At 40.9% G+C, this 67,518-nt stretch overlaps 2 protein-coding genes across 2 annotated transcripts; both read right to left on the reverse strand.

Moving 5' to 3' along the window:
• Positions 1 to 1,135: 1,135 nt before the first annotated feature.
• Positions 1,136 to 3,376, reverse strand: LOC135883625 (disintegrin and metalloproteinase domain-containing protein 20-like). Its single transcript, XM_065410845.1, has one exon. The coding sequence runs from the start codon at positions 3,374 to 3,376 to the stop codon at positions 1,136 to 1,138; it is 2,241 nt and encodes a 746-aa protein (XP_065266917.1).
• Positions 3,377 to 16,126: 12,750 nt separating this feature from the next.
• Positions 16,127 to 48,014, reverse strand: DHX36 (DEAH-box helicase 36). The gene is made up of 25 exons (XM_065411424.1): positions 47,811 to 48,014; positions 46,000 to 46,121; positions 43,118 to 43,310; positions 41,997 to 42,035; positions 40,488 to 40,658; positions 39,253 to 39,332; positions 37,952 to 38,026; positions 37,595 to 37,761; positions 36,822 to 36,903; positions 36,011 to 36,151; positions 33,698 to 33,800; positions 31,216 to 31,300; positions 28,063 to 28,079; positions 27,618 to 27,682; positions 26,167 to 26,310; positions 25,270 to 25,387; positions 24,295 to 24,393; positions 22,775 to 22,948; positions 22,376 to 22,462; positions 21,427 to 21,510; positions 21,212 to 21,311; positions 21,036 to 21,126; positions 19,385 to 19,505; positions 17,774 to 17,926; positions 16,127 to 17,067 (listed from the first exon to the last, which is right to left on the reverse strand). Exons 1-25 carry the CDS (start codon positions 48,012 to 48,014, stop codon positions 16,882 to 16,884), a joined length of 2,901 nt encoding a protein of 966 aa, XP_065267496.1. The 3' UTR covers positions 16,127 to 16,881.
• Positions 48,015 to 67,518: the final 19,504 nt, after the last annotated feature.

The raw sequence follows: 67,518 nt of genomic DNA on the forward strand, positions 1-67,518 counted from the left end.
TATACTTTGTATTCTGTGCTAATAGAAATCAATATATTTGAAAATGTAGAAAAACATCCAAAAATATTTAATAAATTTCAATTGGTATTCTATTGTTTAACAGCGTGATTAATTTTTTTTCATCACAGTTTATTTTTTTGAGTTAATCACGTGAGTTAACTGCGATTAATCAACAGCCCTAATGCAGATACAATTTTTTGAGTAATTTGTCATTTAAAATCTGGTTTTAATATGTCTATGCACCAATGTGAGTACAAGAAAAAGCTGATTTAAACTATTTATTGAAAATATTGTAATTTTAAATCATTCACAACAACTGGAAGTTACACGTCACCAGAGTAGAGGAAGGGTATGCTGCTAGTTTTGGGGCACATGTCATAGAGTGGGATCTGGGTGTTAGAAGGCAGGCTTGGTTGCTGATAATTGGCACGGAGGTATTTTCATAGGGGTGCTCTTCTTTCTTCATTAGTTGGTTTTCAACAGCTCTATTCCCCCTTCTTAAAGGAATCCTGTTTTCTCTTTTAGGCCCCAGTACATTCTACAACTTTCCAAAGAGAATTAATGATTTACAATGGAGTCTATGGCTCTACAAAATCCCAGAGACCCCCAAATTACATCAGCATCTCTGAGATGAAGGATGACCCAAACTCCACTAAGTGCACAATACAACTAGGAAGCTGGCCGGAAGAGAAACTGCCCATTTTCTGTGTGCAGCTCTAATATGTCTTCACTGTAGCTCTATAAAACACTACATTGTAGAATATTACTACAGCATCAACTTATACAATGACCAAATGGCTGGGCATTTGGGGAAATATCATCACTCACAAGATCTCTTTCTGAGGAATGCAAAATGTTTTCCATTACTTTCCTATTTAAAAAAAAATAAAAACCAATTTTTTATTTACATGTTTTTTAAAAAAAGAGAGACACTCTCTCACACCCAAAATGCTACATTTTTGATTATTTAACTATAGTACATTGTTACATTATATTTGGGATCAGGCAATGCCAAGCCATCGCTACCTCAGCATAGACTCAGATGCAGATTCTTTCAATGACTGCTTTGGTAACAAACTCTGATCCTTTGACCTGCAAAACATCTGTTGCCCTTCTAGAAAAAATGTTGTGTCTTTTACTTTTTTGAACTAATGCTGCCATTCTTATAGTGGCTCTGTCTATCACCAGCAGAAGCAGCAGCAGTTTGTTTTCTCTGTGTGACATTTAGCCTTCTAAACGCTTTCATCCATACAGTTTTTCTAAGTACTGCAACAATGGCAGGAACAAAACTGATGCCAATTATTATCCAAATAACATTACCCAAACTGCTGCTCCATATACTTACCATAGGCTTAGACACTGGAACAGGTCCACTGTCAATGCTTCCTCCATATCCTCGGAATTTACAGTCTGGAGGGGCCCATCCATAGTTACAGTGGCAATTTTTAGTATTGGTGCATACTCCCCTACTGTTGCATTTTTTCTTAGCGTCACAATCTAAATTCAAATGCAACACACTTGCGCATGTCCTACTAAGGCAAATTTTCCCATTACCACAAATTGTGCCATCTTTCACTGCCCCAGTATCAATTACATCAGTCCCAGCATGATGGTCTGTACCCCAACACCAGATATGACCCATGGGCGTTTGTACAACAGTACTATGTTCCTTCAAAGGAGGTATTTTTTTTACATTTTTACACTGAATCCTTCCACACAAGACATCACTGATTTTACATTTTTTGTAACTGGCTCCAGTTTCACCACCACCACAATTGCCAAACCGGTCACCTCGCGTGTTCAGGTTACTGAAGCAACTTAGAGGGGCTTTTTGTGCCCCTATTCCAAAGATATCTGCACACTGTTTATTGTGGTTATGGCAGCTTCCTCGATAACAGTAGCCCATGTCACTGCATGGAGTTCCATCTTGTACATATACATCATCTTGGCACCACTTTGAAGTCCCATTGCAATACTCAGGAAGGTCACACTCATCAACAGCTGCTCTGCATAGTTTTCCTTCAGCAAGAATTTGACACTTTTTACAGCACTTTCCAAAAGCACAAACCATACCTGGTTTCAGTTTGCACGTGGACTGACAACACAAGTCTTTTTTGCATTCCAGTTCTGAGCCACAATCACATTCCTCTTCCCCTTCCACAACCTTGTTACCACAATGCTTCCTCCTAAACATTTTGCTGGGCGCTGGGATGTTATATAGGCAGAATCCAGCGCCATCACGGAGGAGATTAAAATATACTTCACGACTGCAGTCACTGAACTGATCGGTAGTTACATGCACAGCAGCCATGATGCAGCCAACAGTTCTGTTACAATGACATTTATCATAGTCATGATACATGCCAAGATTATGACCCAACTCATGTGCAACAGTGACTGAAAAAAATGGCACAGAAGCAAAACGCCACGTGACAATGGATGCTGCATCGGTCACAAGGCAGATGCCTCCTACATATGCCCTCCCAGCACGCCCTCTGTATATTTTAGCCATAAATAGCTGTCCAGCATCATGCTGCAGGCGACGATAGAGCACATCATTCCTCCAACGGTTAAATTCAGTAAGAGCATTGCCTATAGTATCGGGTAATGTGATGAGGTTGTTTTCTGTCCAGATCTCTAGTCCAACCAGGATGACATGAGCCCCCAGAGCATGATAAAAGGAGTCCACCATATTGATCACTTCGAGGACCTGGTTGGTCAGGAGGCTTTCGTTCCTTCTATAAAGGATGAACTGCTCTTTCTCCACCACCACACAGAACTCAATATATGTGGCATGTGTCCATCTGTGATGTCTGGCTGCCACAGTGGGCCCCGCGTCCTGGATCTTGGTTCCTTGGTGTTGCAGCTCCTCAGTGGTCACCCCACATGAGGCAGGCATACCCTCCACTTCCCCCAGCCTATAGAGGAGGTGCTGGCAGGTGGGGGAGGCCTTGATGGGCTCGATCCCGTAGCTCGTCCCCTCGAGGCGCAGCAGTCCCCGCAGCCCCCCAGAGCAGGTGCTGAGCACCACCAGTGACTCTGGGGCACCCTCCACGTAGCCCTCATAGTAGCAGTGGCTTGGGATGAAGGGCTGGCTCGTCACCAGCTCACCCCGGTCATAGGTAAACACAGGGAGGTGGCCGGCCAGGAACAGGCCCTTCTGCTGCAAGTGAGCAACCAGAAGCCTCCCACCCATCTGCAGCTGGTAGGACACCTGCCCCTCGGCCTCCCGGCCCGCAGGAGGCGCCAGCCGCCGAGGCACCGTCAGCTGGTAGCGGGGAAGCGCTGTAGTCCCACCACGGCCCGCGCTGGGCAGGAGGGACCCCAGCAGCAGCGGCATGGAAAAGCCCGCCCACAGCGGCCCTGCTGCCGCCATGATCCGGCCCCACGCTGGGAAAGAGGCGGGAAAGAAGCGAGGGCTGCTCAGGCGGCTCCTTCAACCGCTTCCTCCCGACTGCTCCTGCTAGCGCGGCCGGCGGCTGCTGGTTCCCAGCACCGGGGCGGAGGGCACCGCTACCCCCGCCCCTCCAGCCGGCTCCAGGCGCCGCGGAGAGCGGGGGGCTGTCGGCCTCTCACCGCAGCCAGCCCGCGCCCCGCTCAGGCCAGAGCTGCCCCGTCCTGGCTGCGGGAAGGGCCAGTAACGGTCGCCGAGCGCCTGTTTGTTAATCCCGCCCGCCCCAGCGCCTTTCCCCTTGGCTGCCTGCGGGAGTCTGTATGCGGGGCACGCAGCGTAACGGGCGTTTCCGAGTCCCAGCCCTCGCCCTGTGGCTGGAGCCAGTTGGGCTCCCGCGCGGGAGCTCAGGCCAGCTGGGGTTTAGGTGCTCTGCCTTAGGGGCATTAAAAATGGCCAGGGTGAAGACGGTAAAACAACTCATCCCGCGCCCTCTGGAGCTGCCTTAGAGCTGTTCGGTTTTTTTTTTTTTTTTTTTTTACTGACCCTCTTCCAGCCTCTCTCTTGCGCCGGTCTCGCAGTGGATTGAGCCCCTAAAGCCCAACTACTGGAGTTGGAAGATTCATAGATTCTAGGACTGGAAGGGACCTCGAGAGGTCATCGAGTCCAGTCCCCTGCCCGCATGGCAGGACCAAATACTGTCTAGACCATCCCTGATAGACATTTATCTAACCTACTCTTAAATATCTCCAGAGATGGAGATTCCACAACCTCCCTAGGCAATCTATTCCAGTGTTTAACCACCCTGACAGTTAGGAACTTTTTCCTAATGTCCAACCTAGACCTCCCTTGCTGCAGTTTAAGCCCATTGCTTCTTGTTCTATCCTTAGAGGCTAAGGTGAACAAGTTTTCTCCCTCCTCCTTATGACACCCTTTTAGATACCTGAAAACTGCTATCATGTCCCCTCTCAGTCTTCTCTTTTCCAAACTAAACAAACCCAATTCTTTCAGCCTTCCTTCATAGGTCATGTTCTCAAGACCTTTAATCATTCTTGTTGCTCTTCTCTGGACCCTTTCCAATTTCTCCACATCTTTCTTGAAATGCGGTGCCCAGAACTGGACGCAATACTCCAGCTGAGGCCTAACCAGAGCAGAGTAGAGCGGAAGAATGACTTCTCGTGTCTTGCTCACAACACACCTGTTAATACATCCCAGAATCATGTTTGCTTTTTTTGCAACAGCATCACACTGTTGACTCATATTTAGCTTGTGGTCCACTATAACCCCTAGATCCCTTTCTGCCGTACTCCTTCCTAGACAGTCTCTTCCCATTCTGTATGTGTGAAACTGATTTTTTCTTCCTAAGTGGAGCACTTTGCATTTGTCTTTGTTAAACTTCATCCTGTTTAACTCAGACCATTTCTCCAATTTGTCCAGATCATTTTGAATTATGACCCTGTCCTCCAAAGCAGTTGCAATCCCTCCCAGTTTGGTATCATCCGCAAACTTAATAAGCGTACTTTCTATGCCAGTATCTAAGTCGTTGATGAAGATATTGAACAGAGCCGGTCCCAAAACAGACCCCTGTGGAACCCCACTCATTATGCCTTTCCAGCAGGATTGGGAACCATTAATAACAACTCTCTGAGTACGGTTATCCAGCCAGTTATGCACCCACCTTATAGTAGCCCCATCTAAATTGTATATGCCTAGTTTATCGATAAGACTATCATGCGAGACCGTATCAAATGCCTTACTAAAGTCTAGGTATACCACATCCACAGCTTCTCCCTTATCCACAAGACTCGTTATCCTATCGAAGAAAGCTATCAGATTGGTTTGACATGATTTGTTCTTTACAAATCCATGCTGGCTGTTCCCTATCACCTTACCACCTTCCAAGTGTTTGCAGATGATTTCCTTAATTACTTGCTCCATTATCTTCCCTGGCACAGAAGTTAAACTAACTGGTCTGTAGTTTCCTGGGTTGTTTTTATTTCCCTTTTTATAGATGGGCACTGTATTTGCCCTTTTCCAGTCTTCTGGAATCTCTCCCGTCTCCCATGATTTTCCAAAGATAATAGCTAGAGGCTCAGATACCTCCTCTATTAGCTCCTTGAGTATTCTAGGATGCATTTCATCAGGCCCCAGTGACTTGCAGGCATCTAACTTTTCTAAGTGATTTTTAACTTGTTCTTTTTTTATTTTATCTGCTAAACCTACCCCCTTCCCATTAGCATTCACTATGTTAGGCATTCCTTCAGACTTCTCGGTGAAGACCGACACAAAGAAGTCATTAAGCATCTCTGCCATTTCCAAGTTTCCTGTTACTGTTTCTCCCTCTTCACTGAGCAGTGGGCCTACCCTGTCTTTGGTCTTCCTCTTGCTTCTAATGTATTGATAAAAAGTCTTCTTGTTTCCCTTTATTCCCATAGCTAGTTTGAGCTCATTTTGTGCCTTTGCCTTTCTAATCTTGCCCCTGCATTCCTGTGTTGTTTGCCTATATTCATCCTTTGTAATCTGTCCTAGTTTCCATTTTTTATATGACTCCTTTTTATTTTTTAGATCATGCAAGATCTCGTGGTTAAGCCAAGGTGGTCTTTTGCCACATTTTCTATCCTTCCTAACCAGCGGAATAGCTTGCTTTTGGGCCCTTAATAGTGTCCCTTTGAAAAACTGCCAACTCTCCTCAGTTGTTTTTCCCCTCAGTCTTGATTCCCATGGGACCTTACCTATCAGCTCTCTGAGCTTACCATGAATCTAGCAAATAAAAACAGACTTAAAGCAGCTTCGCTACAGAGATATTCTGAAAATGTTTCAAATGCTTTAAAGTGGAACTACTCTGATAAGTGATGGTGAAAATTGCACCTTTTTACTCAGTTGATCTGTAGTGTGGCCTTTAGATTTTAAGGTGTGATGTTACCATGTGTGAGCTAATACATAGTAATAAATATGTTTAAGTTAATGAAACTCAACAAGGTAGCCATTCATCAAACAGCATGCCAAAATAATGAAGTCTGGCTCCGCAGGAATGACAAGCCTTAGTGAAAGTCATCAGGAAGCCCAGATTAAGAAGTTCATTAGAAAAGGTAAAAATCTATGGAAGTAGGTTTCTTGAACATTAGAACAATGGCTATCACAAGAAAAGAGGTGCAGCTGAAGAAAGAAATAAGACATATATAATCTTAAAATCCTATGAGCAAGTGAATGTCAATGGCCAAGACCTGAGAAAAAGCAATTCAAAAATTAAAATAAAGCCATAATATATTTGGGGAGGCAAGATGACTACCACTCAAAGGGTCTAGCACTAAATGACTTCCAAACCAGACAAATCGCTTATAGACTCAGAGCCAACTGCTCCAAGCTAGGTTTCAAACACAATGTATGAAAATCACAATTCTACAATGTTACACACCAATGATGAGATCAACGTTGAGATCCATTCTGCATTTGCCTATGAACTCTGGCAATATTCTCAATCATGACATCTGTTTAGTATTGGGGAACTTCAGTGCCAAGGTTGGGGATAACAGAGAAAAAGGAATGGGCAAGACTGGCCTTGGTTCCCAAAATAAGAAAAGTTAAAGACTGGTGTCAAGGCTGATTCCCCATTCTGGCACTTTGAGTGCAGAGGGTGGGGGCCTGCAAGGATTCTAAAAAATTAATACTGGCCACTCCAGGCTGGTATTAAACTCCCAAGGTTACAGCTTTTCTCTGACTTTGGATGGGTCGATGCTGCCACCACCCAAGTGCAAAAAAACACCTTTTGGGGACTCAGGAAGGCGCACTTGGGAATTCCTTCCTATGGGGTACCCTCAAGTCCTTTCACCCTCCTCCCCCTCCCAGGGAAGAGCTGAGAAAGAAAAACAAAGGAAATCAGCTGTTACCACCAGCTAATTCAACAACATGTGCACAAACCTCTTAGGACACACAAAAAAGGTAAATTTTATTAAAAACAAAAAGAAAAAATACATCTGGAATTTAGGCTATTGCTAGATTTTAAAAGAGCAAATATAATAAATTAAGCATCAAGAATGGTTTTCTTGAGGTTAATGGTTACAAGCAAAACAAAAGCATTTGGGGGTTAGCACAGAGGAGTCCACAAGCCTTACAGAAATAAAAGAGATAAACCTAATCACCTCTTCCTAGACATTTCCTGATCTACTTACATATTTGGGGTTTCAAATGAGTAGTTTCTACATATGATTGGATGATTTTTCATACCTGGCGCAAGTTCTTACAGCATAGTTTCAGCCCTGTCCCTGCTCTCCGGGTGAACAACCCAAACAGATAAAAGGAGTCTTGTTTCCATTTTTAAAAAGTTCTAGTCCTTCCGTTGTCTCTTTTGGTCAGGTGCTCACTCCCTTCCTTTTACCTATGGACTTTTTAACCCTTTACAGGTAAAGCAAGTAGAGAACAGCTACTAAAAGGGATTTTATAGCTAACTGGCTGGCTGGGTGTCCATAAAAGGGAGCTCTCCCCCCCCCCTTTCATTTATCACACACTCCCCAAATCACAGATGGTGCTGATTTCTTCCTGGAGGTTTAGGAAACAGAGTTAATAAGATACATGCACCTCTAATTTAACTACTAATTACATGAAGAACTAAACAGTATTTTTCACATTTCAGTGACTACAATGACTTAGAATACTGGGACATTTTTACCCAGCTGATTCTGGGAAACCTTCCCAGAAGAGTGCATCAGCCACTTTGTTAGAGGCTCCTGAAATGTGTTGTATTTCAAAATCAAAGTCTTGAAGAAGTCCACCAAAGAAATTGTTTGTTAGTCTCTTTGATTGTGTGAAGCCACTTCAGTGCACCATGGTCAGTTTTCAGGTGGAAATGCCGTCCCCAAATGTATGGGCGTAGCTTCTCCAGATCCTACACAATGGCGTAACATTCTTTTTCTGAGATTGACTAGTGGCTTTCCCTCTCAGAAAGTTTTTTGCTGAGAAACATGACAGCATGGAATTGTTGATTTGGTCCTTCCTGCATTAAAATTGCTTGTACACCATGCTCGGACGCATCTGTGGTTACGACGAACGGTTGGTCGAAGTCTGGGGCCCTTAGTACAGGGTCAGACGTAAGGGCCGCCTTAAGCTGGTTAAAGGCTTTTTGACGCTTCTCAGACCACTGAACTGCATTTGGCTGTTTTTTTCCTGGTTAGGTCTGTTAGTGGGGTGGCAATTTGGCTGTAGTGTGGTACAAATTGTCGGTAATACCTGGCCAAGCCCAAGAAGGATTGGACTTGCTTTTTTGACTTAAGGACAGGCCAATTTTGGATAGCATTTACTTTAGCATGTAGGGGGTTGATAGTTCCTTGACCCACCTGGTATCCAAGATACGTTACCCTGTTTAGGCCTATTTGATATTTTTTGGCCTTAACGGTTAATCCTGCCTCCCTTATGCGCTGAAAGACAGCTTGGAGGTTTTTTAGGTGTTCTGCCCATGAATCTAAAAATATAGCCACATCGTCAAGGTAGGCAACTGCAAATTCCCCAAATCCAGCCAGAAGGTTGTCTACCAGTCTCTGGAAGGTGGCGGGTGCATTTCACAGTCCGAAAGGGAGCACATTAAATTCATACAGCCTTATGTGATGAAGGCTGACCTTTCCTTGGCTGGGTCACCTAGCAGCATTTGCCAGTACCCCTTAGTTAAGTCTAAGGTGGAGATGAACTGGGCACGTCTCAGTTTCTCCAATAGCTCATCTGTGCATGGCATTGGATAGTTTTCTGGGTGAGTTACAGCATTTAGCTTACGGTAGTCCATGCAAAAGCGGATTTCCCCATTGGGTTTGGGAACCAGAACCACTGAAAGGCCCATGCCCTCTCAGAAGGGCGGATTACACCCATCTGTAACATGTCCTTGATCTCCCTTTCTATTGCGGTTTTGGCTTGAGGAGCCATCTGGTAGGGTGTCCGTCCTGGGGTGGCTGAAAACATTGGCGCGAAGCTGGTGCACAGCTCCTGGATTTGCTGTCGCTGCTTATGCCCAAGAGTTATGGAAAGGCTCACCTCTTCTACGCCACCGTTGCTTTTTCCTTCATAGTAGACTCCTTCAGGCCACTCAGCGTCATCTCCAGGGCTGTAAACTGGAGAACCTTGATTTTTCGGGAATAAAAGGGCTTTAGAGAATTAACTTTGTGGCCATAAACAAGTTCAAAGGGTGAAAACCCCAAACTAGGATGTGGTACAGCCCTGTAGGCAAAGAGCAACTGCTGCAACACTAGGTCCCAATCAATGGAGTGCTCATTCACGAATTTACGTGTCATGGCCCCCAAAGTCCCATTAAACTTCTCCACTAGGCCATTTGTTTGATGGTGGTAAGGGTGGCAACCAAGTGGTTCACCCCATGAGCTTCCCAAAGATGTTTCATGGTCCCTGCCAGAAAGTTAGTTCCCGAATCCATAAGGATGTCGGAGGGCCAACCTATCCTGGCAAAAATGTCTGCCAATGCCTGACTCACGCTTTTAGCCCTGGTGTTGCTTAGAGCTACTGTTTCCGGCTACCGTTTCAGGCCATGGGGTGGCAAAATCTATGAAGGTCAGTATGTACAGCTTTCCTGTGGGTGTCTTTTTAGGGAAAGGACCCAGAATATCCACAGCTACATGCTGAAATGGAACCTCAATTATGGAGAGTGGCTGGAGAGGGGCTTTGACCTGGTTTTGGAGCTTTCCGACCCTCTGGCACACCTCACAAAACCAGACATAGGTAGAAACGTCCTTGCCCATTCCCTCCCAGTGAAATGACTTCCCCAAATGGTCTTTGGTCCTGTTTACCCCAGCATGGCCACTAGGGTGATCATGGGCTAAGCTCAAGAGCTTTTCCCTATACTTAGTTGGAACTACCAACTGTCTCTGAGGATGCCAGTCCTCCTTGTGCCCACCAGAAAGGGTTTCCTTGTATAAGAGTCCTCCTTCTACAACAAACTTGGACCTATTGGAAGAGCTGAGAGGGGTGGGTTGCTCCATGCCACCGTCCAAGCTCACTTGATGCTTTCATCCACTTCCTGCTCTGCCTGGAACTGCTCCCTTGATGCTGCAGAGATTAGTTCCTCACTGGGTTGTGGACTTGGGCTTGGTCCGATGCAGGTGATGGGGTTGTCTCCATCGATTACGAACCACTTTCCGCTGGTGCACTAGGTTGTATTTCAGGCTCCAGTTGAGCTTCTCGCTGGTTTAGTTGCTGTTGCAGGTGCAAGCTCTGTGGTGCCCTTTGGTGCTGGCTCCCCTGACTCTGGTGGGGTTGCATGCACGGGCTCTGGTGCTGACTGCTCTGCCAGTTCCGATCCTTGGGCTGGTTCTGGCTGGGTCCCAGGAACTGGATCTACAACTGCTGCCATAGACTCTGGTCTGGGGTTTGGTTCCACCACCTCTGGCTGGGTCCCTGTAGGAGGCTCAGGAATGAAATTAGGTGTGGAGGCCTGTTTAGCCTGGCTGCGGGTGACCATCCCCACATGTTTTGTTAGCCTCACATGGTTGGCTAAGTCTTCTTCCAGCAGCATGGGAATAGGATAATCCTCATAGACTGCAAAAGTCCATATTCCTGACCAGCCCTTGTACTGGACAGGCAACTTGGCTGTAGGCAAGTTAAAAGGTTGCATCGTCACTTGGGCCTCTGGGTCAGTGAATTTGGGGTCCACCAGGGATTGGTGGATAGCTGACACCTGTGCTCCAGTCTCTCTCCACACAGTAATCTTCCTCCCGCCCACACTCAGATTCCCTTCGCTCTTGGGGTATTTGCAAGGCATCTGGGCCAGAAGGCTCTTGGTGGGACTCCGGGGTGATGAGTTGCAGTCTGCTGGTGGTCTTGGGGCAGTTTGCCTTCACATGCCCCAACTCCTTACATTTGAAGCATCGTCCAGCTGACTGTGGGCTGGGGCAAGGTGGGTGGTTGGAGAGCGGGGTGGTGGGACGAGAGGGCACCTGGGGTTTCCCTGGCTGTGTGGAGGGCTCCTCCTTGCAAGGTGGGGCCTTGGGTTGACTCCAATGGTGGGGTGTCATCTCAGGTTGCCCCTTCTGGTATCCACACCAACTGCTACTGGCTTTCTTCTCCGCCTCCTCCACCCATTTGGCTCCAATCTCCCCCACTTTGATTACAGTTTTGGGCTTCCTATATAGGAAGTACCTTTCTATTTCCTCAGGAACACCCTCTAAGAACTGCTCCATTTGTATTAGGAGAGACAGATCTTTCAGAGACTTAACATTTGCTCCAGATATCCAGGCATCCCAATTTTTTACAATGTGGTAGGCATGTCTGGAAAATGCCACGTCTGGTTTCCACCTTAGGGCTCTGAACTGCTGACGGGCATGCTCAAGTATTAGCCCCATCCTAATTCTGGTCTTTTGTTTAAGAAATGTGTACTGGTTCATGTGTTTTTTAGGCATTTCAGCTGCCACCTCTGCTAAGGGTCCACTGAGTTGTGGCCTCAGCTCCACCATATCCTGGTTTGTAGGGATGTTGTACCCAAGGCAGGGCCTTTCAAAATGTTCTAAGAAGGCCTCTATCATCGCCTACCTTGTATGTGGGGAATTTCTTGGAATGGGGAGCTGTACCTGGAGAAGGACTGTTAGGGCTACCTGATTGATCCAGCTTAGCCTTTTACAGCTCTAAGCGCTTTAGTTCCACTTCCAAGCGCTTTGCCTCTCTCTGGAATTTAGGCTATTGCTAGATTTTAAAAGAGCAAATATAATAAATTAACATTAAGAATGGTTTTCTTGAGGTTAATGGTTACAAGCAAAACAAAAGCATTTGGGGGTTAGCACAGAGGAGTCCACAAGCCTTACAGAAATAAAAGAGATAAACCTAATCACGTCTTCCTAGACATTTCCTGATCTACCTACATATTTGGGGTTTCAAATGAGTAGTTTCTACATATGATTGGATGATTTTTCATACCTGGCGCAAGTTCTTACAGCATAGTTTCAGCCCTGTCCCTGCTCTCCGGGTGAACAACCCAAACAGACAAAAGGAGTCTTGTTTCAATTTTAAAAAGTTCTAGCCCTTCCATTAGCTCTTTTATCAACTCCTCACAAAATCAGCAGCAAAAGCTGTATAAAAACAAAGGACAAAGATGTGTGAGAAGAGACAAAAGGAAGTATGTGGCTAATATTGCCAAAGAAGCTGAAGCAGTTGCTGAATGAGGTGACAGAAGAACAGTTTATCAACCAATAAGTTTCTACCAGCTGGAGGACCTGGTTAGGGATAAACAAGGAAAGACCTGAACAGAAAAAGAACAAAGAATGATGGGCAGTGCACTTTTCAGAGGTGCTAAACAGAACACTGTAAGAAACTGTTGACTGAAAGAATGTTAACACCTAGAACCAGACACTGTAACATCTCACATCACAAACAAATGGAAGATGCAATAAAAGTTAAAACCTGGGACAACAGCTGCAGGTGAAGACCAAGTCACCAAGGAAGTGAAAGCTTGTGATGAGACCACAGATAAAAATCATTGAACTTTTCACAGTATACAACTGGAAAAAGCTTCCAGAACAATTGAAAAATAGCTTTAAAGTCAAAATACCAAAGAAAGGTGACCTACGTGACTGCAATAACTGGTGAGGTATTACATTCCTTTTTAGTGATCGGCAAAGTCTTCTGCATCATCTTAAATAGGATAAAGAAAGAAGTTGAGGGATAGCTGAGGGAAGAGCAAGCTAGATTTTGACCTGGAAGGTCATGGGCTGACCAGATTTTCATTTTAAGAATAATCACACATCGAGTGGCAAAACCCATTCATCGGACAGTTTAAGAAAACATTTTACAGCCTCCATTGTGATTCACTTTGCAATATCTTGAAGTGTTATGGTATGCCAATAAAAAGACTCATCATTAAGGCTTTTTTAAAAAATCCAGATGCAGCTTGCAGTTAAAGCAAATGCAGACTTAAGCACATGGTTTAACATACACACTGGTGTCAAACAAGGATGCACTGTCCTGTTTGGTATTACCATTGACTTTATTATCAGAAATAGAATAGACAGATACAACATAGGCATCACATAAATTAACAGTAGACTAGGAGATTTTGATGACAACATAGCTCTAAGTGACAGGTCAACCAACATACAAGCAAATACCAAAACACTCTCCAGTATTGCGAAATATGAAATTATGAAAAAGAAAATTAATGAGAATTTCAGTAACTGTCAACTCAAACAGTAAGTTAGAAGGCAAAGGAAAGCAATTCGTACACCTTGGCAGTAACATGCAAGTCCATGGGGATATCCAGAAGAAAAGAATGTCACAACTTGGCTAGATGGCAGCTGAATTCACAAGATTAGGTCATCAAAAATCTACAATTTAAAGACAAAACTACAAATCAACTCAAATTTTATTTCTACTTTAACATATGGATGTGAAAACTGGAAATACATCAAAGGCATGGACAGATGTCTAATTCCTTGAAGAAGATAGTAAATATGAAAAGGAATGAATTTATAAGAAATGCTGAGATTCACCAGAAAGTTCAATAACTGATCTCCAAAGTTATCTAGAAAAGATAGAAATATCTAGCATGTGTTAAGAATAAAACCAGAGGTCTGCCATGGCAGGCATGCCATTAGGCAGCTGATGGACCATGTGAATGGGTCCAGTTGAAAGAATCCCTCCACTAAACAGTACTTCAAGGGAAACCATATGAGATTTAACAACACAGAGGACATGCAAAGTGTAGCACTGGTTGGAACTTGTGACCAAAAAATGTCAAAAAACACTGATTAGTCAAAACAGAAATTTTGTGGAAAAGTGTCAGTTTTGGAAGAACTCACATCAGAGAAAATTCTCAGGTCCAGGATGGAAATTCTGGTGAAAACCAGAGAGAGGCTGCAGAATAGCCCATAGTTAAGTGGGTAGGGTACTCATGTGAGATGTGAAACACCCAGCTTCATGTCCCTCCTCTGAGTTAGACAGAACATGGATTTGAACCTATGTCTCTCACATCTTAGGTGAGTGCCCTAGTTACCGGGGTCTCTTGTGATTTTCACACACAAAAAAAAGTTCTCATTTTTGTCCCAAGAGAAAAAACAAAGTTTCCAACAAACCTTGAATTTTTTTGTGAAACAGAATTTTTGTTTTCCGGCTAGCCCTAGCAAAACGCAACTCAGGGTAGGCAGGGATGGCTGAGATTTGTTCATGCCCCCAAACAATGTGGGAAAGAGTTAGATTCAGAAATTCATCAAGCACCTTAAGATTTTAAAGTGTGTTTGTGGTATATATTAGTGTGTACTCTCTCAGTGAATAGCTGATTCACTGTACGATACACTAAAATGTACATCTGACCAAGTAAATGAAAAGGCAATTTTAACGTAAATCAAATGCATGGGAAAACAGTCATTCAGATACAAGAATAGTGCTACAAGCAAACCTTCAAAGTAGGGATTTTGTTTGTTTGTTTGTTTTAAACAAAAAGCAAAACTCAGACTTGAGTTTTGAAACAGTTTCATCTTACATTCTTAGCTATACTAGTGGACCAGCCTAGGAGTACTTGCAGAATGTTACATTCAGCAAGTGACATTGGATGCAACTTGAGTAGAATACAGAGAAAGTAGTAAACGGGGGGAAAATAGGTTTTGTGCATTTGTTCATAAACACTGAATTGACACATTGTACAGTTCATGGGGCTGGAGACTGACGCTCTTCCTCTATTTATAGTCCAGGAATACAATCCGAAGAATACCATGCTGTTCTTTAAATCTTGCAATGAATGCACTAGCTTTCAAATAAGTTTCCAGCTGGCCAGGAGCTAAAGAATTTTCTTCTAAATGTAAGGACCACTGACCTGGAAACCAAATGCCACTGTGCATGTGGGATGAAACAAAACCAGTGGCCAGAAGAATCCACCATGTATTCCATGTGTTTCCCAAAGCAGAGCAGCTCTTGATACTCTTAAAAGTAGGATTTAGTGGACACCTGGGCTGGGAACATATATACTTGTTTTATCTGGATCTGTAACTTATTTTCCTAGTGTTGCATTTTTCTAATGGATCAGTAAGTAGAGAACGTCAAACTCCCTCATCTCTCCTTGAAATTTTAATCACCAGCACAAGCCTGCAGGGAGAGGCACTTGAGGTTGAGCACCAGTGATATGAGAGGAGGGAAGCTGGCAGGGCATTCTCCTTCCACTGGTCTGTAGGCCCAGTTTATCAACCTTCAGGGAGTACTCCAAGCAGCAGAGGGGTGATTTGTGAGATTGAGTAGTGAGGGCGGACACTCTCGCCCCCTCTCCCCCCTTTTTTAAAGTCTTCCTTGCGTATCTATTGTGGCGAGCTAATTGTTGTAATGCATATTTTTTAATGGATGTCAGGGCACCCAAAGTTTAATATGAGCACTTTTGTATATAGTGTAAGTGGAAAGAGTAAGGTTTCCAATAAGTTAGAATTGTTTCATGATGGCAACAATACAAAAAGCTAGACATGTTTATCTGTCATGTTAGAGTTAATGCAAATCCTTACATCCCACTAGGTAAGGATATGTTGTGTAGGATTTGCATTTTTAAAAAATGAACTGAGACTAAAGACTGATACACTGTTTTAGGTCAATTTTCTTCAAGGTAAGGCTGGGAATTCCCTAACCCAATATGTGAGGATGCGCTAAATCCTAAAGAAGGCAAATGTGTCATCACTTAAGGGAGGATTCACAAAAGGAATTCCAAATAGCATATTGCATTCAAACATGAAACAGAACTAGTAATATAACAAGTGTAGCTTTAGCAAAAAACATTTAATGCAACATTACATATGCCTTACATTTACTCCATTTTCTAAAGGAAAGTTTAGAACGTAACTAATCTGGCACAGCTTATTCCTGCCATGATTTTTATCTACCATAAGTCACTGCCTTATTCTGACATTTCAGTCAATACTGATCACTGGGTACAAAAGGAAAAGCAAGAGTGATGGAATAATTGGGATGAAGGAGGGAGAAAAAGTGTTTTGAAGATTATTTTGATTCTTACCACTGTACACTTTAACAGCTGCTTTGTCTAGAAATTGGAGGTAGTTTATATTTAAATATGAAATAGTTACTTTCAGTTGAAAGTTTTGAAAGAAAGATGCTGCTTGGTTTGAACCCCTTTTGACAACTACTAGACTTGATTACTTTTCCCCAAAAAACTTTAATGTGATATTTTCCATGGACAGCAGGAAAATCTGATGAATTAGTACAATATAACACAATATTTTGAATTTTACACACCTTTTCCTTGAAAGAGTTACAGTTATAAAGAAGCTAAGTATAGACAGGACAAAATAAACCACATACACTAATGGACGCCGACAGCATTGCACTATCATATTTAAAAAGCTACATTAAACATTGGATGCCATGCACCTACAGCCATTATAAACTACTGAAATTAACTGCTCTTCGTTATGAGTGGAATTACTGAGTTGCCCTAAAAAGTCTTTCAACTAGCTAGACAAAAAGCTATAAAATAAAAGGAAACTAGTGAAAGTGTCATCTTCTCAAACACCAACATAATAGTGTCAACTGTAACGTTCATTCTGAAATCGAGAGGCATAGTTTCTGGGACTTTCATTCTCTTGTGTTGTGATTAGGTCTATAATGGCTGTCAGCACTGCAGTGTCCCTGGATTTAGTGTCATTCCAGTCCACAGGGTGTGGGTTTTCAATTTTTTCTTGTAGAAGGTCATCCAATTCTCCTCTTAAATCCTGTAATAAGAAAGTTTGTTGGAATAAAAATAGATACAAGCTAGAAAATTATAGTTTAACACTACTATGCAAGTTATTAAAAATCATGTGGACCCTAGGTGTACAAGTATCTTTCATCCTGCTATAAATAGCCACCATACCCCTCATGACAGCCATAATATCCAACTAATTTCAACATTGTCACTTAAAAGATCAAAAGCTGCTTTTAAAGTAAGCAAAGAGACAAGGTGGGTGAGGTAATATCTTTTATTGGATCAACTACTGTTGATCAGTTCAGATTCTTCTTCAGGAAGAATTGACCCAAAGAAGAGCTCTGTGTAAGCTCAAAAGCTTGTCTCTCTTTCATCAACAGAAGCTGGTCCAATGAAAAATATTACCTTACCCACCTTCTCTCTCTCTAATATCCTGGGACCCACATGGCTACAACAAAACTGCATAGAACAATTGTAAGTAATTAGCAGGTTTGTTCTTAATAATGGACTACAAGGTGATGTTTCTGAGCTATGTCGTCTTTAGAGAAGTATAAATATATGTGCATCTCTGAGTATCTTGTTCTACTGGCCAGTAAAAGGCAAGTATTTCCATTAATTCCCACTATTTTCAAGGTTAAGAATTCAATCAACTTAATAAATTGTGATTTTTCTTTTTCTATAGTTACAAGTAATCTCCAACATTAGGACTGAAATACTGAGTAAAAAAAATTCACCTTAACTAGATTTCCTATCCTTGCTGGAGACTCAAAGACAATCCATTCATCCACTGCAATGGTATCCTGATCTTTATCCTTCTGGATGGAAATATCTCCTCCAAAGAACAAAAGACAGTATGGAGAGACCTCTGTACAATCATACAGGTAAATCTGTAACAAGTCAAAAGTATTCAGTAACACTAGAAAGCATATTAATACATCCAAAATGACATTACTAGATGTTTAATAAAAATAAAAAACATTACCTAAAATGATTTGTTTAAAGTTATTTCGGAATCAATAAATCAACTTAATTTCAATCCTGTAGTGAATGACTAGTTCAAACACTGCTATTATATAATCATATTTTTTGATTAATGTGAAGAATGAAAGTGTTCATGAATGCTGACAATTTCCCTTAGCACAAAGTTTTGTTGAAGTCAAACAAATTACTTATCCTCCTAGTTAAGGTAGTTGCATGGGAGTCCCAGTTAGAGCAAAAAAAACTTTCCTTTCCAGAGGTACTTAATGGTATCAAGTGAAAGAACAATCTTGTTAGAAGCAGTTGTTTTACCATTGGACTTATCCAAAGGTATTAGTACATAATGCACTACATTACATATGCAGTGTGCTGAACCCAGGTCTCTACCACAGGGAACTGACAGACAATCTGCAGGCATGTAAGTTCAGAAGAGTACAAAAAAAAAAAAAAAAAAAAAAAAAAAAAAAAAAAGTCTGCCTGCATATTACAGGCAGAATTCTACATTGGCAAAGGCAGGCCCTTCGAAATTTCCCTCAATCCTCAAGAAGCAAACGGAGGGAGATTGACAAACATTAAGTTTAAGACTGTTCCAGAAGAATGGGATGGCATCAGAGGCAAAAATTCTAATGTGGGGAAAGAGAGCCAAGGGGGCTGTCAAAAACAGAAATATGGGCAGAGTAAAGGGAACATGAAGGAGTGCAGAAGGAGATGTGGGAAAAGGTGTAGTAGGGGTTGGAAAGTTAGAAATTGGAGGGAAGCTAAAGAGAGCAGGAGGTGATTTGTCACACCAGCAGGAAAAGGCATCTCGGGAGCTGAGTTTTGGAGGGATTGAGAGGAGACAGATGGGCACAGAGGAAAGTACTAAGAGCAGAGATGGTCAGCAGTATGAGGTTTGCAGCAGTCAAGCCAACCACCATCTATGGATTCACATTAGCTACCAAGCTTCCTGAAGATTCAGGGGGTTTACCTGTGCAAGTACATGACAGGTAGTAATTGCAGCTAATAAGGCTTTCTGGAGTGCCGATTAAAATATTTAAGATACTTAGTGTTTCAATAGGAAAAGATTTAAGAGTTGGCATCACAGCAGATGGTAACCCACTTCTGCTTGAAAACATAAGATACTATTTTTTTAAGAATGTTTTCGTAGTCAAGATACTAAGTAGTTGCAATTAATGAGCTAGTTATATACATTTATGAAATGCAATATTGGCTTGATTTTAACAAAAGTTACCTGTCCACTTTATTATGTCAAATATTAAGTTGTACCAAATGCAAAATGCCGCTTTATGTTTTAAAAAGTTTACTTATTTTAGTTTCAAAAATATATTAACATACAGATTCAGAAAGTAGTAAAAGTGTTCACTTACACTGCTAGTTCTCATCTTCAAGTGATACACAAGCCAGTTATAATGGAATTCTGTCTCTTCCACGTTAACAGATTTAGGATGAATGTTAACTGTTCCATCTGTCTTGGTGCAAACTTTCACCCTTTATAAAAAAAGATTTTTCACCAGTTAGAGGTAAATAGATATTCACAGATTCTGAAAAGGTACATCAGTATTTTATCAAAAAATGTATAGTCTTTTCATCAAATTCTGCACTACATTGTTCTAAACTTTTGAAAATAAGTAACATTCAAAAACAGTTTTTACCTTTTCCCATAAAGCTGTACCTGGTTAAAAATGCACATTAGAGGTTAAGCTGTCCCTTGTTAGTGAAGCCAGAATATGGCACCCAGTTTTTAGGCATTTATATCTAACCTTTATTTCTTTCAAAAAGGGAAACATTCATGACATTTTCACCCTCTCTCTAAAGGGAGCACTTATGAGTTTACTTAGAAAGGTTGGCGTACAATGCAAATTGCCAAAAATTTCTTGGAAAACATGCAAGTCACCTGCATATGTAAGCTCTCTCTATAACAGGTACTTGGGATTCAGAAAACGTAGGAATATAGAACAAAATATTTACAGCAATAATTAGCCCAATAATCAAGTAAAAGGGTACTGCATGGATAGCCTATAGGAAATCAAATCCCCTTTCTGAAATTTAACTGAGCCCCCAAGGGAACAAGAGGAGGAGAAACCAACTGCAATATGCACAATGCATAGTTATTTTCTTCTTTCTGGAACTCATTATCATAGAGTTCCAGAATTGAGTACACTTACTTCAGGGCAGTTATTCTCCAAATGTGGTTCACAAAGCCTTGCTTGCTACTGGCCCACAGAAGGGAGTGTTTTACAAAGTGGGCACTGGGGAGTTGGAAAGAGAGGCAGTCAATAGGAGAACCTCTTGTAAAGTGGTCTGTAGAACAAAATAACTGTTGTTTTAGGCAGCAGTAGAATCCTGCAACTGGGCCAGTGCTGCTCATTTACACTAGCTTAACCTGGTGGCAGAAATGCAGTGTTGCACCATTCTAGTGAGTTGAATGAGGAAGCTACAGAAAACGATCTTAGGATTGGTTTACCTTTAGTTCTGACTTTGAAAAATGGTAAGGTGGGGGACTCAATTACTAAAGCTGATCTCCAGCACCTGATCAAGCAGACTAGGTACTGTTCAGGCTGAATGTCAACAAGAACTAGGTCTTCATCGAAGTGGAATGTTGGTCAAAGGTGCACTACCCATGCTATTAATATGAGAAAAATGTAGATAGTAGGAAGTGGTAAGCAAGTGGACTAGTACTGCTGGGGTCTCTTGCTTTCCAACCACTGAAGAGGAAGGGAGAGGATGTAATGTCTCAAGCGTAATTGCAGAGAAAAAACGGAGTCGTGCTGTTTCCATATTTGTGACATTACATGTTTATGCAACATTGTCAGGTCATCACTTTAATGATGTATTTGCAGGTCTCCAACTGTAAGTATTGCTGATTTAATTAACTGCATAGCTCACATAAATGAATCCACATCTATGATTAGTTACACAGAAGATTGCATCTAAGTTTGCATCAAAGATACTGGTTAACACCTAAAAACTACCTATGCAGCAAAGAATTTTAATACAAACATGAGATTAAAGCCTTACATTTTTCTCTTTTTGTTAAAGCTTTTACGGATCTTCGCAACTTTTGGATATAAACCAGCACAGATGACTGCTTTGAGTAACTTCTCATTATCTGTAGAAGACAACAAAGTAAATAATGCATTCTACAAACCACGAATTAGTCTATCAAATATCCTCTGTCTTTTTCCACTGTTTACCTGAGTTGGTATTAGATTTGGGATCTCGGGGGTTTTTACTACTCACAAACCCAGCCGCAAGGAGATGTTCAGCAAACTGTCCTTTCATGTTAAGCAGCATCTAGGGTACAATATCACGGTACAACATAACTCTTCTTGGAGAATGATGCTCTGTCAAACATTTTTTCCCCCACAAGTAAACATTTCCTGCCACACCACACTACTAAGATGATTACCTGAAGTGTATTTGAAGAGAGAAAATACTCCCAGCAATAATCCTTTTCACTTCTGAAACCACGTCGCCGGACCTCTTCCCAGCCCTGAAAATAGAAACTAGTTTCAACTACAGTTCAAAAGGGCACATATTTACTAATATCTATATGTAAAAAACAGAAAAGGGCAAAAAGTATAGCTATACTTTTCCCCAAGGGATCAGAAGTGCACCCTTTTATGTTTGATTTTCATGTAATGCAAATAATCTGCCAGGTGAAGGTAATAGATAGTATATAGAAAAAGTAAAATGACATTTTGATACATTTTTTTGTTTTATCAGTCTAGTTGTGCATTGGATATTTATTTGTTAAAAATTAGGACCGAGCTCTAACCTTTGCTTTAGAACTCCACTCACTGCTAACAACAGTTCTTGATGATAATAGCAGTAGCCTGGAGCTAATAGTGCAGCAGGACTTTTAAGTGAAGTATTTCCTTAGTTCTCATTGACACATGGGAAAAGCTAAAGAAAGAATCTCCCCAAGACTGGTGCAGTCAGTCCTGGCCCCCCTGAGAGAAAAATTATGGACTTTGCTGATTTTTAAGGGAGGATGAGTGGAAGTGACTAAAACTAAAAAGAAAAGGTTTGATATCCATATATTCAATACAAAGGATTTTATATTTAATAGATATTTAGACATCTGCAACATATCTATGAAGTTACCCTTTCTCCCCACCCCTCCCTAATGCTACCAACAGGGAATTAGGTTATTAGTACTACTACTATCTCAGAAACAAGGTTCTGAAACACAAGCAGGGCAAACACGGTTGTGTGAAGAGGCCATATAGAAATGCTTTGTGAGTGTACGGGGATGAGATTTGATTTTGAATCAAGTATTTTGTTTCAAGAGTTCTTCAGTTAAACTGAAAGCACAACTTCAAAGGCTAAGCCAACTGAATTTAAAACAGACTTACTGCAAAAGCATTCACAATAGTTAGATGGTCACTTTTAGTATTCTTTGATAATTCTTTTCTTCTTGCATCTGCTACTTTCTCTTTGCCCTTTAAAGAAAAAATAAATTAGAGCATACCACACATCCATGACTCTGGCAAGCTATTATTCTCCCAATTTTCTTTTTTTAAAGTAAGGATAAACATAGCGGTACTCTATGCATGCAAATTAAAGTGACCTCCAATAGCTAACAACAGCACTCTATTGTGACAGATTGGTGGGCCACACTTATGGAAAACTTAAATTTAGATTGAAGTTTTTAAGCTAAAGTATTTATGCTGCCTCTTACTAATATCCTGCCAAGTTTTAAAATGTAAAGAATTTGTTCATTTTATTTGCAATTCTCTTTTTAGATACTTTACCAGTGGAATCACAAAGGGGTCCTTGAAGCTGAGGCTGGCTGCAATTGTGAGTACTGGATCTAAGCAACAGAATAAAGCTCCAAAGAGGATCATTTTTCCAATATGTGGCTCAACTGGCAATCGTGCCAAGTGGACACCCAATGGAGTCAGTTCTTCTTGTCTATCCAAAGCATTCTGTTAGAAAAAGAAACACACACTTCTTGAATTTGGGGGTAGAAGAAGAATTTTTTGAAAACGGGCAATGTGCCTAGTGGAGAAGGGGGAAACATGACAGCTGAAGAAGCAATCAAACTTGAATTTTTTTTAGTTTAATTTATGTATTATTCAATACAGAACATGGAGTGCTAGAATGTCTTTAAGAATGCTACTTTAACAACAATCATCCTTTTATTTAGGTTTTTCAAAGTTTATTGGACAAAGTACTTCTTGAATGTGTTGAAGGCACTACCCTAGATGGAAAAGAGTCAACAATAGATTTGAAGACACTTTATAGTGCTCTTTTCTCAGTGCCCTCCTGTTTTTTTTTACTCCATGTTACCATTCCTATATCTTTTCCCCTTTCTGTTCACCCCTCCTTTTGCTACTAACTTTCTCTTCCCACGCCACTACCAACTATGCTGCCGAGTTTTTCCTTCTACTTAAACTTGTTCAGAATCCCTCCAACCTGCGAATAAGGTTGTGGATCCTTCCCAATGCTGCTGCACTGCAACCGAACAGGCTGCTTCAATTGATATGTGCAAGTAACAAAAAGTACCAATTGAAAAATCATCAGCACAAGAGTGTCACTAAATCCCATCATCTGAAAAGCAAAGCTACACTTGACAACTGATAGAAAAGTCACTTTGAAGTGTCAATCTTACTTTGTTTATTGGCCTCAGTCCCCACTTATGCCTGTGATCCTATTGCCATTCAAGTGGCTGTTCACAATTAGATTCTTCTTCCGAATTACTTTTATTTTCTATGGAAAAATCTCAAACACTTCATTGATCTGGCTAGTCTGGGAAGTCTTAGGTAGACACAGTCATAAGCAGATGGCACAGTTTTCAAGCAGTAGAGACAGGGGAATTAAAGCTCAGCTGGGAAACCTCAAGAAAAGGTTGCATAAATGTGAATAATTTAGTCAAGTCAAGTTCCTGAAGAGTGACTTTAATCTGGCACAGTAAACATTTTCAATATTTAAAATAAAATTAAAATTATTTCCCCTTTGTTCCTCAGTCACACAGCACCCTGGAAGGCAGGACACTGGTTAGTACCAGACACTGCATACCTCTTAAGGCATGAGAGAAAGTATAGTGCCTCCAGTGCAGTAAAGTACAGCTTGGATGCATAGAGCGCCACTAGAAGCTGAGTGGCTCCAATAACAAAAATGCATATAATGAGCAATGTCTAAATTATCTTATAATAAGGTAACTCAGCAACATTACTCAGTAGTGATCTTAGAGTGACTTCTGTAGTTCGATAAGTCAACACACCGAACCTGAACATAACATGTTCTAGCATATGTTTAAGTATTAGTTTACCAGTTCCATTAGATGATTTATGGACAACATCACAGCTTCACGAGATGGTGGATCCATGAGCCTACTCAGAAAATAAGCAATTCCACCAAGCCTTAGAATCTGAAATAAAAGAGATGCAAGTTCTGACAGATGTGATTCTGAGTTATGTGTTACCATTAATTCAGTACACATTTGCAGACCTCTGAGAAGCTACTCCCTAATTTGCAAAGTTACTAATACATCAGAACTTTTTAAGTTTGAATTTCACTAGGTTAGTACTCAGATTTATCAAGTGTTCCTTTATTTTCCTACAATCAGTTAAATTCTGATAAAAATGAAAAGGTATTATTGCAGTCACAAGTTTTGTTTAGGGATACACTCCTCATCTGAGGTACACGACCAGCACTTGTGGCAACAATTGTTACAAGTCACGAACTTCATCATTTTTGCTTAAATTATCTCCATGACTTTACATTTGAGGATGTGTGAGTGATAGCAAATAGTTAGCCAATTTCCCTGAGAATTGCCGTGTCAAAACTACTAAAGAAACAAACTCAATAAAAGTAATGACACAAAGCGGCAAGCCAGTGAACTCAGTCAGTTTTAATTGTTTTTAGTAAGTTATGTGACACCCATCTTTAAGGTGCCATGTCTTATGACCTGCTGGTGAACAGGAAGAAAAAAAATTCTCTGGCTTGTGGGCATATGAATTCAGGGAAACAGCATAATTCAGATTTACTTTAATAGAGTTTGTCTTTTATTTAATATTAAACCAGGTATTTAGGAGACTTTAGCACAAATATACTTAAAAGTGCGGTCTGTCAAATAGTCTGTCGAAACAACAGTTGTAATCGGTTACATCAAGTTATGCTTAGGAACAACCTCAGGCTCAGAGTAAGTTTTTGAGCATAGTACCTAATGCCAAACCCTTCACTCTCTTATCAGCATGGAAAGTTTCTAATATATTAGAACAACTAACCCTAATCAGATAATTACCTTGATTTGTAAACAAAGTTCTTCCAAAGGTGTCCTTAGGATTTCCGGTAATTGATAATCATCCAATAGGCTGGCACGTAGACCATTATATAGATGATAACAGTGACCCGGCTGGACTCTAATATTCAAAATGTGTAAGAAATATTTTGTCTTTCAACAATACTTACAACTACATTGACAGCTTCTCCCAAACACTCAAAAATTAATAGTATATTCCCCCCAAAATCAAAAATTTCCAAAATTCATAGTATATCCCAAAACACTTCAAGGCCTTAAAATAAAAGTATACAAGTTAAAAGGTGTATTCAAAAAAAGCAATTTCAGAGTTTTGAAATACAATGAAGAGCCAATAAGGCAGAAGGATACAAGAGGAATGTTTCAGACAGCAGGAGCACTAGAGAACAACAAACCAACAGCGGCAACATGTAATGAAGGAGCAGTGAAAAGGTTGGAGGGGGAGCACAGACAAGGTCTATGAGCTAGACAACAAGTGCTCCATGTAGTGTTCGACAAGGAAAGCAGTTTTTAAGTTTACAGACAAATTTTTGCTTCAATATTCTCCCAAGGTGTAAAGATGAAGAGGTAACATAAGACTACTAACACCATGGAGTTTAAAAAATTCAGTACTCCTACTAGAAATATTCAAAAGCCAATCAAGTTAAATAAGAAGTCATTCCCAGAACTATGCCAAAGTCATTCCATCAGTAAAAGAATGAGAGTCTCATAGGCTTATGCTTTATAATGGAAAGTGAAAAACAGAATAGAAAGTGTCTTAAGATACACTACTGTAATTTATTAGACATTAAAAGTTCTCAACTTCCAAGGTGAACAAATTTGTTTCCCTTTTAGAGTTTATTGCCATAGAAATTTTCTAATATCGATAGTCATTTCTCTTACCTTCCTGCTCGACCTTTCCTTTGTTTGGCATTAGCTTTACTAACCCACTCTGCTGCCATTGTGCTAATGTTGTTCTGCGTATCAAAGTGAGTTTCTTTTATTTTTCCTCCATCTATAACGTATACCACATCATCGATGGTAATGCTGTCAAAAATAAGTGGTTTTCTTATCTTTACAGTATGCATAGAAAAGTTAGTCTACAGAGTGCAGGATATACTTTATCTACTTGCAGTATTAGATGATGCATTATATTTACAAACTTCATTGGTGTAATTTTAAGTGCTCTGCAAATACAACAAATGAAACTTACTTGCTGCACGTCAAAAAAAGAGAGGGACAATGCTGCACACATTTTATAAACATTCATTTCACATTTCTCTGAAGTAAGGCTAACCAGCTCCTGCTCTGCTGAAGCACAGCAGCAAGTGTAATATTGTGATGATAATACTTGGTATCACTCACTAGTAGATGTCACATTACCATCGAATCATTCTAAAAGGGGCAGATAAGTGGAAGATTTGAGTGTTTTTTAAAAAACACATTTCATATACCAAAAACAGTAAGTTTAATTCTCCAAAACCATGCCATATGCTAAAAGAATTTCTAAAGCTTTGCCATGAACTGAAATTGACACTTACATGACCCCCTGTAGACGATCTCCATGCTTCAGCAGGACTCATAGCTGGAACTATCTGGCATAGTTTACATTACATGTTATAAGAAAGTATGGAAGATTTACAGAAGGGTCCTCTAGTTTTAAATAACTATAGAAGGCAATGGACAGAACTTTAGAAAATGGAAGCATGGTAAAAAAGGGGCTACTGTACATTAGCTTAATTTATATGAAAAGTTTGACCAATACTTAAAAAGCTTCAAACGTCTAATGATGGCATCATGGAAGCTCATGTTTATTGTCTAACTTCTATATTTTCACAGTTTACAAGTGAAAAGGTGGTTTAACTGTCAGCTCTGCAAACTCAACATGGGATCTTACAGTCAAGTTGTATATTTTCTTAATCATGAACTATCAATGTTCTGTCGTGGAATGTAGTCGACCGTCATGTTGATAAGCAATGCAAAAAAGAGCCTAACCAGGCCCTGCAGTGGTAACAGGATTTAAATAAAGGGGTAAAAAGCTTGTCAGGAATAGTAAGTAGCTCAGATTAATAATACAACAGATCTGTTCACTGAGTCACTTTATGACCATTCCACAGACCAATCAGCTTCCAATAAAAAGGTCTGAAGATTTAATCAATCTAGTCTAGAATATTTATAAAGAAAAATTCCCAATTCACTGTACCACCTATTTATGAATAACCAAATGCATTTTATTAGAAATATATAACAGTTTTCAATTTTACTTTAATGTTATGATTTAGCATTTATTTTGCAAAAATTGTGTTGTTTGACGCAAATGTGGCTACCTACATAGAAACAAAAATATGTTTTACCTAGTCTCTGCAATGTTGGTAGCAATTACAATTTTCCGTACTCCAGGTGGGGTCTTTTTAAAAACCTGAAAAAGATACATAATTAACAGAAGTAAAACAGACTATTTATCAAAACCAAACAAAGCACTGTTTTGTATGTGCTAAATAATGCCATAATTAACACCATGTTCGAAGGTACATGCAGCAGTGCCATCTGGATAGATAAGCACTATAAAAATACAAATCGACTGTTTACTACAAGCCAAAGAGAAATTTAACATTCACTTAGGTTAATTTCAAATTATGCACAGGCTATATTTGAAAAAAACCAAACCAATTTTATCTGCAAAATCTATGTGTTTAGAAGATTTCACTTAAAACAAGAGACATTTACTATAATTTACCAATGTTTACTATAGTTTAACACACAATAAAAGTTAAGAATATTGTAAGTAATTAAACATACCTGTGTCTGGTTAACAGTAGGCATCAGTGAATGCAGAGGTATAATAATGAACCTATCTGAAAGTTAAAACAGTAAACATAATGGTATGTCATGGAAACTCAATGCTGTACAGCAAAACTAAATCATCTGGACACATTCCTCATTCCTAGTCACCTTTCTTCAAACTGGCATAAATGTACTTTCCAGTACTTTGGTAATACATCATCAATATACCTAACGATTCTTTTGACCACATCCACATCCAGCTAAACTGCATTAGTCTAAATTTTCATTGGAGAAAGGGAATGAAAAACTTACTAAATACAGAATTATGTCCCTGTCTGAACAAGTCATATCTGTGTTAGGTTGTTCAGGATATGAGCATCTACAATTAAAGGGAAAAAAACCCACACACATTCCTGGGCCAAACAGCAGCATATTAAAATAAGGTTTAGCTAAAATAATGCTGAGGTTTTTGACAAGCATAACTACATGGCAATCATGCAGTTTCTCTTGATAAAGAATTCACTTCTCTCTATGAACAGTTTTCCATTTTGGATGTAGTACAAGTCAGATTCATGTACCATCAATTCAAGAAACATGTTGATTCAAATGGAGGGAGGGATAGCTCCGTGGTTTGAGCATTGGCCTGCTAAACCCAGGGTTGAGAGTTCAATCCTTGAGGGGGCCATTTAGGGATCTGGGACAAAATAATCTGTGAGGGACAGTACTTGGTCCTGCTGTGAAGGCAGAGGACTGGACTTGATGACCTTTCGAAGTCCCTTCCAGTTCTACATTTCTATGATTAAATGACCACTCAGTTACTGTGAATGGACTAAGATTCTGAAAACAGGAGGGGTAAGCCTGTTCTATATACACTACATTAAGGGCAGCAGCCTTAAAAATTCTGCTCAAGTGTTAACCTTGATTACAGAGCATTCTGTTGAGATACAGACGTAACACTTTCATTTTAAGATCTTTTTCTTAAGTGCTGCAGGATTTTGCAACTGTGACAAAATTGTACCTTTGTGTTATGACTTTTTTAATCCCCAAATCAAATGGCCTATGAAATACTGCAGTTTAATTTAACTGATACCTTATGGAAAAATTACCAGTTTCCATGGAGTTTTTAGAATTTAACACACATTTCTAATGAGCTGAATTATGTGATCAGTTGCATCTTCAATCCATATTCTATCACATGCTTTGTTCAGGTTCCACATTAACATATAAGCAATACTACAGAGAACATAGGTGGCTTCTGCTGGCAATGCAGTACTGGCTGGTTAATGACAGATGAAGTGCTTAGTAGGAAGCTGACTGATTGTCAGCGTTGAATATATGAGCCAATGGCCTTCTGGTAAGTCAACAGCAAAAAGAAGAGAAAGGCGGGAGTCAGCCATAGGAAAAAATTTTAAACCATTGTCTTTGGTTTAATTCTAAAAATCATAGCATCTATTTATTGTGGCCCTCTAAGCATATCTGTGCTGTAACATCTGTATCTTTAGGGTAATTTTAAGATTTTGAATAAAAAGGAAACTGGTAAGATCTGTGGAACAGAACTTGCTGTATTATATTTGGGACTGGTTAGCACAACTTGAGAGCTTCTAAATATGCAAAAAACAAAAAATCATTTAGCATCAATTCTGCAGATACTTGATTGAAAGCATTTGCAATATACCAAGAGTGGTGTTTAAGAGATCATCTATCTTTACTGTTTTATCTATACCTAGTATCAAATGTAGCAACAATTTGTTGCTGTGGAAATTACCATCTTCGGTATTATCACTTGAGGTAGGAATGAGTAGCAGAAACAGATATACTCCATGTTTGTGTTTTTATACAATGGTAGTTTGTACACCCGTACTCTTGTGATAACTTACAAGTCCAGAAGTGAATGCTTTATATATAGGCATGGCTAAATTCAATTTTAATTTTTTTTTTAAATTTCAATGGATAATAATGTTTTAAAGTATATTTTCAATTTCTAGAAATTTAAATTTTTCACAAATGCAGGAATTATTGGGGGGCAAACAATAGGGGTTCAGACAACTATTTAATGAGAGTAGACAATGAGATTCAAAAAAGTTAAAGCTTTATAACTATTAAAAATCAAATTGTCAACATCACATCAAAATATACAAATTAAATATCCTTAAATCAAACTCTAATAAGTCCTCAAGCAGCATTTTTCTTACTTTGTCTATCTGTAAATTTCATTTGTCATTGATAAAAAATTTTTTTGGTTGGTTTGTGGGTGTACTGTGAAATCAATGTTTATAGATAAAGTATAGATAAAATCTAATCCTTCTAAGCCTATTAATATACCAGTCCACTTCAATACTTAGGCTATGTCTATACTGCAATTAAAAAACCATGGCTGGCCCATGCTGGCTGGCTTGTGTCAGCTGACTCAGGCTAAGGGGCTGTTTAACTGAGGTATAGACGTTCCAACTTGGGTTGGAGTCCGGGCTCTGGAACACTCACCTCACAGGGTCCTAGAGCTTGGACTGTGTGAGATGGGAAGGTCCCAGAGCCCAGGCGCCCATCTGAACCGCAATTAAACAGCCCCTTAGTCCGAGTCAGCTGACACAAGCCAGCCACAGGTTTTTAATTGCAGGATAAACATACTGTTAGTTTCCTTCAACAATTCATCTTGTATCATAGGCAGAAGAGCGATTTGAAGAAGCAACACTTCCCAAACCATTGGTATCTAAAGCACAGGGCAAACAGTTCAGTGTCAGGAGGGAATAAAGGCATCACTGGGGACGGGAATATAATAAAGCTTCCTAGGAGAAACAAGTTTTAAAGGAGTTGTCAACAGCAAAGGGGAAGGAAGAAAGGAAAGTTCACATTTGGATAGAGATGGACCATCCAGGAGAGTTCTGTGTATGAGAATGGACAGAAGGAGGGAGATGTGGGTTTTAGAGTCATCAATATGGAGATGGAAACTCAACCATGGGAATAAATGTCACCGGCAAGATCTTTGGATGAACGACAATACATAAGTGCAAAGATATCGTATATATAATGATAAGCACAGAGAGGAGAGAGTTAGGAAAAGAATAGAGGGATGCCAACAAAGGTGGGGGAAGCTGATGAACCAGAGAAGTTGCTAAGGAAATGGTCACTAAGAAAGAATAAAATGCTATTCTTATAATTATTTTTTACCTGACTTAAACATGACTTGTGACATCAAGAGGTCATGTAAAGTGCTAATATTGTCCCAGCCTGGGAGAAACACCAGTATTGCACCATCCTATATATGAATGGAAAAAAAGATTAAATTACACACTAATTACTCAACAGTTGTATGTTTGTGTAAATATCTTGGATAGATGACATTTAACTTGAGGCACTACTGAATCAAATATTCCACAAAATTTTATGAACTTGTTTTTAAACAGGAGTGACTGTATAAATTTTATCTGGATTTTAAAAAGATTCCAATGGAAATCTGAATGAAAAACGTTCTTCTGTAGTGTTTGCAATCCAAAATATTGTAGCTTTGCACTAGTTTGAGAGACTGACAGTGCAACTAAATAAGAGAACTATAAACAAGTTTATTTTAATTTTCCAAACAAAAGAATGCAAAGCAAGCAGCACAAACAGCAAAAAGGTTTTACTCTCAGGTTTTAATTATCTAATGAGTTATTTGTAACATATGAAATCTGATATTTCTAAATATTTGTTTGATACCTGACAATCCCTTTAAAATAAGGTAACAGTCAACAAATGTGCTGCTTGTCCAAAGAAGGCAGAATTATTCCATGGTCCACTTACTTCTTCCTATAATTAACTCATATTGCAGTGCTTGATATTTGTTACACTGTCTCAAGTGTAGAACCTTTTTGACAATGTATATAAGTCATTGAAATATCTTTTTCTCAGAATTTCATTAGGGATTTTAATCACTAATGTATGCCTGCATATTCCATGACATACTTTCCCAAATAAAAACCAGGAGAATGAAACTTGAATTCTAAATACGATTAATTTAAAGAAAAAACAAGAATTACCACACTCAATCAGACCCAATGGCAATCTAGTCTGGTATACTGCCTCTAGCAGCAGCAAAAGCATGATGCTGCAGAGGTAAGCAATACTAAGAATTTAAGTCCATTTATTTTTAAGCAAACAAAACATAACTGATTGTGTTAGATGTGTAATTAGGCACATACAGAGGTGTAATGGGCTAATGTAAATCCAGGATGAACTAAAAAAATACAAATGCTGTATTAAATATTAATACTAAGTTTATAGTTTACAAGTTAACAGCCTTAAAACAGCCGGGACAAGAGCCTCCTAGTTGTATGTGTAGTAAACATCTGAACTAATAGGACACCATTAAGTTATAATAATTCACAGGCTTCACTGCATCAACATTTTTTAATGTATCTGTTTACACAGCTGAAATAATTTAAAGTCTATCTGCCCAGCACATGATACTGTAAAGAAGTAAATTACAACTCAAAACAGTACAGTTAATTTTTCTACCCATTTGTCAACAAAGAGCAAGAAGGTGGAAGGCTGGTGATTTACTTTTATGTTCATGAAGTTTCCCGGCAGTGTTTTTAAAGTGATTTTTGCACAATTAAATTCTTCACTACATTCTTTGATTACTACACTACTGATGTTGATTTTGACATACACTGAGTGCAACAATGAATTTAAAGATACCAACTGGCAATAAATTCATTTAAATTTTATGCTACCTTCCATCAAAAGACTGCAAAACACTTCACAAATCATTTATTAAGCCTTAATATCCAATTAAACTATTACCCCCACTTAACAGACGAGAAAAAACAAGTTGTGTCAGTGTCAGAACTAGTAGGAGAGCTCTGTGCTTTATTCACTAAACAATGCTCCCTGTCTAGGTAATAAGAGCTACGTAATATGGTTCAGTAGTTATCACTAAGAGAAGCATGAATTTTTAGGGTAAGATTTTCAAAGCTGCTATGAAGATTTAAATGCAAACTCTTGTCAATGGCCCCTATTCAAAGGCACTTATGCACATGCTTACTTTAAGCACATGCTTAAATCTTGTTGACTTCAACAAGGCATGTGCTTAAGTGCATTCCTGAATCAGGGCCTTAAATGAAAATTATGCATCTAAAGCCTACAGGTGGTTTTGAAAAATCTCAGCCTCAATTTAGTGATGTAACCCCAAATAATTTCCATCTATGTTTTGACATTTTTAGTGACTGCTGACCACAGTGCAGAATTTCCTGAAATGTGGTGTCATGTTCTAACATTGTATCATTTTCCCATGGCTGTTAAAATAGATCACACCTAATATTTCTATTGTAACACTACTGTAAGCAGAGAAGAATCTTAACTTAAATATTTTATTTGAGTGAGTGATTTTGTAAAGAATATAAATCCAATGGGAACATGTACAAGCCCATATAAGGCTTTTGTTCTTTAGATATGTAGCTCCTAGTGGGAGGAAAAACAGTTTGCTACGCAATATGACCTGAGAACATTTATAGGATTGATTGTTAGTGGCAGATTTTTGGTTTCAGCATAATAATTCAAATCTATAATTACAATCAAGCTTTGTGAAAACTGTTAAACAGCATGAGTCAAATGATTTAGCTAGAAAGAAAATTAACTTATTTAAATACGTTGTGCAAATCATACAGCAACTCACCTCTTCTTCTAGGACAATGTGTCTGATAAGTGCTGCTATAAGGTCAAGATCAATCTTGTCATCATCCATCATTTCTAATGCATCTATAGTACCTGCTGAATACCTATAGATAATGTGTGTACATAATGACAAGTCTTTAAGGAAAAAAAAAAACATTCACTCATTTCAAGTGTTTCTATTACAAGGCTATTGCAATTTGACAGCAAAGAAAATGCTGTATTCTTGTATGATATAGTTCTCTTTTGTTTATACACTAGACTTACATAGATCTATACCACATTTTCCCTAGATTTAGAGTCTGGAATAATGTGAGAGCTTTAGGACAATGATACTTTGCTCTAAATAATTTGAGACAGTTAGGTCACACTATGGCATACATCAAATTAGTGCAAAGTAAGACTACATAACATTTAGCCCAAGTACTTAACATATACAAAATGTTTTGAGTTCCATTGATAAGTAAGGTGAAGTGTCAAGTTTCTGACTATAACATGTCCAAATTAAGCTAAATTAATTATTTGGTTTAACAAAGTTGCTGCAGCTGAATATTTCATGCTTCACCATTCAAACTAATTAACTGCCTCAGGGACTTAACTCTTCAAGCCAGCAGTTATCCAATCAGTGAAGACCTTGGAATGCATTATAAATGTGTCACCATTAAAAATCATGGAAGTTCCAGCAAAGAGGGGAAGGAAGAGAAGCCTGAGAGGAGAAAGTGGTGAGGAACATGTTGCCAGCGACGGCTCCAGGCACCAGCGCTCCAAGCGTGTGCCTGGGGCGGCAAGCCGCGGGCGGCGCCCTGCCAGTCCCTGCGAGGGTGGCAGTCAGGTAGCCTTCGGTGGCATGCCTGCGGGAGGTCCGCCGGTCCCACAGATTCAGCGGCGGGTACGCCGAAGCCGTGGGATCGGCGGACCTCCCGCAGGCATGGCACCGAATCTGCGGGACTGGGGACCTCCCGCAGGCAAGCTGCCAAAGGCAGCCTGCCTGCCGTGTTTGGGGTGGCAAAAAAGCTAGAGCCGCCCCTGCATGTTGCACAACTTTCTTTAAAATAATTTATCCACTGCTTGAATGCTGTAAAGCTCTGAAAAGTGGGGCAAAAAAGGTGTTTACTGGGTTCCTGAAAGGGAGATCTTCCTTCCTTATCCCTGTCAAGACCTTTATTGAAGGAAAAACAGGTGAGACATGAAGGGGTTAAGATAACTTTTTCTCCCCAGTCACCCTATTTCCCTTCCCCCTCCTGCAGGAAACTACTCCTCAAAAGCCTGTGGGTAAGAAGGCTTAACTGCCTGGGATATTAATGCTGCTACAATTTGGTTTTCTTACCATAGCTGACCAATGCATTTTGCTCAAACAAAATCTCCTATAGAGGGACATGTTTTCAAAAAGAGGTCCATTTGCAAAGCTTGTAAATGGAATTTAGGCTTCCAAGTGGTCATTTACGGGTAGAATCTTTGTAGTTGTGTGTTCAAGTGTAGGCAAACCATTGAGCCACATATCTATAATTCAGTTTTGGAGTATGGCCTCAGAATGGACTAAATGGTTAGTGAGGTAGGGAAGAGAGAAAGATGTAATTCGTGCAGTCCTGGGAGAAGGATTGGCTGGGTTGTCCATTCATAAAAAAGGGACTTCTAGGATGGATTATTCATGCCTCTTGAAATAACCACTGTAATGTCCATGAGAGTAAAGCAGTGTAAGCAACCAAAGGGAAAGGACTGAAAATCAAAGAATATCAGTTAAAATGGTAAGTATAACAAAGGTTTGGTTTATGTTATTTTTAATCCAATTTATTTGTTTAGAGGTTTATGACAGAATAGTCGGAAGAAAAGGATGTCAAAAATATTTTTTTAAAAGTTGTGGAATGTTTACTCTTCTGTTTTGTTGATTTGAGGCCAGACTACTAGCAGTATCTACTACAAAGGGAAAGATAGAGCAAGTACGAAAGCCATCAGGGAAAGAATTAGGAATCAGAGTATAAGCAGCCTGACAGTTTGATGAATAGAAAGAATGGTGGACTATACATGTGCATGCCAATAGAAAATGGCTGATTGCGACTTCTTCCCCTATGTCAGACTTGGAGTTTGCAACTTTTAGTTTAACCAAGCATGTGTGATACTGTGCTAGTATGTCATCATGACACACTTACACTTAGCATTGAACTGCACTACTCACAATGTTATAGCCATCTCTATGTAACTGGTAATCATGTTATAAAAACTAATTAATTGCATATTATAATCTTATATGTCTCAGCTGTAGAAGTACATGGATAATTGATAATACCTGACAGCATAAACGTGAACAAATAAGACCTACCTTCCTCGCAGCTGCCTTAGATAATCTGGCCATCGTTCTCTATAGATTTCTTCCTTCTCTTCCTTTTCTGGTCTGCTTATCTGTCCTTGCATAAAGCCCTTCTTCCGCCGTGGTCTGTAATCTGTATCTTCTGGAGTATATCTAAAAGTACACATTTATTATGGTCATTTAATATTTTATTTTAATTTAAAAATTAAAAAAAAACTTCTTAAAGGCTAACAAATACATTGGTGATTCAACCCACTGACAATAACGTGCAAGATTTTAGTTGTAACTTGTAATATTATGCTTTAAAGAAAAACAGCTGAAGAAGCCTTATCTACAAAGTGGGCTCCATTTCTACAAAGCATAAAAATAGGGAGAAAAAGAATTATTGAACTTACAAGAAAATTATTTAGCTCAATCTAGCTACCTGAAAATGCAAAGATAATCAAGCATTTTAACATGAATAACTGACCTAGTTCGGGAGGGGGAAAAAATAAACCAAAGGACTTCAAGTTGAGAATCTTATTTTGACTACTGATAGCATCTTGCTAAAAATATGATGCCATTTGTGAAAACACAGAAAAAGCTACTGAATTTTCCATGGTCAAAAAGGCTATTTTTAAACAAGATGTCTGCCATCAGTTCAGAAATGTCAGTTATCATTTGAAACAAGACCGAAATACACATCAGTTTGTTCATGGTGAGATGTGACTTGCTACTGTGGAAAAACCAGCCTGCTAGGCTGAGCAAAAGTGATCATTCTATGTATGTGCCTAGTAGCATCCAATACAGTTATGTGGATCTTTACTTTCAGAAATAGACTGACCTTAACTTTTCAATTACGTCTTCCAAAAGATATTCCACAACAGGGAAAGTGAATCCAGGTATATGGATCATGGGACAATTGTCTATTGAGGAAGAGTGTAACTTATTAATTCTTAGAAAACAAATAAAAAACACTATTCTATATCAAAAATAGTTAGAAAAAATGTCAAACAGTTCCTTTCTACTTAACTGCATACCTATTAAGTTTGATTTTCATGTACACTTAATGCTTGAGAAAAGTATCAAGTTAACACCCCCAGAAAGTCACTAAATAGACCAGCACAGGCAACAGCAATGCATGCTTCCCTATGTTCTAATCAATGTGACTGAAACCCAAGGCAGATGAACCACTTGTACACTGGCTGGCATACCACAGGAAGATCTGCACTGCCAATCCACTCACTCATGGCCTCTAAGGGTGCTAAATGAGAGTTTTAAAAATTAAAGATAATGCCAACCTCTGTTTGGCAACTTATAGTGTGTATTAACCTCTACTGTTCTGAAAGACATCTCATGGAGGAAAACAAAAGCAGCAACATATAACCATGATGGGATAAATCAAGGAACTTTGAAGATTGCACCCTACTTTGAGACCTCTTAACAGGTGACAGCTACAGCTAACACTGAAATAATCATTATTTTTTATTTAAGTCAAACCCACACTTTTCTTTTTTTAAAACTGCATTATTAAACAGTACAAGTCCAAAATATATATAGCAAATATTAAGTATGTTACATATCTTATCAATATTACGGTTCAAGCATATCACCCACCAAAATATTCTGAAAATTTCTCAGCATTCAAAGTAGCACTCATCAGTATTACTTTCAGGTCTGGTCGAACATTTAGAAGATCTTTAATAACAGTCATTAAGACATCTGATTGAAGATTTCTTTCATGGATTTCATCAAGAATAACATGACTAACACTGGACAATTGCCTAAAATAAAAGAATGCAAAGTTGATAACATTTATGTTTAGCAGAAGCAAGGCATTAAAAAGAAAAAAAAAAAAAAAAACACGAGACAAGTGCTAAAGAATGGAAACAAAACAAAGAACCATTAAAAAGCTAGCTCACTAAAACTCTGATATTTATATTTAAAAAGAAACTAGTGAATACAACTACTTACTTGTCTGATTGGAGCCACTGTAGGACGATTCCTGTTGTACAGTACAAAATGGAACCTTGTTTCCTTGGTAACCGACTGAAAAGAGATGCATTAAGAATTCTTGAATTCTCTTTTCTAATATTTTACAAAGTACTTTAAAAGCTCCAAAGCAGAATGCACTTTCAAGTGTCTATAATGACAATCTACATCATTCAACTTATTCTCTAGGCCTGTTCATTTAGAACTAAATTAGTGCAAGAGGGGATTAAGTCAGGGCTAGGCCATAGTATGCCTATGATGAGGAATGGATCATTTGCAATCTGACAGTACCAGGCTTTACAGCCATTATTTGTCACCGTTTCAGGATTAGCTTTTCTCTACTCATCCCAAAATGTTGTTAGACTAAAAACAAGGCAAAATATTGTTCTCTGTTAAACAGCGTTTATACATGAGAATATAATTTCACTCCACGAAGAATTTTACATCCTGAATAAAAACACCTGTGCACAAAAACAACACTGGAATATCAGATTACAACTAGGGCCATATTCTCTATTTTTAGCTTTTTAGATCCAGTTTTTCATTTAAGGATTATTCCAGATACATCAGTACCTACACTAAAACCCTAAGCCTGCAAACACTGACGCAACATGCTTAACCTTACATGATGTGAAGTTAAGCACATGCATAAGTGTTCACAGGATAAGGGCCTAAAGCTATTGACATTTTTAACTTTTAACACTCCCTTCTATATGTCCATTGTAATAAGGTTGTTTCCAGATTGGAAACTGCACATGCTGTGATTTGCAATTTGACCATTCAAATGGTTTCCAGTGTAACCGGGATTAGTACACAAGATATTTTTAAGTCTTTGAACCATAACATTGTTTTGTTCTTTCTCTGCCTCAACCGGCACCTCTTATCTCAACTTTTAACAGTTTAAAATGTGCATATTGATAGCCTGTTTACCCTGTGCTATTTGTAATTCTTCCACCACATGGTGTTCATTTTGTTTATCCCCTTTAAATTAACAGAATTACAGATGTAAACTTGCTCCCTCATGACAGGAAAGTAGACTATACTACAAAAATTGGCTTCTCACCAATTTAAGTAACATTAAAGTTCAACCATTGTAGTCAAGCTTTCAAGTAAGTACTTATTTTTCCTCCCAACCATGTACTGGAAAATTACTCAGGAATCTCCTCTGGGTGAAAGCAGTTAAGTATGTTCCCTCTATGTTTAAAATAGTATTTCAAATTTTCCTATTTGTCAGTTTACATTCAAGTCAGCATACAAACACCAAAAAACCCCCTATCAATTACCTCTGGAGACGAATCTGGTATCCTGTACTCTTGCCATTACCACACACTTCTGCCCTTTCAGCTGCAACTCTCTCTGCCACCTTAAAATCAAACCAAATAGCATCATGTTAAAAAAAAAAAAAAAAAAAGGCAGCTTATCTTCAGTAGGAACTATCTACCATGAAGAGGTTACATGTCAGTTTATAACAACACAAACTACCTTTAATACCCTCTGCTGATGGATACAGCACTCTTTTGCCACAATTCAGGAACTGGTGTAGAACCCAAAGTATATTTCAAAAGACAGTGGAGCAGTTTTATATACGATGGAACTAAAGGTATTTCAATCCTCCCCCTTATAATTTAACAGCATGACATGCAACTCTTCCTGGGTAGTGGAACTCCTCCTTACAACCCTGCACCTCATATTTCTACTTAATGGAAACTATGCATTTTGTACATTCTAGCGGTCAAACTTCACGAGATCAACCAAGCTGAGAAATGCTCGCCTCTAATTTTCTTTATCAATAGTTTTAGATCGAATTGTTTAGCAATTGTTAAGTAACATTAAAGTTCAACCATTATTCTGTGACTATTATTATTATTATTCTATGACTATCACACAGTATTGAGAAATGAGGCTGAAAGCATAGAAGAAACTAGTTTTTGAAGCTGTGCTGCTTCATCCAGTAAAGTGATGGGAAAACACTTTCTGGGCAGCTCAAGAACAGCAAGACATAAGGTATCCAAAAAGCCAGAGTCCAAGTACAGACCCTTTCATGTTTTCCTTTACCCTTACTATGCCCATATTAGGTAAGAGTGCTGAGCAGGAAACCCAACTAATAAGACCCACAAAGGTCTATAGGTAAGCTCTGGGTGAACTTCCACTACCCTTGCAAGTTGCACAGACCTGCCAAAGAGTTCAGCTTCAATGCTGTTTACTTCAAAAGAGCAACACTGAACTCCAATCCTGCAGACACATACTTGCTAGCCCATAGGCTTCAATACAACTACTCAAATACATTAATTATAGGTGCAAGTGTTCAAGGAATTAGGAATTAAAAATTGTAAACTCTTTGGGGGAATGACACATCCTATATGCTTGTACAGAGCCTAACAAAACGAGGCCTGGTTCTGATTAGGAACTTTGGGCAGTAGTGCAATACAAGTAGTAAATAATTTGTCCCACAATTTCTCTATTGCAAAAGGAAATTAATATTCAAAGAAACAATTCAGTTTTTCAGCACTGCACTTACTGAGATAGCACTGATCCTCCTAGGTTGGGTACATACAATCCTGCAAGCAGATCCTTTCCCTCTCTCTATATAGTCATCCAGAATGAACTGAGTAACTTGTGTAGTCTTTCCACAACCAGTCTCACCACTGATCACAGTCACCTGATTATTATTTATCACAGTTACGAGTTCCTATTTTAAAAGGAAAAGAAAATGTAATGTTATGTTGACAAAAATAGTCTTTTTAAACTGTAGAAGGCCTTCTATAATTCCCTATTCTTTTGAATTCAGTTTAAAAGAACAAGCCACAGTACTTTAAAGGGACACACTTAAATACCCATTTTATTAACAGTTTAGGGCCAGAGTCTCAAAGTGTGCCATGCACTTTAAATATATGACTAAGGCCATGCACAAATTACTTGAGTGGACAGAATGAATACTATAATTTATGAAAATAGGGTTGCATAATTAACAATCCTGCACAAACACTTTGGTTTATGAACAAAGAGGGTTTGAAACCCCTTTGAAAATATAGCTAGCCCTAGATAATTGAAAATGAAAGCTTAACTTCTCACTTTTCCTGTTTGTTTGGCTTTTGCATTTCGTTCAGCTCAGTCACTGAAGAGAAACTGGTCTGTTTCTTGTTTGTATTCAGCAGCACTTTCCATCTCACATATTTTATCACAATGTTTCAGTGTTTGTGCTGCAATCACAGCAAGGGGATGTTTAAAACCCCACAAAAAGGTTACTGGAATTTGAAGAGCAATGGAACTATTTGTTTCTTAGATTTTTGTCCTTTTTTTAAAGAGACAACTAATAAACCTACAAACCAAAGCTTATGGAGTACTTTCACCCTGACGTGTAATATACAAGTTATTTAAACTAAGATGAAAATAACCCCCTTTGGCTAAAATGGTCGTTAATTCACTGATTGTGCATAGGTAGCATAAAACAGCATGCAGCCACAAGAGTGTGATTTAGAGACTAAAACGGAATAAAGATGAATTTAATCAATGTTCAATCATAACTCATACAAACATATCATGACCAGCAATAAAAACAGCCATATCTGGCAATTTAAGATATAATACAGTAAATAAAATGTGTCAAATAGCATGCAATATTTTAAAAGTTAAATCTGCAAAGTGAAGGATGAAAAAAGCTATATAGTATTTTAAATATACTTGGTGCTCATGTCTGGTTTCCATGGCGACTACTGTCTAGCTGTAAAACTGTATGGTTCAAAATAAGCAGAGTGAGCTTCCCTACATTGCATGTCTATGTGCCCGAAATCTTTTCTAGAAAGAAATTAGCTGTAATTATGAAGCCTCCCACGTTCTGCCGTCTTTAGAAGGTGGTAAGATTCTTTATAACATTTCCTTTAAAGATATTTCAAAACAGAGACCTTCTGTTATAAATCTGGGTCCAAAAATTACATTTTTAGTCTGAATTACAAACCCTTATTTTCCTATGTTTATAGGAAAATAGCAGAGGTGCACTGAATTTCAAAGTAAAAATAAATACATTTACCCTTCTTATCCCATATGAAGGAAGTTTCTCTCGGAATCTCTGGGGAAAAAACAAAGTTATATTCATTTTTAAAATACACTTATGCTTTGGAGGTAAAAAATACAGTAAATTTAACCTGAAAAAAGAACTTACTAATATAACAAGTTGTACATGCTTAGACCTAGGTCCTGCAAACACTTATGTGCATGATTAACTTTAAGTTTGTATGTAGTCCAGCGAGACTATTCACATACTTACATATGTGTGTAAGCGTTTGCAAGATTGGGGCCTTAGAGTCATATTATGACCTTCTGGATTTGGCTAGAGAGGAATAATTGAAATCAGCTGATATGAGTCCATCCTCCTACATAAGACCTTGAAAGCAGAACAGCACCACCTTATGATAAACTATGACAAAAACAACTAATATGTCCAAATCAACATTGCCTTGTTCTTTCACCACCAGCAGAGCCACCAGCATGATTTCTAGGCCATAAACTGGTCTAAAGGTGGATTACTGGTTTTATGGATGAATTATCTAATTCATTCACTTAAAAATAATCATATCATATGCTGTCCACTACCTTGCATTTAAATTTTAGCATTTTAGGATGAACTTCACATGAAAATTATTACACAAAATACACCTCTACCCCAATATAATGCTGTCCTCGGGAGCCAAAAAACCTTACCGGGTTATAGGTGAAACCACATTATATTGAACTTGATTTGATCCACCGGAGTGCGCAGGCCCCCCCCCACCCCCCCCACAAGCACTGCTTTACCGCGTTATATCCGAGTCCGTGTTATATCGGGTCGTGTTATATCGAGGTAGAGGTGTTCATGTTTATATTCAGAAGTATTCACAGGATTTTTAATATTTTCCAAATGTTTTACTATTGCTAATTGCCATGTACAAATGTTTATTGAAATGATGGACAGCTGATAAATTGCATAAAGTAACATCATGACACTGTCAAAAAAAAGTATTTTCACGTAAGTAACACCAAACAGATTTTCATGACACTTTTCCATTAACGAGGGTATCAAAAGTAACTAGTTTTTGCTTATAAAAATAAAAAACTATTATAAATAAAAACATTAGCATCAGTTGTGTCTTCTAGTTAACCATTATCTAGTACCTGCATTTCAATGTATCTAGGATCAAATTTCTTCTTTCTTAACTCTTCTCTAAATTTCTCATTCAAATCAATATCCGGCTCATTTTCTTGAAAGAGATATTCTGAATCTCGATCTAGGAATGTTTTCTCCAAAATTGGTCTCCGCTTTACAGAAGTCTTCGCCAAAGTTGGTTTCTCTACAGGTACGTCTTGACTATATCAGAAACAAAGATTTGGTTATAATGCAATTTCCACATTAAAATCTTTCTAAGAGGAGATAATCCAATATATGCTTGGCTATTGAAACAAGTACAAAACAGGGCTCCCTTTGATAGATTCCTAGTCCATCTCTTTTTGAAAAAACAAGGCTACAAGCTTAGTTGGCCTTTGTGGGGGAAGGCAATGTGTCTTAACTGTCTTGCACTTTTCACCAAAAATATACTTGAACATATCAACTCAGGCATAGTTTGAAAAAGTCCACTCAGCAGAGGTAAGTACAAAAGTTTCCCTGGTGAGCATGGGGACGTTATCAATTTCTGCAAAATTTAAGATACATGTAAATTAAATTTACTAGACTATAATTTGGTAAAGTTGTTTTTACATGTACCAATAGAAATACAGTATTACCATAATTAAAATTATATATTTTTTCAAACAGTTTAACAAACTATTCCACTGCGGTGTTTGAAACCCAATCACTGCCATACAAGCCATCTACAAGTGACACTGACTAAACAAAGTTTTTTTGAGTTTCATTATTCAAGCTGAGAAAAATGCAAAAAGGTATAAGAGTATAGTGACAAGTAAATAGGATTTTTTAAAGCTCTCAATTTTAATAATCTTTGGTGTTAAAAAGACTGTCAATTTGAGATATAGTCTTTTTTTGAAGTTAGTTAAAATTCATTTCAGGTACTAAGCTTGCCAGCACTCTGAATTTTTATGGCTCTACAAATTACTTTTTCCTGCTTTTAAAAATATTTATCCCCATTGCTATGTGAAAGATCCATACAAGCTGTGGAAAACTAGATACAAATTGCTGTAAAATACATGAAATTTATCACAGTAGCAGGTAAAAAATTCAGATAGAAGAGTTACTGCTAAGCAGATGGTGTCTATTTTATCCCACTAAAAGTATAAGACTTTTTGTTTACAACATAGGATTATTACATTGTGTCCCTTTAAGCCTGTATCTAAAAATAGGTTTCTCCTACTTATGTAGTAGAGAATACGGACTGTAAACCAATGTAATGATGTCTGAGTCTGCAGACAGAACTACTGCCTTAGCTATTCTCACTGTCCCATCTCATAATTGGATATGACTGGAAGATTAGGACCATAACTTTTTTCTTGTGGCAGAGTGAAATTAACAAGATTCTGGTGGTTAGTTTCATTACGGCTATTGAGACTCCTGTGGGTAGAAATGAAATTGTCAAGAAGTGTGCCTATTTCACTTCAGCTTGGAAAACATTAACTGAGGCTGAACCTATTCACAAGGAGAACCCCCCCAAAAAATGGAGGCCAGGGAAGAATAGAGTAGGATAGTACTCTGCACCCCAAATGCCAGAGGCAGAGTTTCAGCACCAAAGCCATTCCCCCAACAGTCTTTGGGGTGGGAAAGAGAGCACTCTTCCCTTCCAACAGCAAGGGGAGCTTCAACATTTATCAGATACTTACTAGCCAGAGTCTGATACTCAAGATTAATTTTGATGTTTTAAGAGTATGCCAGGCCAAAGGTAATTAGATACCTAACTCATTGATTTCAAAAGTAGTTTTGGCACATAAACACGCTTAAAAATCTGGCTTCAGGGACTTAATTGTGCACTCTTAAAAGATCCAAGCTGCAGTGTAAAGAGAGTCAGGAATTCTTACTACATCTAAACTGAGTAGGAATAAATACCACTATAGCTTCTACAGTTGTTGCCACTGATGGTGAATTACAACTATAAAGTTTGCTAGCATAAGACCAGAGAGAAACTGTATCAAAAAATGGAGTTCACAAGCATCCTTGGAAGTCCAGCATCCTGCCCCCTCCCTCCCAGCAGCTGGGAATGAAAAGAGGTAAATCTGTGGAACTCACTGGGTGAAGATACCCCCTCTTCCTCCACCTCCTACCCCCAATATTAGTATGGCTCTTTGATTTTCTTTTTTTAACCAAAATTTCCCCACATTTTACAAAAGCTATTATTCAGTATTTTATTGATTTTCACCCGAATTTGCAAGTACATGAAAATACTGGTTACATTAAGAAAATCCAATCCATTACATTAGGTAGATGTATTTATATTATAGTAAATTAGTCCACGTGTAAATGCGAGACTAAGTAAGGCAGTTGTTGGAAGATACACACAGAGACATAGGTGTGCATATGTGTACATCCTGTTGATGTTCAGTTCATTAAATAATCCACAGCATTACACTGCTTTTACTTTCAATATTCTTATCTTTTCCACTATTTGTTGCTTCTTCCTGTCATCCTGTCCCCCCCCCAACACTAACCCCGATATTTATCGGGAAAACTGTGAAGTTGATTTTTTGTACCAATTTTCAGCCATTTAATTTTTGTAACAAACACTTATAAATGCCCAGGTAAACCAAATAAAAACCAAAAATGAAGGTTCTTGCCTATTGGCTTATGGTTAGTATGTTTAGTCTTCATTGTGGGTAAAAATTTCAAACCCAGAACTCAAGCATAACCTAGAAAATTGTTTGAAAGCAATGGTCATACTAATTATTTCCTCTACGAGTTACTACATAAAAAAAATAATCAGCATTTATAACATTTTATTTATTTAATCTAATCCATATGACAATGACACCACTTTTAACTTTAGCAGTTTCTACTGAAATCTTTTGCCACCATTTTCCAAGAGAGAAACAGATAGCATAAGTAATTGATTTTTTACCCTTCTTCCTCACCGGACCACCATGACACAGATTCTTGTTCTTTTTCATTTCTAGTCTGGACAGTATTCAGCAACTGTACAATCTGTTCTTCCCTGTGTTCATCCATACGTACCACAGCTCTCTAATTTGAGGAAAGAAAAACAGCTTTTCCACCAGTGTTTAAGAGCATATAGTCATGTTCAACATTTAGTTGCATGCTTGGTTTAACTACAAAAATGTTTTTCATTTTCCTGCAATCGTAACAGTAGTACAATGTATGGGACTACTAAATTAAACTTGTTTATCCACAACGTAGAGGTGAGTAGGTCTTTTCCATCATGCCACACAAGACATTTTAGCAACCACACAGATTTTGACTTCTCTATATACTTACAGTCAAAGTCATGCACAAATTATTATTTGTAAGAAGGATTTTTAAGCGGTGATATTCTTTGCATTACAGATATAAGGAGAACCCAAGTTTAAGAAACTGAGATATATCATGCTCACCTCTAGAATGCTAATCTTTTTAGTCACTTTGACATCCCAACCCCCCCTACTTACAGTGAAACCTGTTAACAGCCACCAAGGAGACTTTCTCTGACCATTTTAGCAGGTTAAGACAAGTTTTGATGTATTTAGGTCTTTTCAATGTTTAGCTATTAATTACAAAACCAGAATAATAAATTTTTCATTGCTTTTTAAAAAGACTCTCTCTTCCTCTACATTCCCTGCCTCCTATCTTTTCTGCACCTCTAGACGTGTACATATACTACAGAGAAGTGTTATTAGAAATACCTGTGCTGTTGCATACAATACTGCCCATAGCAGAAAAAAAACAACCCCTGAGAATCCTCAGTTTTCCCACTACAGCTCTTTATGTTGCTGCTAGAGAAGCAAAAAGTGCAAGAGCAACCTTTTCTGCAGAGGAGTTTTAGAAACAGGGATGAGTAAAGCACACAAACATGAATAGTGTTCTTCCATGCTACCTGCTTTTAACCATTTAGCTTTTCAGACACAGGGGTACTTCCTTTACAGTTTTCTGGAGTTTGCATAACTATCTGGGAGAGGATAGCTGAAAGAGGGATAAGACACAGCCTGGAGCCAGTTTCAATACTCAGCAAACTCAATACAGAATATCATCTTTAAATTAAGTTATGTTCTCTACAGATTACTGTAGTAGGGCGGGTTGGGTGGGGTTTTTTTGGGGAGGGGGGCGCAAAACCTTAAAAACTAACTCTGTGTGCCCAAACATTTCATGACACTTGTCTTCAGAGCAAAGTTTTGTTTCTCGCAAACTTGGCTAAAATTCCCAGGCCTGACCCCGGCCCAAGCGGCACAGCCTACTAGCTGTCTACTGTCCTGCACCCTAGATAGCTCAAAGATCAAGTGCTTTCTTTATGGATGTAGTCTGGTACTGGGGGCGGGTTTGACTGCAGTATTTATGCGGCTCCGTGGCTGAGACCATCATGTGCCCCCTCCCCCAGGGGGGGGTCACAAATAAGTTGGGGGTGTGTACGTGCATGCAGAGAGCGACAGACCACACAACAGTAGCTGACAATGGGCCCAAGGTCCAGCGCAGCAGAACCCGGGCTGCACCCACTCACCGCCCGGGCTGCACCCACTCACCGCCCGGGAAACGTCCCAGCGCCGGGGGACCGCGCCAGGGGCTGGCGGCCCGTCAAGCGGGGAAGGACGAGGGGCAGAGGGAGAAGAGCCGGAGCCGGGGAGCAGCGGCGGCTGAGCCCCGGGCCCAGGAGGAGGAAAGGAGCGAGCAGGACTTGGGGGCAGCGGGGGGCAAGAGGCGCCCGATGCGCGCCGCGGCCGTTACCTGCTGCCTGTCGGGCTCTTTGCTTTTCTGGCTCTGCTTCCGCGCGTACCACAGCCCGATGTCGCGGCCCTTGAGGTGACTGGGGTGCCGCCCCCGGCCCCCTCCGCTGCCCCCTCGGCCTTCGTGTCCCCCCGCGGAGGAGGAGGAAGGCCGGGGGCCCCCTCCTCCGCCGCGGCTCCAGTCCCTGCGGTGCTCGAAGCTCATCCTCCTCCGCTCGGGTCGCCGCACGGGGGCTGGACAGGCAGCGGACCACCCGCAAGACGCCGGCAGCAGCGGCTAGCGGAACCGGAAGTCGACCGGCTCTTTCCCCTTCCTCACTTCCGTTCCGCCTCCCAACGTCTCCTAGGGCGCCGGCGTTTCGCTATGACAGACATCGTCGCGCTATCCCCCGCGGGAGTGGGTGGCGCGCGCTGCTTGTTCAAGCCTAGCGGGGAGCGCTGTGGCGGATGCGTTCGCGAGTTCAGGGGCGGGGGGTCTTGTCCTGGGCCAGCGTGTCCCAGTGGTTAGAGCAGCGGCCTCGTAACCCCGGCTGCGCGCATGGCGGGGGGGCTTTGCTAACTCACCCTTTCCCTCCCTTCTCTCCTGTCTGTGAAGCGTCGTGGCTGTCTCACTATGAGCTCACAGGCCCTTTTCCTAGGCTGGGTTGGTCACTGTACAGGGCTAGTACAGCTGCAGGACGCAACCCCTGACTCAGAACTTTTCTCTCTTTGAGAAAGAAAGCCTAGAATCGATGTCAACCCACTCTGTTAACTCTGAAACCTACATACAACAACAGTGTCCAACCTTACCAGCCAGAAATGTGGGAACAGTGTAAAATGCAGGGGCTACTACACTCCTTTTACTAGTTATGTCACACTTAAATAAAAGCTCCACGTAAAAACATACCTGTAGATGTAACCCACACACCTCCTGGGTGTGGTGTTCTGTCCCCTCTAATGTCACCAAGACCACTGAGAGATTAATGAGTCTGCTACAGCCCTAGCTAACAGCCATGTGGCTTTTGGCTCATGCATTAAGCCTCACAGGTCCCAGGTTTGACCCCGCCACCAACCTGGGTCTGTTCATGTTACATAGACACTGAAAATTTTTCACTACAGTCCTGCAGCACCCAGGCACCTTGCTACGGAGTAGAAGCCATGTGCTGCGCTGTCAAGTAAGTGCCTTAAGTTAAGGAGCCACTATCAGTAGTTCTCAAACTTTTGTACTGGTGACCCCTTTCACATAGCAAGCCTCTGAGTGCGACCCCCCTAATAAATTAAAAACACGTAATATATTTAACACCATTATAAATGCTGGAGGCAAAGCGGGGTTTGGGGTGGAGGCTGACAGCTCACAACCCCTCAGGTAATAACCTCACAACACCCTGAGGGGTCCCGACCCCTAGTTTGAGAACCCCTGCACTAACTCCAGGAGCACAACAGACAGGTGGAGACTATGTACTGGAAGCTAGATCAAGTATTGCCACTATTCTTGGGCATTGTCCACTAAGACAAAGTTATCACATTACACTATTGTGATGTATATGTTGTAATGTTGCATCATCATTTGCATCATCCCCAGATAGGTTTCAGGGTTGTTGTAATGTCCTGAAAAAGTAGGACAGCCCTAATAGATTTAGTACAATGGCTTGAGAGATTTATCTGGGCAGAAAATACTATACATCTATTCTAGTTCATTGGGTTATCATAATTGATCCTCTATTGCACTGGGAGCCACCATACACTATTTAGCAATTGTTGGTAGGGAGAATAAGCATCCTAATCCCTAAAGCAGAAGGAAATTGAGAGAATGCTTTAATTAGGCAAGGAGAAAATTGTCAGGGAAAACAGCAAAAGCAGAAATTCTGGCTGCTTAGCCTTGCTGTTAAATGACCTAGGCTGATGGAAGCAGAATGGTTATCTGAGGGATTTATTCAGACAGTTTTAGGACAGGTCTACACTAACCCCCTAATTCAAACTAAGGTACGCAACTTCAGCTACGTGAATAACGTAGCTGAAGTTCGAAGTACCTTAGTTCGAACTTACCGCGGTCCACACGCGGCAGGCAGGCTCCCCCGTCGACTCCGCGGTACTCCTCTCGTCTAGCTGGAGTACCGCAGTCGACGGCGAGCACTTCCTGGTTCGACTTATCGCGTCCACACAAGATGCGATAAGTCGAACCCAGAAGTTCGATCGCTCGCCGCCGAACTACCGGGTAAGTGTAGACCTACCCTAAGTCAAACAACTTGGCCAACTCGGCTGAAATCCAGGCTTACAGCTCTGGATGAGGTATTTGCCTTTTACTTTTCATATGAATTTCTGGCAGTCTGTGTTTTAGAAATGTTCTGTTCTAACAGCTGAAGTCAACTTAAAGATTTCCAAACATTTAAAAACACCCACCCATTCCTGTCAAGTGGTTTTTGTTCATTGTAGGTAACACACTTCCTTCTAAGACCATACACAACCAGTGTCCCAGAATAGTCCTTAAGGGTGCTGTGCTGTCAGAGGTGCCAACTTTCGTGAAAGACAATCCATGTTCCATGGTCTGAAAAGATTCAGTATTATTTTTCACAAGAGTATGGGTATTAACCCCAGTGTCATCTCTAAATAGAATGTAACTACTCACATTGGTATCAACTTAAAAATGTGCCCTGTAGTTTCAACTGAAGATTTTATTTATGCTTCCCTTCTTGAGGCTGTAGATATTATGACTAGGGGAAGCAGCAGTATCCAATGTGATTCTCTGATTTAATGTTAAATTATAAATCTTATAAAAACATCCACGGCTCAGGATGGGTGTTTCCATTATTGGGATTTTTATATTCTATCTACATTTAAACTAGTACTAGTTCTGGATGTTCTGTGTTGATTGCTGCCTTATGTAGTAAATTTTGTCCAAGCTCTTTGAAGGGTTAAATTCATCCTTTTAGGTTATTAGTCTTTCACTGTTGATTAATGCTCCTTTTGTTGCCTTGAGTAACATTGTGATGCTATAAATGGCTCTTGACTCTCATTTCTCTGCAGCAGGGGTCTCAAACTCAGTTTACCTTAGGGCTAGTGCCAGTCCTCAAATCCTCCCAGCGGGCCAATAATGTCACTCATGCCGTCCAGAACCCGTCCCCCAAAACTCCGCCCCCCCCCAACTCTGCCCCCCACCTGCCTAAGGCTCTGGGAGGGAGTTTGGGTGGGGGAGGAGGTCTGGGGTAGGGGATGGGGGTGCAGGCTCTGGAAGGGAGTTTGGGTGCAGAAGGGGTGAGAGGTTGGGCTCTGGGAGGGAGTTTGGGTGGGGGAGGGGGTCTGGGGTAGGGGATGGGGATGCAGGCTCTGGAAGGGAGTTTGGGTGCAGAAGGGGTGAGAGGTTGGGCTCTGGGAGGGAGTTTGGGTGGGGGGGGTCTGGGCTGGGGCACAGGAGGAGGGGGTGGGGTTGCAGGCTCTGGGATGGAGTTTGGGGGCTGGGGTGTGTGGGGAGGGGGTGCAGGCTCTGGGAGGGAGTTTTGGGACAGGAGGGGGTGTGTGGGGAGGGGGTGCAGGCTCTGGGAGGGAGGAGGGGGGTGCGGTGCTTTCCTGGGGCTCCAAGGCACCGCCCCCGTAGCTTCCCATTGGCCACAGGGGCGCTCGGGGCGGGGGCAACACATGGAGGCACAACCCCTCCCCCGGGGCCACAGGGAAGGGCCAGTAGCCATGTGGAGCAAGCGCGCATGAAGCCACTCAGCTCCGCTGTGCTGCCAGTGGTGGGCAGGGCCCCGGGCCATTTTAAATGGCCCGGGGGATGTGTGTGTGGGGGGAGTGCCTGGGGGCAGCAGGCAGGGCCAAGGGAGAGACCCGGCCCCAAAATTGCTGGAGCCCCGCGGGCCACATTGGGGAGGTTCTTGGGCTGCAGATGGCCCGTGGGCCGGGATTTTGAGACCCCTGCTCTACAGCATTCTTTGCCTTATCTGCTTTGTTGTCAATCTACCACTCTTCACAGCATATGCTTTGAAGTCTGATTCTCCAAAATACCAACTATCCAGTGCACTAGTTCTCAAATTTGTTTCATGTTAACAACCACCTCTTAAAACAGATCTGTTCTCGTGGACTAATTTCCCTCCCAAGTTCCAATGCTACAGTTTACCCCAACCTAATCTTACAATTCCAGCACTTGGTTACATAAAATAATAGTAAAACAGTACTCTGGAGACAAGATGAAAATAAACACACATACATAATGGGGGTAGCTGCTTGACTACATGATTAACCCACCCACAGCCCTTTGTTTGAGACAGAGGAATGCATAATTGAATCCATCTCTCTCACTCTCTTTTTACATTGTGATGGAAGCAACTCTGGACACAATCTATAAGTGCTCATGGTTTAAGAACTATTGGAGCACTGGGTTTGAGATCTCTATATCCAGAGTTCTTATAGTCATATAGCCCCTCATTAAATAAAAGGGAGTCTTTACAAGGGCAGTGGGAGTGCTCAAAGTCATCACTGTAGACCATGCAGGCTTAGTACAGTTCATGAGGTTTCCCTAGTTACTGCATGCAATTGCTTTCTGTGGAGTCCTAGGCACGTGGGCAATAGTAGCGAGAGCTTTTCCTGCCCCACTACAGAACTGGAGGCAGCCAGCTCCCTCAGATTTTAACACAGATTTGTAGAAGTAGGGATGAAGGGTGTCTTTGCTGACCCTGCCTCTGAAGACTGTATTTGGGGAGGGACCAGCCAGTCACCCTAAAAGACATCATAGAGGAGAGGATGTACAACTTCTAGCCTATACTTCTCACCTCTCAAAATCCACCGTAAGCTAAGAAGTGGGGTACAGGGTGAAGTCTACCCCTTAGGACAGTGTCAAGCAGGATTTTTTGTTTGTTTTTGTACAGCAACAGGGGGCATGTAAGGACTGAAAACCTGGGAGCATGCATAGTAGCTGAATATATTCATTCATATCTGGACATCTGATATTTATCCTTTTTAAGCCATCCAGTAGTCAGAGGTTGGGGGTCAGGTTAGACCAGCAGATGCTTTTAGATGACCAAGTAGCATCTGTGGCCAGGACAGATTTTCTTTCATCTGTACTTAGCCAGAAGATTTCAGGCTCCTCCACTCTCCTTTTCCTTTTTCTTCTTCTGCCAGATGCTGCTCTTGCTACCATCATCCATATTTATGTCACTTCAAGATTAGATTACTGCTATGAGCTCCCCATGGAACTACATCTAGGGTGACCAGATGTCCCGATTTTATAGAGACAGTCCCGATTTTTGGGTCTTTTTCTTATATAGGCTCCTATTACCCCCTACCCCATGTCCCGATTTTTCACACTTGCTGTCTGGTCACTCTAGCTACATCGTAAGACTATTCAGAAGCTCACTTGGTAAGTGGAGTGTCCTACTGGGAGTTCTTGATGCCATAAATACCTGTCATGAGTTCTCTGGTTTCCAAGTAGAAATTAAGGTGTTATCATTTGTATTACCATAGCACCCAGGAGACCTAGAAATGGACCAGGACCCCATTGTGCTAGGCACTGTACAAAATACAGAGCCCAAAATGGACTGGGACATGTCTATATGAGATGAGAAATCACTTTCCGTTTTCCATGCTATCCTGTGAGAGCTGACTTCAAGCAATATGCTCAAACTGGATCCCTTAGTATATAAGGGAGGCATCTGCAGGCAGGGGTCCTCAGCTTTGGAATTCACTCCCCGTCTTGGTCTGAAAAAGCCCAGATATGTTGACTGTCGGGGCATGTGTCTCTCTAGGAGCCACTCAATACCAACTGGCAGAGGGCACACCATACTGTTACTCATATCTGGTCTGACGCACTCATTTCCCCAACACACTATTGTCATAATATGTATCTTAAAGATGTCTTATAAGGGATCGTATGCAAACTGGTAACACGCTGGTCCCAAACTTAGGGTTCAGTGCTCTCTGAAAGTTGAATCATCTTGGCCTGGGAGGCAAGAGTAGCTGGAAACTGCATATAGGTGAGAAACCTGCTAAGACAAAAATAAAAACTTGCTGAAATTAAGTTTTAGTCACTAGAAAGCATATTTTGTTTTGTTTTACTTGTAACCACACCAGTTTCTTTTATTCTTCCTTATTATCACTTAAACCTCTCTTCTTTGTTAATAAACTTATTCTTGTTTCTTTACAAAACCATCACAGAGCTGTGTATTACAGTGAAATGGGAGAATCTTCAGCTAACCTAACAGGCCGATGTGTGCTCTGTCTCTTTGAAGGCAACAAACTTAATAACATCTGCGAGTGTCCAGTTGGAGGGACTGGACACTGCAGGCAGACATCTCTGGAGAACTCAGGAATTGGGATTCTCTGCACCTTGAGGTCTTTAAACCACGATTTGAGGACTTCAGTAACTCAGACTTAGGTTAGGGGTTTGTTACGGGAGTGGGTGGGTGAGATTCTGTGGCCTGCGTTGTGCGGGAGGTCGGACTGGATGATCGTGGTGGTCCCTTCTGACCTTAAAGTCTCTGAGTCTATGATTGTTACCTGGAAGGCAAGGTTTGGACTGGCAGAATCCTGAAGAGTTTTCTGGCAAGGCAGATGAGCTAGTGTGTCGGGGAGCTGACACATAGCTTAACAGCAGCAAACCTCTCATTTGGTGAGACTGGGGGTGGGGTGGGTGGGTAACACAGTGGCTCACAGTTCTGGGTACCCCAAGCAGGATGTCACAGCATGTTGCAAGATTCCTTTGTTTTCTGGGGCTTGAGAGAGGCTCATGGATCTAGAGAACAGGGTAGGAGCTGAGATAGAATGGTTGTTTTAGTACAGCTGGATTTTATTAAGTGCCAAAGCTGAGTGAGGTGTATTACTGTATGATTTTTTGTAAAATGTCATTTTAGGAGCTTGCAGGGTGCCTAGAACTTTGGACATTTTTGTTTGAGAAATCAAAATAAGTAAATAAATATTAAATTTTGCTACAAACCACTGTGAAGATGCTTCATTTACCTTTGTTTAAATTTGGCACAAAGTCATCAATTTTTAGCTTCATAAAGCTTTTTTAGTAAGTCATCTGACTGTAACTTTATAAAATTAAAGAAGGCAGAAGAAACCAAATAACGCAGTAGGTGGTTGTTGAAGCTCCATAAAAATGAATCATGACCTAATGCAGTGTGCTGTGTTTTCTCTGTGTTAAATAATTTAAAATATTTTAGCATAGCACACTTCATATGCCCTGGATTCACATCCAGACATTATTCTTTCTAGGGCATTTTGATTTTACAAACATTCAGCTCATGTAAATGAGTAGCAGTAATATTAGCAATACAGCATAGCTCTATCTCTTGTGAGCAATGTTGGATTAAAATTGATCACATCCTGTTTTAATGCATATTTGAATGTCAGCCTCCTGCTTTTCTTCTCTCTATTTCCTTTGTCACTGTACATCATTACCTGCCCGTGTTTGAGAAAGTGCTCTTAATTTTTAAAATAGTGGAACACGGAGGTGTTCTTTACAGATAGAAGAAAGATGATAATTATGAAGGAATGGAAGTGAGAGAGCACATTATTTAAAAGTCCAACTAATTTTAATGCAGCCAGAGCCCTGACACTGCAGCATTTGCCTTCCCTAAAGCTGACAACAGTCAGCACCACCCACCACAACAGCACTTTATTTCAAATCCTATTCCACCTGCCTCTCTCAAGCCACACACATTTGCAACCCAGCTAATGGGTATTGTATTGGGAATGTGCCTTTAGGAGCTGAGATTCCCTGACAGGGGAAGCTCATGCACAGCCAGCTGGAACTGGACACAGAATAAAACAGAGCTCTTGCAAGCACCTTAAGCAGTGTGTGATCACTGAACACCCGGGGGAGCTGCACCTCTCAGCCACCTTCATCTTCAATTGTGCTGTGCTCTCCTCCCACATTAGAGTTAGGGCTTGTCTACACTTACCGGAGGATCGACGCTGCAGCGATCAATGCATAGGCGGTCAATTTAGCGGACACCCCTTAGCCCGCGCCGCTTCCTGCAGCCCCCATTGGCCTGGAAGGGCCAGTGGGAGCTGTGATCGGCCGAGCCTGCAGACGCTGCAGGTAAACAAACTATCCCGGTCCGCCAGCGGATTTCCCTGATGGGCCACGTGCCAAAGGTTGCCGATCCCTGGTTTAGCAGAACACAATGTAGAGCAGTCTTTCCTCAAGACTGTGGGAATCGGGCGGTTCCAGGCACCAGCGCAGCAAGCGTATGCCTGGGGCAGCAAGCCACGGGGGGCAGCCTGCCGGTCGCTGTGAGGGCGGCAGTCAGACTGCCTTCGGTGGCATGCCTGCGGGAGGTCCGCCGGTCCCGCGGTTTCGGCGGCAATTCGGCGGCGGGGACGCTGAAGGCGCGGCACCGGCGGACCTCCCGCAGGCATGCCGCCGAATCTGCGTGACCAGCCTGACTGCCGTGCTTTCCCTGGTGGGAATGCAAAGATACACAAAGCCCCTTTCCCAACTTCCCACACTCTGGTGCTGCACTACGTGTACAGTGCCCAGACTAAAGAATCTGAGACAGAACGTCCAGTTTTCTGTAGAATTCAGAACTGAGGTGCTATGGAAACAGGGGACATGCTACACAGTTAAGGTCCATCTTGGCATAGATTACACAGGTCTAGTCCATACTGTACCTGTTCAGTTGATAGACACTGGACTGTAGTTTCCAGCACTGCCAATCTGGTGTCTCTCATGAACACTACATTTGTAGATTTAATAAGAGGAGGAAATTAGAAAAAAGATTGGTTTTAAATCTGTACATGTTCTTCCAATGTAGGATCATAAGATTGGCTCTAGAAACAACAAAGCTTTTTGCTTATAATTAATGGGAGGGAAATTTTCAAAGTGGTGCCTAGGAGGAAGCATCTTCAAACACAATCAAGCACTAATAGAATTTTTCCCAAAGTTGAAACTGTGCCAAAAATAATATAGCACTGTGATGTCCATAATTTGGAGTGTCGTCATGCTTTGCAAATTGTACTAAGTAATTTCCCACTTACCTATTGGCCATTTTGTTTTTTCACCTAGATACACAAAAATCAGTGTAGTATCAAATCATTCTTTGGAGATACTGAGGTAGCTGGTAATTTGGCAACTTTTTACAAGGAAGCAAGTTCATCATTATCAGGGTGATGAGACGGTGTCCCTATCTCCCGTTCTGAGAGGGACAAATGAGTTTGCCAAATGCAAATATGTTCTATAGCGTGAATACGTAATAGTTGTTAAGTGCCCATGTGTGAGACTTTTGTGTGTTTCAATACAAATTCAATCTATTAAGCCTGTGAGTGTTGAATGTCCTCTATTCCCACTGAAATCAATGGGAGCCAAGGGGGCTCAGCATTATTTAGGAGGCACACATCACCTCACAGCAAATTTATGATGAATACACCGAATTCTTGAAAGAATCCCCAACTGGCCACAGATTCTGGAGGGAATAAAGATAGATTTTTTTTTTTAATTGGCAGTCACACTAAATAGACATGCAGAAAATAGCCAAACAAAATCACACAAAATAAACACTGAGAATTCTTAAAAGGAATTTTTAAAAGTTTAGGGCTTATTTGTGAAACACGCCACCAACATGGTTATGTGTTGAGTGAGAGAGAATTCCACAGCTGCATTCTCCTGAGAGGAAGAGAAAGAAGGGGTGAGACAGAGAGAAAAGGATCTGTGTACCCCATCTTCTCCAGCTTGTTTGTGCAGTGGGACAGTTTGCAGTGCCAACCCTATGACAAAGAGGAAGTTCTCTTGCTTCTTCTAATACAGTGCGACTCTGACCTTTCAACAGCTATTTAGCTAATCTGAGATCTTAGGCAGTGGAGAGTCCCTCAGGTAGCTACAGTATCAAGTAGGAATTTTCATGCCCTTTTAATGTTGGCCTTGCTTCCCAACCCTCATCCTCTTAAAACTAATGTAAGCTGATGGAAGTGAAAGTGATTTTTTTGGTCTGGATTTAAGCCTTTTGATGAATATAAACCAAAACAATTAGTGCATCTCTAATTTAGAAGCCAGTGATTTAAATCAATTGACATAGCCTGCAGGAGAAGTGCCCTACAATAGTCTGAAACCAGTGAGGGGCTAAAAGGAAATGATTTATCATAATTCGATGGACATTTGTAGCACTTACCACCGTTCGGTGCTTAAATTGTTTGTCCCTGTAGCAATGTTCAGTTCAGTATACTAGTAAGAGCTGAGGTTGGGTTATGGGTTGGGTTAAAACCCCATTGAGGTCGATAGGTGTGAACTCACCCTTCAGGTAACTTAACCGTAAATATGAGCCTCACTTAAGACAAAAAGGTGTATGTGTACCTGCCCAGGAGCTTTTGGGCTGAGTATTAAGTTGGGTAACTGTGTGTCGGAGTGTGAGAAAACAAGCAGATATTGAGGTCACAGACAAGAACAGAGAGAGGCAGAAGAAAAGAGACAAGAAAAAGCCAAGCTGGAGCCTGTAAGCACAGTGTGACCCTGGGAAAAGCTTTTGGGTTTGCCAGGTGCCCGGTTTTTGACTGGACAGTCCGGTCAAAAGGGGACCTGAAGGGTGTCTGGTCAGAACTGACTGGACACCAAAAGTCCGGTCGCTGCCTGGAAATGCCATTGCCAGCCTGCCCCCTGCCTGGGGGTGGGTGGTCATCAACCCATGCCATCCCCTTCTCAGTCGGAGTCCACCTCCTACCTGCATCTCGTGGGCAGGCAGGCTCCATGTTAGCTCCCAGCTCTGCAGGCGGCAGGTGAGTCCCGGGGGCGAGGGGAGCAATCAAGCAACTGGGGGAGGGGAAGCGGGCAAGCGACAGGGCGCAGGGGAGAGTGAGCAGCCCAGGGGTTGGGGGCTGTAGTGTCTGGTTTTAAGAAATTTGAAAGTTGGCAGCCCTATTTGGGCCTCTTGGCTGAAGAGACTTTCGACTGTAAGTGAAGAAATTGCTTCTTTTGTTCTTGGGTCCTGCTGCATTCAGAGACACAGGACTTGGTACATTCTTTGTAAATAAACAAAACTGCATCAAGGAAATCCCTGACTATCACCAATTTCTACTTCTAACTGGAACATCCTCAAGGCCCCAAACCTTGACTAGTTGCTCAAGTTGAATAAGGGCAACAATATGTTTCTCAAATGCTGCTTGAATTATAGCCACATCTTGCATTAACTTCTATGTGCACGTTTAAGCCTTTGGAAACCTATTTGTTTTTGTTTTTATATTTCTTTCACATCATTCAAGGAAAGGTCCTCAGGACCTGCTTAAATCAGAAGTCACAGGTTCCAGTTTTTGAAGGAAAAGGAACAGAGAAATCACCTTTGATTTTAAGAAAAAAATAATTCTGTTTACGGGAGGCAAACAAAACTAGATTGTTTTTCACATGCAAGTATTCATCTGGCCTGTTATGATGTCAGCCAGAGATGTTCTCAGGTACTGATGCCAATTTTTTTTAATCATAACCCTATAAATAAGGCTTGAATAAGGGGAGTCTTCTATTCCTCCGATGTTTTTAAACAATTGTTGGCAACCTCCAAGGCGCAATTAATTACTGCTGGCTCAAAGACTCATTAGACTTCTCAGTGAATATAAGGCCTGGTCTACACTTAAAAATTAGATTAACCTAGCTTCAAGCTTGGGGGCTGTGAAAAATTTTGCACCCTGAGTGCTGTAGTTTGACGTCTGGTGTAGATGTGGCTAGGGCAACAGAATAATTCTTCCATCGACCTAGCCACCACCTCTCGGAGAGAAGGATTAACTACATTAATGGGAAAACCCTTTCTGTCAACGTAGAAAGTGTCTACACCACAGCACTACAGCAGCACAGCTGCAGACTCATAGCAGTGCCGTTGTAGCATAGACATGCCTTAAGAGAGGACAACCTAACCCTCTTGGAAAGAGGTGAAGAGCTGGGACAAACAGGGTCTAAAGGGAGGAAACCTAGGTGTAGCCAAGCCAGGATAGGAGGTCAAGGTTGGGGTTTATGTCATGTTAGTTTGAATTTACTTTTCATTAATACAGCTAAATCCATGAGAGGGTGACTTTTTGACTCTTTACAATGAATATGTTGACTGTATGGAGCTGAATGGGTACACCACCAAATTAGAAGGACTTACCTTATCTCCCCATCTGTTTCTGAAATAGATACCACAATGACAAATCAGGATGCCCAGAAAATAGAACCAAACTTCATTATGCTCAAACCACAGAAAATATTGATTAGTAGCTGAATTCATTTATATGAATAAATACCACGTAGATTTATATTTACAAGCCAGGCAAATATGATACTTAACCTCTCCATGTAAGCAGATGCAAGGGAAGAGTCACAGCAAATAATTTTTAAAAATCCAATTTTTCAGATTTCATCACCACCTTGCAGGAAGAATGGTCATGTAACTTCACTGGAGTTGCTCCCTTTGGTCCAGTATCTCTACATGATTATACCCTGGGTCATTTGGAATCAATCAGTATTGTTAGCACAAAAATCTGTCTAGTGGTTTCATGTCTGTTTCAACATGCACTGAGAGAATGTGGGCATTTCTGAGCGTTGCAGTGGCAATATCCCAGTCCTGGTTATAATAAGATCACTTGTAATACCACTCCATCAGCTTGGTACTGCTATTCAGCCTTTATGCTCCTAGACCACTTAGTTCTTATTTTGCGCTAATTTATTCCACCTCCACAGACAGTATTTAAGACCAGAAAATTCTCTACCACTTAAGGCCCTTTGTAGTTTTTGTAATTTCAATTAATCAAATGTGTTTCAGTGATAATTTGTATGTATCTAAGGGTATGTTTACACTGCCAGCGAAGGTGTGATCATAGCACGGGTAGGCATACCTGCACTAACTTTAATTTAACTAAGGCAGGTAACAATAGCAGTGTGTACGTGGCAGCACAGACTTCAGCATGAGCTAGCAACCTCAGTATTTACCCAGGCTCCCTAGTGGGCTTCTCCGGCGTGGCTAGCTCACTCTGAAGTTTGTGCTGCCACATCTACAGCACTACTATTACCTGTGCTAGCTAGTTTAAAGCTAGCATGGGCATGCCTACTAGTGCTACAATCCCATCTTCATTTGCGTTGTAGACATACCCTAAAGTTAGCAAAGCATGAACTACCCAGGAAGCAGCGCCGTATTATTGCCTAGGCCTAGGGCGGCAAATTTTCAGGGGCGGAAGCTCCCCTCCGCGCCCCGCCCCCCTGCTCCAGCTCACCTCCGCCTCCTCTGCAAGCGCACCGCAGCGTCCTGTTTCTCTCCTCTCCCAGCGCCTGTGCAGTGAAACAGCTGTTTCGCGGGGCGGGGGGAGGAGGAGGGGGAATGCCACACGCTGTGGGAAGAGGCGGGGCCAGGGGCGGGGATTTGGGGAAGGGATCCAATAGGGGAAGGGAGGGGGCGGAGTTGGGGCGGGGACTTTGGGGAGGGGTTGGAATGGGGGCGGGAAAAGGGCGGAGTCGGGGCGGGGCCAGGGCGGCAATTATTTCCCGGCCTAGGGGCGGCAAAATTATTAATCCACCACTGCCAGGAAGAGTGAGGTCTAGTGGTTAGGGGAGTGGATTTGGGAATCCTAGTTTATATTCTTTGGTCTGCCACAGATTCACTGGCCTAGATTCTCCACTGAATTCTTCTATTACATGAATAGCAGATATTTTTCATTATTAGCTGACGTTTTAGATGAATATAGGCCCCACTTCAGCAAAGCATCTAAGTGCATGCTTGAGATTGCTACATTTCAATCAGGTTTTTTAAAAAGTAGGATAATGCACATTTTAAAAAAAAGTAATGAAATAAAAATGCAAAGATTTTTAGTGTGGTTAAAATTATTATAACACATACACATAAGTGGCATTTATAATCTGAATAAAATTAGTCATTTCTTAGTATAATCTTAGTGAGTTGAAAAATTGCCATGCTTTTTCCAGCCCCTTTTTTTAGTTGCTGTTCATATTAATTTTGTGTCCAATTCAATAGCACATTATCTTGATGTAAAATAATGAACCATTACAGGATGGATTCTTGCATAGTAGCATATTCTAAAAAGATGAAAGATAATACATTCCTTTCAGTAGTTGAAAGTGAGAGGTAGAGCCCCATCAAATAAAGTAGCATTTGTAATGAAAAAATACTTAACCATTATAATGTGAAAAGACATAATTTTACATACAAGTCTATATAGTAGAACCTCAGAGTTATGAACATCTTAGGAATGGAGGTTGTTTGTAACTTTGAAATATTCATAACTCTGAACAAAACGTTATAGTTGTTCTTTCAAAAGTTTACAACTGAACGTTGACTTAATACAGCTTTGAAACTTTACTATGCAGAAGAAAAATGCTGCTTTTAACCATCTTAATTTAAATGAGACAATCACAGAAACAGTTTCCTTGCCTTGTCAAATCTTTTTTTTTTTAATTTCCCCTTTTTTTAGTACTTTATGTTTAACACAGTACTGTACTGTGTTTGCTTTTTTTAATCTCTGCTGCTGCCTGATGGTGTACTTCCAGTTCTAAATGAGGTGTGTGGTTCACTGGTCAGTTTGGAACTCTGGTGTTTGTAACTCTGAGGTTGTCCTATAGTACAATGAAGATGCTAGCTCAGATGCTATTGAAAATGAGGAGGTATGACAATAAATGGCCTAACTGTACAATTACAATGAGTAATCCTTACTAATGCAAGTAGCAATGCAAGTAGTCAGTGGGACTACTTCTGTGAATAAAGATTATGTGTATAAGGATTATCCCTATAAGGATTTGAAATCCTTATTAGATGTTCTCAAAATCTACAAGAGTTATACATAGGTGTTGTAATTCATATGAAAAGCTTTGGTTTCAGTCTGAGAAAGCAAAATTTAGTCTTCCTGCGAAAGTTGTCTAATGCCATAAAATACATTATGGCAGTGACACAATACATAAACATGTACCCTCATCTTTGATTTCATTATATTGATAAATGTTGGGAAGTTCTAATGTACTCCAGTTCTAGAAGTCACCCATTAATCCAAAACCTATAAACATAAAATATTTGCAGTTATCATTTCATTACCGATTTACAGGAAATTAATGTGAAATTGTAAAAATACCTTACATCATTATGATTGATAGCTTTAAAAAATCCAAACATATTCCTCTGAGCTAGGTCATACAGGTCCTGGTTCTGGTCTTACATGCATCAACTTTACCTTTGCTGTTAACTTACAGCTACTCCCGTTTTAGGCTGGTGTTGTTGGAGAAGAACCTGGCCCAATGGATATACTGTTTATCAGAAATTGCCCTGCATATTCTTTCCTCAGCTTCCAATGCAATGTGCTTTGCATTATTCAATAGTTAAAGTTACAAACAGATGCTCAGGTGCTAGACACACGTCATATTTTCCATGGGATTTTTTTTTCTGTTTCAACTTATTGGGCTTCTGTACAGAGACGGAGCTCTTCTCTTTGAAGTCACCTTCAAAAGGTCACTTTGACAACCATCCCTCTGCCCACAAATGTCAAGCTGTTGTTGAAACAAGCACGAAAGGTCAGCCGGAAAAAAAAATTCAAAGGGGAAAGGGATATGAATATTTTTTACTAGTTATTACAAGAGGTTTTTAAAAAATTAAATCCAAATAGGTTTTTAGAAGTGATAAGTGAGCCCAGTTTACAGTGTTTACTAGGCCATGTCTATGCTACAATCTTTGGTCGATTCACGTGACATCGGCAGAAAGCCACCGCAGTTAGTATATATACCTTGGGTGAATGTATATTTGGCTCCTGACATCAGTGCTGTGCATACTTCCTAGGAGTGCTTGTGTCAATGCACAGTGTGGTCCACCATGGGTAGATATCCCATTGTGAAACGCAGCACCGTCCAGCACACTGTCTTTTGGGAAGTTTTGGCACTACATGGTGAGGCAGAAATGAGTCATACTGGGGTGTCTGGGAGCAAGGTGGTCAACTTCCCAGCATGCAACGGTCTCTATCCTATTATGTCATCTATATCCCATAATTGTCATGCTTTTTTTCAAAATCCCATGAACCTGAGAAGTCCTCCTCGCTGTCCGCCATCCCTGACAGAAGCACGGTGCCTGCAGAGCTCTCCACTATTGTAATAAGCATTGCAAGCACAGGTCGCATGATCCTCTGGTATTTGCAGAGCCATAAGAAGAACTGACTCAGTGAGTAATGTGATCATTTCTTGGAGGACAGATTGCTGTGGGACATAGGGGGAACCAAGTCAGGGTCACCAGCAACCACACACTGCACCATAGTAACACTAACTCGGGAACCAATCCATGCAACAAACCTCAATGCCAACTCTGCCCACATATCTACACCAGCGACACCATCACAGGACCTAACCAGATCAGCCACAACATCACCGGTTCATTCACCTGCATGTCCACCAATGTAATATACGCCATCATGTGCCAGCAATGCTCCTCTGCTATGTACATCGGCCAAACTGGACAGTCCTTACGTAAAAGGATAAATGGACACAAGTCAGATATTAGGAATGGCAATATACAAAAACCTGTAGGAGAACACTTCAATCTCCCTGGACACACAATAGCAGATTTAAAGATAGCCATCCTGCAGCAAAAAAACTTCAGGACCAGACTTCAAAGAGAAACTGCTGAGCTTCAGTTCATTTGCAAATTTGACACCATCAGCTCAGGATTAAACAAAGACTGTGAATGGCTAGCCAACTACAAAAGCAATTTCTCCTCTCTTGGTGTTCACACCTCAACTGCTAGAAGAGGGCCTCATCCTCCCTGATTGAACTAACCTTGTTATCTCTAGACTGATTCTTGCCTGCATATTTATACCTGCCTCTGGAAATTTCCACTACATGCGTCTGACGCAGTGGGTATTCACCCACGAAAGCTTATGCTCCAATACGTCTGTTAGTCTATAAGGTGCCACAGGACTCTTTGTCGCTTTTTACAGATCCAGACTAACACGGCTACCCCTCTGATACTTGCCTACTCCTTGCTTCCCTGCTCATGAAGCTGTACACCGACCACCCTGACATCCCCAAGGAAAGATTCAGCTACTGGTTTAGCAGGTGCAGAATGACAGTTGAATGCGCTTTTGGTTGATAGAAGGGACGCTAGCATGGTTTACTCACAAGATTGGATCTCACTGAAAAAAACTCCATTCTAATGGTTATAGCTGACTGCTGTGTCCTGCATAATATATTTGAAGCAAATGGGGAAAAGTTGCTGCTGGGGTGGAGTGGGAATGGCTGTCTGAGATTGAACAGCCAGACACAAGTGCTATTAGAAGAGCTCAACTTGGAGCTCAGGGAGACTTTGAAAGAGCATTTTGACAGTGAGCGACAGTACTGCATCGTTGTGGTCTGTGCTCTACCTGACCCTGTTGTTTTGGGGCCAGTTAGGAACTGTGTGGTGCTTGATGTACATCTATGAATATAACACTGTCAATGCATCTATTAATTTTGTATGCTTGCTGTACATTTATGATTACTACACTGTTTGTTCACTGATCCTATGAGTTGTCACATTGTACAATAACAAGCGGGTGTTTTCACAACTGCTAAGCACTCTGCAGCATATGTTGTAAACTACTAAAGATGAATTATTTTCCAAATAATAGAATTTTATTCATAATAAAACCAGTGCAAAGAAAAAGCACTGTAATTTAAAAGCAAATACATTAAAAATTTAATAAATTAATGAAACAGAAATTTACAAGGAGAAAGAACATTTTACCTACTCATACTGTAACTGTGGCTTTCCCAGGTCAGTGTATGTGAAGCTGTGGTTGTCCTTAATGTCCCCTGGGATGTGGCAGGGGAAGGGATGTGGCCCCTGATGCCATGTGGAATGTTGGGTGGGATGTAGGGAGATGCTATGCTGGAGTTCTCTATGGATTGCCAAGGGAGGCGAGTCCATGATTGTAGAACATGCAGGTCCACAAGTATCTGCGGCATCTATATTTGCTGCTGGAGAAGCCCCCTTATGCCCTGGTGCATCTCCCTCTCCTTTTTCTGCTGGGACTCCTGGGGCTCTCTCCTGTCCACTCTTTCCCTCTCCAGGCTGTCTGCAGTGTTCACCCTCCAGACCCATTTCTCACGGTCTGATGCAGCACTGGCTTGCACAGTCTCATTGAACATGTCACCCCCAGTCTTCTTCTTTCTCTTTCCTCCCTCCTTCCCCCCGGCTCAGGCATTCTGCAGTGTAGAGGGGTACCACTCAAGGCTGCAATGGAAGCGGCTGCAGATAAAACACAGAGGTACCACTGATGGTATAGACCCAATGGAAAGCAAAAGTTAAGATTCAGAACTCTCTTCCCTTGCTCCCCTAAAGCATAAACAAGACATGCCTATTGACACTTCTGCTTCAGAGTGCTCGTGCACAGCACCACTCACAGAACCAGCCACGGTGAGTGTTCCGGCTGGGGTAATGACAAGGGAATTGCTCAGTTGCATGAAATGGCACTGAATCCTGGCACTGTTTTCCACAGGCGGTGGTGATTTTAGCTGATCTCTCACTCCGGAGGGTAACAAAAGAACAGAGAGCACAGCTGCTGCTCACATTCCAAAGCCATCCGGGCCCATGTGTTGTTAGCCCATTTATTGCAATGATGTCACCTGAAGTTATCGCTGACTGGCATGGGAAAGTGTCCTACCACAGAGGAAGAAATATGGTTGCCATCCCTAGAAACCTGAGGGAGAGGATTGTAGAGTAATGAAAGGCTCATTGTGATCTCTCAGGAGGATTCCAGGGACAATTCTGTGCACATAAACAAAATGCTCTATGTGACCTCCCCTGCCTAACTCTACAGAGGCATGAAAAGTAGATAACTCCACCTCTCGTTGTACTGCTACCTTTTCTAATATGAGTAAATTAATGAAAAGTCAGCTGTGTCCTGTTGAGTTGGGGGAGATGGGGTACCATCAGTACATACATCATTGTAATGGGAAATACCATTACACAATTACCTGAGGTTCCTTCTCCTGCATCATGCTCACCCGTGCTTGACTGTCAGGACTGACTAGACTGCAGTAAAGTCTCAAACAGGTCCTGGTTCATAGCATAGCGGGACCTCCCAGTCGTATGTCTCCTATCCTCCTCCTCTTACTCATCCTCACTGCTCATGCCAGGGGCCTGTGACTTGGGCTTCTCAGAGGTATCCATGGTGGTCTGTGGGGTGGTGGTGGGGCCTATGCCAAGTATGGCATGCAGCTCTTTGTAAAAAGCGGCAGGTCTGCAGCTTGCCACTGGATTAACTGTTCACTTCCTTGGCTTCTGCTATGCTTGTTGCAGTTCCTTTGCTTTCATGCGGCACTGCTGCTGGTCCTAGTCGTACACCTTCTCCTGCACCCCCTGTGCAATCTGCTCATAGATGTCCACATTTCTACAGCTAGTCTGTAGCTGTGCCTGCACAGCTGCTTCTCTCCACAGGCCCAGAAGATCCAATAGCTCCTGTCTGCTCCAAGCCAGAGCCCAGAGCGCATTTGGAGCATGTGGTCAGCTGGACAATTGCACAGAACAATGGAGACCTGCTATGTGTGCTTGCCGGGCTGGAGAATCAGAAAAGGCATTTCAAAAATTCACAGGGCTTTAAAGGAGAGGGAGGAACTTTCAGTGTCCGTGACCTTCTAAGGAGTGGAGTTCACAACTGTGACCAGAGTGGTCAGTGTTGGGCATTGTAGGGCAGCTGCTGGAGACTGTTAGGGTCGACATAAGTAACACAGTGTCTACACTTATACTGTGTCAACCTCTCTACATCAACCATGGCTCAGTGCTGCTCAGGGAGGTGATGTTACTGTGTCACTGTAACAGGGAACC

This window comes from Emys orbicularis, chromosome 9, assembly GCF_028017835.1.
Source record: "Emys orbicularis isolate rEmyOrb1 chromosome 9, rEmyOrb1.hap1, whole genome shotgun sequence".
In the NCBI taxonomy this organism is placed as follows: Eukaryota; Metazoa; Chordata; order Testudines; family Emydidae; genus Emys; species Emys orbicularis.

Coding starts and splice junctions, on each gene's coding strand:
- LOC135883625 (XM_065410845.1), bottom strand. CDS start 3,376: ATGGCGGCAGCAGGGCCGCTGTGGGCGGGCTTTTCCATGCCGCTGCTG.
- DHX36 (XM_065411424.1), bottom strand. CDS start 48,014: ATGAGCTTCGAGCACCGCAGGGACTGGAGCCGCGGCGGAGGAGGGGGC. Junction 36,152..36,821: donor GACGTAATTGAAAAGTTAAG/GTCAGTCTATTT, acceptor GTGTACTTTTAG/ATATACTCCAGAAGATACAG. Junction 24,394..25,269: donor AACTTTGTTTACAAATCAAG/GTAATTATCTGA, acceptor CTTTTATTTCAG/ATTCTAAGGCTTGGTGGAAT.